Source organism: Sus scrofa, chromosome 1 (assembly GCF_000003025.6).
Source record: "Sus scrofa isolate TJ Tabasco breed Duroc chromosome 1, Sscrofa11.1, whole genome shotgun sequence".
Lineage (NCBI taxonomy): Eukaryota > Metazoa > Chordata > Mammalia > Artiodactyla > Suidae > Sus > Sus scrofa.
Genome location: NC_010443.5, coordinates 248,445,301 through 248,517,389, shown reverse-complemented (window position 1 = coordinate 248,517,389; position 72,089 = coordinate 248,445,301). Strand labels below are relative to the sequence as shown.

The 72,089-nt window shown below is 41.5% G+C and overlaps 1 protein-coding gene across 1 annotated transcript; it reads right to left on the bottom strand.

Moving 5' to 3' along the window:
* RAD23B (RAD23 homolog B, nucleotide excision repair protein) lies at positions 23,739 to 69,399 on the bottom strand. The gene is made up of 10 exons (XM_001927866.6): positions 68,709 to 69,399; positions 53,664 to 53,745; positions 49,699 to 49,778; positions 48,519 to 48,787; positions 43,370 to 43,425; positions 37,036 to 37,163; positions 34,116 to 34,248; positions 32,010 to 32,137; positions 31,135 to 31,305; positions 23,739 to 25,103 (listed from the first exon to the last, which is right to left on the bottom strand). The coding sequence occupies exons 1-10, from the start codon at positions 68,772 to 68,774 to the stop codon at positions 24,990 to 24,992; spliced, it is 1,227 nt and encodes a 408-aa protein (XP_001927901.1). The 5' UTR covers positions 68,775 to 69,399; the 3' UTR covers positions 23,739 to 24,989.

Here is a 72,089-nt window from a genome sequence, read left to right as displayed (position 1 = left end):
CAAGGGAAGAGTTCAAATACTCTAACAACAATACAATCAATCGATCGCAGTGATCTCGAGCAAAATATTTAACTTCTCGAGCCTGGTTTTTATCTATAAAAGTGGCAAAATTACAGCAGCTATCTGTATTATTAAAGACCTCACTTAGCTGTGTGTTTCAAAAAATTTAAAACACTGTGGTTTGAACAAAGACGTTTATTTTACTCTCATGTAAAGTCGAGGAGGGTGGCTCAAGGGTGATATGGTGACTCCATGAACATCAAGAACTCGGATCTCTTCTGCCTCGTTGCACGGCCGTTCTTAACAGAGGCTTCCTCCTTCTTAACTGAAACGCTGCTCAGGCCCCAATCGGTACATCCACATTCCAGCCACATAAAAAGAGAAAAGAGAAAGAGCACATCCCCTTCCTTCACTCACGCTTCCTAAAACCACTTTCACTTGTATTGAGCAGAACTCAGTCACCTACACGCAAAGTGCCTGGCATGCAGAAAGCACTCAATGGTCACTTTTCATTGCTTCCATTGTGAAGATCCATTACTAGTAAAGGATTGGTAAAATTTCATGGAGAAAGTCCAGTACAGAATGAATCACTGGTTCAAGGCAGAGCAGAATCACAGTTGCTGAATGTCTTTTGATTCTGTATTTTCTGGGGTTTATGTTTTTCTTTTTTCAGCTGCCCCCACAGCTTATGGTAGTTTCTGGGCCAGGGAATCAAATCCAAGCTGGAGCTGCAACCTACACCACAGCTGCAGTAACGCTGGATCCTTAACCCACTGCGCTGGGCTGGGGATCAAACTGGTGCCTCCACAGAGACAACAAGCTGGATCATTAATCCACTGCACCACAGTGGGAACTCCCTGATTGTATACTTCTGATGCTTTGACATCTTGGGGACTCGCTGACCTTCCCAAGCAAGGCTAGTTAATTCCTAGAGATAGTGAAGGATTCACCTGTGCGTGTGATGCAAACCAACCAACGCTGAGCCCACAGACCCCATCACCACTTCTATCAGGCTCTTACCATCCAGGCCACTAGCCACCTGCCTACATCACTGCAGAGCCAGGTATCAGGGAACTAGGGACAGTCACTGAAATTATTCAGACTAGCCAATCCTAAGCCTGCCTTCCCTGCCTTGCCTGACCCCCATCTCCATTTTCCCTGGCTCCTTCTGCCTCCTGGCTGAGCCTGGTTCTTGTCCATAGCCCTGGGATCCAGGCTGAAGGAGAGGCCCTTGTTCCATGTCATGGCATTGCCCTGTCTACAGCTGAGGAATAAAGGAAGATGAGGTTCTTCCCCATGTGGCCCTGTCTGTGTACATGTCTGATTGTAGGGCACTGTTGGTATAAACTTCCTCACTCAGGGCAGTTATTTTCAGGTCTGCATGTCTTATATTAATTAAAACAAAATCTGGGCATCCTTAAACCAAGACGGCAGAGCAGGATCCAATGGGATTCATGATGAGGCCCTTCAAGAGGCTCAAGATTTACTGCTGCCGCTGAAGAGACCCCCAAGCCATGTGATTCAGCCTGAGACCAGGGGTTCAGACCATCCTGGGCAAGTCAACCACATTAGCGGGAGTGCCGGTGGCAGCCACATTTTTCTCTCCCCTTGGAAATCTTCTCATGGCTGGCCCTGAGCTCTCCCCCTCTGCAGCTCTTGGAGAGGATGACATCACAACTCAGCAAGGCATGCAGGGACCACCACCTTGGAGATCTAGAGGAGATGCAGCCTTGATAAGACAGGAGATGGGCAGCCATTCAGGCAGTTCCGTGCAGGAGTCAGGGTTGCTGGGATCCCTCCTCCTGCTAAAGGCAAGAGGTACCAGCTGCAGCCACCAGAAGTGGGGTAGGACCAGAGGAGGGCCAAGCTCAGGGTGCACAAGGGGCCACACGCTGCAGCCAAATGCCAGGGGCAGTGTGGGACCCAGAGTCAAAGTGCCGGAAGGTGGGAGACAGGTACACAGATAAGTGCAGAAGAGGGTGGACCAGGAGGATCCCTGCAAGCTGGATCGCAAGGTCTCATGTCCACTGGGGGGAGGCGCTGCCCACTGTAACGCCATTAGCAGCCACAGACAGTTCCAGTTTCCCCTTCGCATAGGACTCTCAGATGTAGCCTCAAGCCAGCTAGTCCAACCTCTGTCCTTGCAACTCCTTAGGAGTCATATGTAAAGCGAATTTTCACGCATTTCACGTCTTTCTCATAAATACACACTAGCATTTCACATATGCAGTTTCAGTGGGATTTTCATGGCTTCTAGGAAGAACATAACATAGTTTAAGGAGCATGAAGTCACATCACAAAGACCTGGGCCAAGACTCTGTGGCCAAGATGTGATACCTCTCAGATTCCACCCCTCAGACTTTTTTAACAATGCCTACTCCATTGGGCTGCGAGGTGGATAAAACGTGGCTTATGCAAAGCATTCCCTTCCCTAAAAGTTTAGCACAACCAGCTGACCAAAGATCAATTCAGCCCTTCATCCAACAGGAATATGACTAAACAATAAGGACCTCAGGAATGTCAACTGTCACCCTGCTTTATCTTCCTATCACTGGGGCCACAGCAACAAAGCAGTAGGTGTTCCAGCTGCCGCTCATCCTGGGGCAGATAATGAAGTGCCCTTGGTGCTGGACCAGGGACTTCCTCTGGGGGACTTGATGGGAAGGTGTGGGGGACAAGAAATCAGTGTGTGTGTGTGTGTGTGTGTGTGTGTGTGTGAATTAAAGAGCCCACCACTAAAGCACTGTTCCCTGGAAGCTGGCTTCAGCAGTCCCTGCCCTGAGAGTGACACTGAAGAGAGATGGCCATACTTTCTGAGGAACAGCCTGAGGACTGAGCATCAGTGGCAGCAGTCAGCAATGGATGCCTCAGCTCAACTCTGAGAACTTCGAGGTGGTGCTGGACCAAGAGAGAGCAGAGGCAGGTGGTTGGCCACATGCAACCAGCCCTCCCTGCAGCCCTCACTTAAGAGGCAAGCACCCATGGCTGTAAGAACGTTCTAGGGCCTCTGCTGGGTCACAAACACCCCTCTGGGATTGTGAATTTACTAGAGTAAAGGGGGAGGCTTCTTTACAGCCAGTCTCAGAATCATTCATTATTTTTTTATTTTTTACTTTTTAGGGCTGCAGGTGTGGCAGATTCCCAGACTAGGGGTCAAATCGGAGCAGCAGCTGCTGGCCATAGCTATGGCCACAGCAACAAAGGATCCAAGATGCGTCTATGACCTACACTGCAGCTCTCAGCAATGCCAGATCCCTAACCCACTGATCAGGGCCAGGGATCGAACCCACATCCTCATAGACACTAGTTGGGTTCATTACCACTAAGCCATGACAGGAACTCCTGGAATCATTCCATTTGAATTTTAAAAGAAATCTGGGGGTTCCGGTTGTGGCTCTGCAGGTTATGAAACCAACTAGTATCCATGAAGATGCAGGTTCGATCCCTGGCCTCCCTCAGTGGGTTAGGGATCTGGTGTTGCTGTGAGCTGTGGTGTAGGTCACAGACATGGCTCTGATCCCCCACCGTGGTATAGGCCGGCAGCTATAGCTCCGATTCGACCCCTAGCCTGGGAACCTCCAAATTATGCTGTGGATGCAGCCCTAAAAAGCAGAAGAAAAAAAAAAAAAAAGAAGAAATCTGACTTTATCTGTAACCCCAGATGTTAAACTGGTACATAATCAGTTATTTAATTTGTTTTGGTTATTTTTCACATTGAAATTAGATTTTGCATTATGATTACATCAATGATACATGATGATTTTCAATCATTTGAATTATTTATATAAATATCTGGACAAAAAAGTCACCTTGAACCTCACACTCTAAGCTAACCACTATTAATATTGGTTGCCCACTTTCTTGCACCTCTATGCAGTTACATACACGCAGGTAGATATAAATTTTCAGATGAAGTGTCAACAATTTTTTTGGTGCTGTTTTTTTGTTTTTTCTTTTTGGCTGTGCCCGCATGTGGAAGTTCTTGGCTAGGGATCAAACCTGAACCACAGCAGTGACAATGCCTGATCCTTAACCCACTGAGCCAACAGGGAACTCCAGTATCAATAATCTTCTAAATCGATACCTTCTACTCCCATCCCCTACAACCCACCCCCCGCAGGTGATCCTTGTCCCCAGTCTGGAGCATGTCCTCCCTCCTCTCCACACCCTACAATCCTAAACAGTTTGTTATCTATCAGCCTTTGTTTTAGAAAATGAGATCATCAATTAGTTTCCTCACATCTTGTCAGCAGTACTTGGAAATCCCTCCAGGTCGCCAACAGGAAGGGATCCAGCTCTTTTCAGATGGCTGATTAATTGTCCATGGTAGGGAGTTCCCATCTCGGCACAGCAGAAACGAATCCAACTAGGAACCATGAGGTTGAGGGTTCGATCCCTGGCCTCGCTCAGTGGGTTAAGGATCTGGTGTTGCCATGAGCTGTGGTGTAAGTTGCAGATGCGGCTTGGATCTGGCGTTGCTGAGGCTGTGGTGTAGGCCAGGGGCTACAGCTCTGATTCAACCCATAGCCTGGGAACCTCCATGTGCCGTGGGTGGGGCCCTAAAAAGCAAAAAAAAAAAAAAAAAAAAAAAAAAAAAAAATTCCATGGCAGGTTATATTAAGTTGAGATGTCTCCACCCACTTTCTCCAAGGACTCAGATTCTTGCAGATGGGGAAGAATTCTCAAGATGCACTGGGAGGACAGTGCAGTAAAGGGGAGATCAGGAATTCTGGAGACCGAGGACCTAGTTTCCTTAGTTCCAGGTGAGACTAAACAAGGAAGATTATGGGAAAAGAGCCTTTTTTAAAAAAAAATTATAGTTGATTGACAATGTTATGCCATTTTCTGCTCTGTAGCACAGTGACCCAGTCATACATATACATATATTCTCTTTCTCATAGTATCTTCCATCATGTTCTATCCCAAGAAGATTAGACACACAGTTCCCTGTGCTGTACCATAGGATCTCATTGCTTATCCATTCCAAATGTAATAGTTTGCACCTACTACCCCAAACTCCCAATCCATCCCACTCCCTGCCCCCCCCAGCAACCACAAGTCTGTTCTCCATGTCTGTGAGATAAATAAATTGTCTCCATCAATAAATAATGATGTTGATGCCGATGATAATAACTATGATTTGTATTTATCGGTTTTGACTTTCTTATTGAATTTTTCCTAAGTTTATTTTTTTTCAGTAGTAAATGCTGTCCCATGTTTCAACATATCAAATCATATACAAGGCATGCAGGGAAAAGTCCCCTTCCTGCTCCTATCTCCCAGCCGCTCAGTTCCCCACCCATAGAAGACCCCTGTTGTTGGTTTCTTGTGTAGGTACTTGGCAGATGATAAATAATTTTGATTTTCTTTACTCCATTTACTCCTCCACCCCTAAAAACAAGGAAGCTGAGATGGCAAGATGAAGGGGCTAAGCATGACCTGGCCCAGGACCCCCATTGGTCAGACCCCAGGTCTACTCACCTGGCTTTCTATGCACTGAAGGAAACCAATCAGAAACCCTTCTCTAGAGTAGCATGGACCTCTCCCACTGACTGATCACATTGGCAAGGCTCCCTTTCTCTCCCCAGAGGCTTCTCCCCCTTACGAGAGAGAGCTGATTCCCTGAGCAGCAGGATGTGGCCCAGGGCTGTCCCACCTACGTCCTTGCAGCTGCATCTCCTGGGAAGGCCGGTGCTTGTGCAGCTGGGCCTCCTCTTGTGCCTTCACTCTCTCTGCCCGGTGTCTGCCCCCAGGGCCTCAGGACAGAGGCTGCCTCTTTCTGTGTCTGTTGTGCTACCTCTGCCGGGAGGCCTTTCCCTACGTCTCTTGATAAAAATTCCCCAACGCTCGGTTGAGAAAGATCACCTGGTCCTCACAACAAGCTCATGAGGAAGTGGAGCATGGCTCAGAGATGCCAAGTGACCTGCCTAATATGCCACAGCATGCATGTGGCCCTACTGGGACTCAAATCAAGGTTTTCTTCTGCCCTACCAGGCCACCTCCACGGACCGCCCGTGTGCTTGGCTTCTGCCTCTACCGTACAGGCAGTACTATGAAGAAGTCTCAGGCCTGGGGAGCAGCAGACGGGCGTTGAGGCCTGTCTTTGCACTTGCCAGCTCTATCATAAAGGGCACGATCCCGATCACTCTAAACTCTGCGCAGCTGAAAAGCGGAGATGCTGAAATCTGACTCCGAAGGTCTTTGTGAGGTCACAGAACAAAACGAGAAACTGGGACCAAACTCAGGGCTTGGTTGGACCGTGAGTAGTCACGGCCATCGAAATGATTCAAAACCTCACTCATTAGATCCAGTTCTCCTCTCTTGCTCCCGTCAGACAGAGGCCTAGACTCCCTATCTCTGAGTGTGGGGCGCTGTTCTGCACTGAAGGGTGACTAGTCAGACAAACAAGGGAGAGGCTGCCAAGACCAGCAGGTGTGAGGGTGCTGGGGTTTCCCGAAAATGATGGCTCTTCCCATGCGTCCGGACCTTGCAGGTAGCCTGAGGGAGCATAGGGAGAGAGAAGCCTGGAGAGGTAAGGAGGGACTGGTGCAGGAGGGAAGTCAGTAACAAAAGGGGCTGATGGCTTGGGGGATCCATGACGGGGTCAAACCAGACCTCTAAGTCTGAGACTATTTTAGGCAGGATGGAAAAAAAACCTCGGAACTTCGTGGGTACTTCCGGCTACCTCACACCTGATTAGCAGTAAGAACGGCATTTTTGTTTTGGATGAACTGCTCTGTTTCTCTTCCCAACTGCAAGTTCCTTACAGATAATTCTGTTTTCCCTAGATATACCAGTCCACCCTTCCCCCTGCTAGGGGAACTTCAAATAAAGATGATCTCTTAGGAATTTGGGAGTAGAAACACTTAGGAATATTCAATTGTAAAAATCAGAAAGATTCTGATTATTGGGATGAAGAAAGGATAAGACTAACACAAGAAAAAAAAAAAAAAAAAAAAAAAAAAAAGAGCTTCCTCTTAGCTTGGCCTGTCTGCAACATGGCAAAACAAATTGTTAAGCTTCTTACTAAAACGGTGAGGAGGTGGATAAACAATGAAGTCCTACTGTATAGCACAGGGAAATATATTCAATATCCTGTGAAAAACCATAATGGAAAAAAACATGAAAAAGAATGTACACATATGTATAAATGAATCACTTTGCTGTACACCAGAAACCAACAACATGGTAAATCAACTATACGTCAGTAAAATAAATTTAAAAAAACAGAAAAATTCTTCAAAGTTTATATTAAATCAGAGATGATACCCAGAAAAAAACAACACGGTACCCAGAATTTCTTTCTTTTTTTTTTTTTTTTTGCTTTTTAGGGCCATACTCATGGCATGCGGAGGTTCCCAGGCTAGGGGCTGAATCGGAGCTACAACTGCCAGCCTACGCCAGAGCCACAGCAACATAGGCTCCAAGCCATGTCTGTGACCTACACAATAGCTCACGGCAATGCTAGAGCCTTAATCCACTGAGCAAGGTCAGGGATCAAACCCGAAACCTCATGGTTACCAGTCAGATTCATTTCGGATGCGCCACAATGGGAACTCGGTACCCCAAATTTCTAATTGCACCTATACAACCTGTATCAGCCCTTGCGCTGTTTGACATGCCATCTTCATTGTTTTCTTTTCTTGAACATAAACATACTTCTAGGCATAACCTAGATTCCTCAGGCCTTGCCAACCTGTGGGTAGTCTTGGGGTCACACTGAACAGTAATAACTCAATTTTTTTCCATTTATGCCCGTGATAAGCAAAATAATGCCCTCCGCCTATCCCCAGCCCAGATGTCCATGTCCTATAATCTCTGGAAACTGTGACTCTGTTAGGGCACGTGGCAAAGGGGAATTCAGGATGCTGATCAGCTGATGTTAGGACAAGGAGATAATGCAGGTAGGCCCAGGATAATCACAAGGGACCAGATGAGAGGGAGACAGGAGTATCATTGGAAGAAGATGTGCCATTGGAAGCAGGAGCCAAAGTGATGTGGCCACAAGCCAAGGAATGTGGGCAGCCTTTAGAAGATGGAAAGGCAAGGAAAGATTCTCCCAGAGAGAAACACAGCACTGCCAACACCTTGATTTTAGTCCCTTGAGACCCTCTGGCCTCCAGAACTGTAAGATAATAAATCTGTGTTGTCTTAAGCTGCTAATTTTGTGGCGATTTGTAGCAGCTGAAATGGGGAACTAATATAATGCCCTTACTTGCTGACCCAGGAGCTGAGGCCTCTCCACCCACCGCCAGTCTCAGAGTTTATTCTGAACAGGCGTCCCCAGCTGACTCCCGAGAACCTATAAACACCGACCTCACACTCTTCCACTCCGGCTCCTTTGGGGACCTGGGATGCCTGGGTCCCCTTTGGGCCATGCTCTGCCACTGCCACTGCCACAGGTGTCCCGAGAGCACCCAGGCCCATCCCCAGGGGTCACCTTGCAGGACACACAGAGCATCAGATGCTTGCGTCTCCAAAGCGGCCCTCTCTCCCTGCTGTCCTCAGCACTTCAAACCCTGCCCTCATCCATGAAGGGGCTGAGAGAAGCCTCCTTCCCCAGTTAGTCTTTCACCTGGGCCTCTGGTCTCCTGGAAGTGTTGCTCATGTTCTTGTTCCACACCTCCAGCTGGCACCCCCAACCCCTTATGATGTGGTCTCCGGGGAAGGTTTGGGATCTGTCCTGTGCTGGCTCTCCCAAGGCTCTTGCCACAACCTGCCTTCCTCCTTCAGCCAAATACCCTCCCCTACCTGAACCCCCTGAACACAAGCCCATGGTGCCAGACATGCCCAGATATATCTGCATCCCCTGCTAAGGGACCCTCTTCCATGAGCATAAAGGAGCTTCAGTTTTCTCTCTCCCACATGCTCCCTAACTCATGCTTCTAGAAGCCTAACTTCCTCCACGTGTACCTGGCCAACCGGGGGGCAGGGGGGAGGTGGGTTCAGGACTTTGGCCTGCCAGCAGGGAAGAACCACTGCCATGCTTTACTTCTGGGGCTGGTGATGGGGGGCAGTTCCCATAAGCCCCCTTCCCACCTGTAGTAGCTGCCACACTGAGCAGGTAGGAGTCAGAGCCTCAGCCAGACTGGTGTCCTCAAAGACTCATTTGCCAAGAGGTGAGATGAGGATGTGGTAGAACGTAAACACCATTGCCTGACACCCCCCTCACTCCCACTTCATTGCCCCCCCCAACCTCCCCCACAAGGCTGTTTAATCTTCACCTCCTATGGCCAGCAAGAGCGGGCGGGGGGTGACCTGTCCCAGCCCCAGCCTCCCTTGGGTGGGCCCCAGGTGGCTGCCTTTGGCTGACAGAGCAGTCGAGGGGAAGAGGAGGGGTTTTCGGCAAGCTGGGCCAGGACCCACCAATCAGACCACATCTCTGCAGCTGAGTTTCTCATGGAGCTCATTTGCATAATTTGGTTCAATATTTACGGAGCCAACCTCATTTTCTGGGCCGTCTCCACGGCCGACAGCTGGGAAGACTGCAATTACGGCATTACCCGCGCACAGGGAAGCTGCTGTGAACGCACACCAAGAGGCTGCCTCCAAACAAATGCAGCCCTGGGGGGCCCCCTACCTCGTCTACCCCAGATCTCTGCAGCTGGAGCTCTGCCTGGGCCACATCTGCAAGCCAGCAACACCCAGACATAGCCGACAGCCACAGCAAAGCCAACAGAAATGAGAGCAGTTGCTCTTTATTAAACGAATCCTGAAAGCTGGCTGCGGCTGGTGCCTGGGTGCGGGCACTGCGCTAACTCCTCACTTAATCCCCACAGCAGCCGGGGAGGCGGTGAATCAGTGAGGACGGTCTCAGGCCATGGTTCAGACAGGAGACTTGGTTAGCCCTGGAAAACCCAGCTTTGGGCGCAGCTGGGCTCAAGTGGAGGATGACATCAGCAAGACTCAGTTTCTCTCCGCGCGACTGCTGACCTCACCCAAGAAGACTCCGGGCTGCAGCAACTCCAGCTCTACCCCCACCAGGCTCTGGTGGGTTGGAAGTCTGAGCCCATGAGCCCAAGTCCTGAAATGCAGTCAGAATGGACTTTTCCAGGGAAGCCCTCCATGGTGCAGCGTGGGGCAGGGGGGCAGGGGGGCAGGGGGAGGAAAGGAAGTATCTGGGCAGACAGGCAAAGGACAGCACAGTGGTCCCCACCTCACAGAACTGCCCTGGATGCGGGTTCCTTTAGGTCAGGGGCCTGTCATGTTTACTCCCCTGCACTTAGAAGTGTCTAGACAGAAGGGGCTTCCAGTAAATATCCACTGATTGAGGTCATCCCTGCTTCTGGAGGGATGGGACATATCTGAGGCTTCATTTAAACAGCCATCATGTGGATAAACACAGCCACTCCAGTTGGGTTACGATGAGTAAATGAGAAAATATAAGTAAACCTGCCTAAAATTATAGGTAACACTTAATAGGGACTCCACAAAGAATGGGAGGCTTCATGAACTCCTATGTTTTCCAGTTGTACTTGGCCATGGTCATCCAACCTGGATGGACAATGATTTCCTATGGACTACTTGTATCTCCTGATACAATAGTTTTAAAGAATAATAGCACTGGTGGGGGGGGGGAGAAGTAGTAAGAGAGATTAAGAATACAAACTTTGGCGTTCCTATCATGGCTCAGTGGTTAACGAATCAGACTAGGAACCATGAGGTTGTGGGTTTGATCCCTGGCCTCACTCAGTGGGTTAAGGACCCGGCATTGCCGTGAGCTGTGGTGTAGGTCGCAGATGTGGCTCAGATCTGGCATTGCTATGGCTGTGGCGTAGGCTGGCAACTGTAGCTCCAATTCGACCCCTAGCCTTGGACCCTCCATATGCTGCAGGTGCGGCCCTAAAAAGACGCCACACATACACACACACAAAACAACAACAAACAACCTCATAGAAAAAGAGATAAGATTTGTTGTTACCAGAGGTGGCAGTGGGGGGAGAGAGGGCTTGGATGGCAGGGTGGGAGGGCAGTCAAAATGTATAATTTCCAGTTATAAGATAAATAATGTATAACATGGTAAGAATAATGAACAGTACTGTACATTATAATGAAAGTTAAGAGAATAAATCTTGAGAGTTCTCATCTCAAAGAAAAAAATTCTATTTTGTGTCTATAAAAGATGATGGAAATTCACTAAACTTATTGTGATAATCACTTCATGATGCATGTAGTCAAATCATTATCATGCTGTACCAAACTTACAAGTGCTAAATGTCAATTACATCAATAAAATTGGAAGTAAAAAATAATAGCACCAGTCCTTTTTTAGCATGCTTTGCCATTTACAATGCACTTTTACCATAATGATCTCATCTGATTCTCTCTAAACATCCCTGTGAATTGGATGATAATAACTAATATTTGTTGAGAGCTATCCATGCTGGGCATAGTTCTAGATGTTGTACATTTATTAATTCTCTCCATCTTCATAAGAGCCCTGTAGAGTGGATGCTATTCTTCCCACGTCACAGATGAGGAAAGTAAGGCACAGAGAGGTTAAGTAACATGACAATGGTCACGCAGCTAATAAACAACAGAGACCCAAATCATCTGGCTTTCGGCCTACCTTCTTTAACCACTAAACCAGACGCAGCACTACTGATTTCCATGAAAAAACCGGGACTAAGGCAAAGGCCTCACAAGTACTAAGTGGCAAAGCTAGGGGTAGGGTAGGCAGTGCAATAATTTGTATTTTCCCTGACTTCCCAGCCAGTAAAGTTCAGTCTCTTTCATTCACAGTGTAAAGGAGTGGGCTCAGAGGGCCACGGTTTTCAGTGAGATCCCCTCCCTTCATGCCAGATCTCAGGGCCAGTGAGCCAGGGTGGTGGGTGGGTCAGAGTGGGGGGATAGGGAGCTCCCGGAGAGCAGGGCCAAGCCTCACACGGCTCTGGGTGCTCTGGGACAGCACCCACCCCCGTACACACCAGAGAGCACCAGCAAACGTCAGAGGGGCCAAATCACAAGCCCGTCACCGGGTTGCATTCTTTTCCACACGCCAGCAGAAAGGAGACACAGAGAAAACAGTGAGCTAGTCAGCATGCCACATTCTGGGGCCGCCCACAGACACCTGGGGCAGCGAGCAGCACCTGAACGGTTTATAGCCACGAAACCTTCGTGGGAAGAGCAGTAGGGCAGACAGGTCAAAAGTTCACACCTCAGGGTCCAAATCTCAGGGATGCTAAAGGCAAGACAAATCTCAGACTTGCTCTTATAACAGTAAAAGGATATTAGTGGCAATCCATACAAAGTCAGTGATTTCGTCATGTGCTACAGTCTCGGTTGTGACAAATCATAGCTATGTAAGATTGTAATATCAAGGAACACTGGGAGAAGGGTAAAGGAGCTCTCTTCATTTCTGAAGGTTTAAAATTATTCCAAGCAAATTTTATTAAAAAAAAATCTCCAGAGGGAATCTTCAACTCCATTCCATGCTATGCAACCTTGACTAAGTCATTTTCACTTTTCATGCCTCAGTTTCTTCATCTGGGCACACAAATATGAGGCCAATAATGGTCCCTGACTCAGAGTATAAATGGCACTTAGCCTCATCTGGCACAGTACTCAGCATGCGCTGGCTATCATTCACGCACACAGTCTGCCTTCACACACAAACTACATTTCTGATCTGTGGTGGACAAAGGGACCACTTTGTGTAAGGACTTGCTGCCAAGCTGCAGAGAGCAGCCCTTCCTGGGGCAGCCACCCCTGATGACCGAGTGATGGAGAAGAGGCGGGGGCAGTACACCAGCCAGACACTTCAGCCAGATGTGGGACAGCTCTGCTCAGCAAGGCTGGCTCCTGGTCTCCCTATAGACTGGCCAAGGCTTGTCAGTGGCCTTCTTCCTCTGCCCAATTAGGTAGTGGTCCCGAGCAAACCGCTTATCCCTGGAACTCCATTTCAGTGTTTACTTTCTGAGGACCTTACCTGTGGCAGCTGGGACTGGTCCGAGAAAGCAGGTGGTTATTTGGAGCTTGGGACTGCATTATTCCCCTCTCAGCCGGCCAGAAGGACCCCATCTCTGGTGGCAGGTGAAGCACAGGCAGGCCTGAGCGCCAGGTGGCTACCAACTGCTGAAGCTTGTAGCCGTGGTGCACCTGTGGGTGGAGGGTGCCCATGGGCCATGAATGTACCAGGCATTTAAGATTCTGGGAGGGGTGGGAGTAATAGCAACGCTAAAAGACAACAGTATTAAAAGGCCATGTGCTTTGTAAGTACTCTGGATACCTGCCTTGAAAGATAATGAACAGCTAAGTGTAGCAGCAGCCAGTGGAAAGTCAGGAATGGAAGCCACAGGAGCCTCTTAAACTGCACACAAGGCAACTTTCATCTTCTATTCAGGGAAGGGGGAATGAACCCAAGACAATCCCAAGACAGAACAGTCCAGAGTGGCTGAACTTCAAAGACCATTAACTACCTCACTGGGGCAAATCCATCAGGTCAAGGTCCTGACCAATGGGATAGGGACACCTGTGTAGATGCCCTTGAAAGTGTCGATTCCCCAGACTCCACTGAACCCTCTGAGGAGAAAGCAGGGTCCAGCCCGCCCCGCCCCCCAAGAGTTCAGAAGCCCCTTTCTGCACAGCAGCACTTGCCCCCAGAGCCCACATCTAGCCATCTGGGATCGCCTTTAGGAAATCCTTACCTTCCCTGAGGTTAAAATGATGTTCTTTTATGAGTTTTCCCCCCATAGTATCCAAAACTGTTTCAGTAACAAGGCAAAATCTGGCGTTAGTGTCCGTGGTCTCTGGGCGTTCTTGAACTTCTGGCCCTTGGAGCGTTGGGAGGGTTTGGTGTGGCTGTGCCAGCTCTGAACCTTGCGAGGGCCACACCCCGCAGCAGTGGGGCGCCAGCTGGCCTAGGAGAAAGATGTTGTCCCTTTCTGTCCTCGCGAGGCTGCGGCTCCAGCGAGGCTGCCCCCGTGTGGCTGCTCCCGCGCAGCGCCAGCCCTTCGTGTAGGCGCCTCCCGGACAGGGCGTTGTCCGTTCTGTCTTGCCGGCTGGCGAGCTTCATCCTCTGGATCATCCAGGACATGGACAGAGGTGGGGAGTCAGTGCGACTCGTGAAAAACCTCTTTAGCACAAACTGGTTGAAGGTGGAGATGGTTCCTCTGGCCAGAAACTGTCCAGGTCCACCAACAGCCTTTGTAGATGTCCTGGCTCCTGGGGCAAACTTTTCTGTCTTTTCCTTATTGGGGCTGGATGTTGACCATGATGAGGCCCAATACCATTTTATTAGTTGTTTTTTTAAATAAGATTTTAATATTTTCCATTATAGTTGATTTACAGTGTTGTCAGTTTCTCCTGTACAGCAAAGTGACCCAGTCATACATACATCTACCTTCTATTTCTTACATTATCCTCCATCATGTTCCATCACAAGTGACTAGATATAGTTCCCTGTGCTACACAGCAGGATCTCATTGCCTGTCCACTCCAAATACAATAATAGTCTGCATCTATCAACCCCAAACTCCCAGTCCATCCCACCCCCAGCAACCACAAGTCTCTTCTTTTTATAGTTTTCCTTTTCCCATTTAGGTCTTAGTCAACCAAAGATAACTGAAGACATGAAGACACACATACCTATAAAGTGACTTTATTTTGGTCCAGTTAGAAGCCAGTCTCTCCAGCAGCATTTACTGAATATTCAGTCCTTTGTTTACCAATTCTTGATGTCACCTCCCTCTCATATCAAACTATCATAGATTCCTAGATCTGCTTCAGGATTTTCTATTTTCTTCCATTTGTCTGCTTTGTTCTTTACTGCTTCTTGGGCTATGGCTTTGTAATACATCTTACTGCTAAGTGAGGTAGGTATAAAAATTATCATTACAGATGAGGACACTCAGGCTTGGAATATTTGAGTAAGTTGTCCAAGATCACAGGGCTAATAAATGGCCAAACCAGGATTCGAACCCATGTCTGCACTGTTTCAAAGACTGGGCTCTTTCTACTTTCACCAGGCTATTCTCAGAGTTGTCTCTTTCCCAGGGAACAGAAGGGGGTTGGGGTGATATTTTGACTGCATTGGTTTCATGCTCCCAAACTTAAAGGAGGTCACGTTCCGTCCCAGAGGCAACTGACATTTCCTTTGGCTCCTGGAATCAGAGAAAGAAGCCACATTATCTGCCACTATTGTCTTCCCTTGGAAGCACCCAGCAGGGCAAAGAGAACTGGTCCTGAGCTCAGGTTCCAGAGAAACAGCCCCCACTTTAGTGGGCAGTGTCTTCCTGTTTCCTGCACTGTGGCTCCAAGGAAAGGCTGATAAGTCATGTCATTACCTTTATCCCTTTGAGAATAGGTCTGACCACATCTGTCTTCTCTCTCAAAATAAATAAATAAATGACATTATCCCCAACCTCCACCAAGAAAAAATAAAACCTACAGTGCTACCTAATGAAGCAAGAGTACAGACTTTTTTCTTTTTAGCCAATAGCCCTAATTTTCCCCCTATAATAGACCGACCTGCAGAAGCCTCAAATGCACATTACAGTGTAGCTTTACAGGCAGGTGGTCTGTTCTGCCTCCTCCTTGTGCCTGGAATAGAGTATGTGCTCAGGAACTACTTATGGCTGCAGGGACCTCTGGCCGAAGAATGCACATGGTTTAAGAGAGGGCCAGCACTCCAGCTGGAGAGCAGCACAGAAACTCTGTCAGGGCCAGACAGCAGGGAGCTTCAGTCGGTGACACAGTTCAGCTCAAGATGTCCCCCTCACAGCCCCTTGGAGAAGGCTGGAAGATCCAGTCTGTCTGGATAGGTTTTGAAGGTGAACAGACTGATTCTTCTAAAGGGAGAATCTTCTTCACTCCCACCCCACTCCATGTACAGTAATATAAATCTGAAGGAGAAAAAAACCCATCCGACTCCAAATCCTAGTTTTCCCTGCGCTACTCCTGCCAGGAATGCCATAGGAGGCTAAAGGTCCGAGAGCATCTCATCTGAAGAAAATCCCACTGTCTCCCAGTAGGATCCCAATGCTTTAATAATCAGAAAATCGGCCTAAAGGAGGACATGGGGGTGGCCTGGAGCAGGGTCCCCATCCTGCCTGGGCTATGTTCTAGTTACGTCACCCTCTCTGAGTCTCAGTTTCTCATCTGCATGGCAAGATTAAACAAGATAATGTAAATAGAGCTTAGAGCTCTAGGTCCTGTAGTTTTAATTCCCTCTCCTCCTTTCCCCTGCACAGCCTGGACAACAGAGGGCCAGTAGGGGCTGGCTTTTCTAGACCAGCATCTTCCCCTCTACCCCTGAGCCAGATTCCCTGAGGGTGCCTTCAACTCTTCCAAGATGCAGAGGCGCTGGTTCCCCCTCACCTGCCTGGTTTTTCTCCACCCTGCGCTCCCATGGGAAACCCTGCACAGCTCTCCCTCACCACAAGGGGGCGTACTCGGGCTTGGTGGAGAGCAGTTTCACTTCTCAGCTTGCTGGGTCAGGTCCTGGCATTTCCCCATCACTCACTTGGGCTTTGCACTTTACTTTCCCACTATAATGCCAGACCAGCCTTCCTCCCCTGCCCCCCGCCCCCCAAACCTGTAGTTAGGACTGACTTCAAAGCACAAGTCCTTCCAGTTCCCTTATCAGCCATGGGTGCTGAGCTCCTACTGCTGCTGACTGATTTGGCAAATTTTGTTTTTGGCATTGATGTGCTGTCCATAAAACGAATGTGCAAATATACAATTATGGTCAGATAGGCACCAGTTAGTGCACTGCACGTTTAGAGAGCAGAAAGAGTGAGCAGTCTTCTGCTGGCTCCTGGGCAGGAAAGCCATCACAGAGTGGGAGAGGTACGTTTTAAAGGTGGAGAAGGAGTTCAATGAGAAGAATGTGGCAGAACTGACAATCTCTGGAGTGTCTGAAATGTGGGAAGTCTGAGCTGGCAGTAGTGAGGCCATGTCACTACAAGTGTTCAAGTGGAGGTTGGATAGCAGGCATGAAAGAGGCCCTGTGCTTGGTCACAGGCTGGCACCCACAAGCCCTTCCCAATCTGAGTCCCCATGCCTCTGGCACATTGGAAAGACTGCCAGAGGTAATCAAAAGGAAACTTCAAGCCCCCAGAGATGGATGAAAAGGGTAGTGGGCATTATGTCAGGCAGGTTTGCTAGATTCTCTGCCAAATTTGATCCAGAAATGAGGTGTGGCTGCTAATTCCTTGGCCTAGAAACTGACAGAAGAAAATTCAGCATTGCTCAGAAAACAGTTCAGAGACATTAAAACTTTGTGCCCCAAATGCCCATGTGTGAGCCATGCTGCTGCCCAGGTGAGGGTGTAGGCCCACCAGCCCATTGGGAATGCCGAGGTGCTAGCAATGAAGACAAAGGTGCCCGGGAGACCAGAGACACACTTAGCACCACTGAAAAACTCTGCCACACTCCTGGTCCTCCACGGGGCACTTCCCATCACGGCAGAAAGGCAGAGAACTCCCAGCCTTCAGGACAGGCAATCTGCAGTCACGTCAGAAAACTTGGCCTTGGGGAAGATGTTCTCCAATCACTCTCACTCAACCCCTACCAGCAAGCTGAGAGGCAGGCTCTGCTTTACAGACGAGGGAACCAAAACACAGAAGTACAGTGACACGGCTGGAATCACACAGCTGGTGTGAGGTGTAAAGACAGAAATCCAGCCTTGACCAAGTCCAAGCCCTGACTCCCAAGCCCCTCTGACCTGGCCCCAGCATGATTCTTGGGACTGCAGCTGTTGGCCTGCTGTCCTTTTAAGTCTCAGATGCAGACCCATCTGGAATGTGTCAATAGAATGTTGCTCTCCCTATAACGGTCAGCTCACTCTTTTCTGGGTCAGGTCTTTCAAAATCTGATGCCAAGGCGCCTGGGCCAAGCAAAGAGAATCAGAGCATTTGGGGACTCTGCCCATTGATTGCTCCTTCATAGTCAGCTTCTAGAAATGAAGAAATGGCAAACAAGGTAAGGCGAGTCTGAAGCCCCAGTAAAGATGACAAACATCCCAACTGTTTGCTCACTGCCTGTTTATCCATCTAATACTGACTGGGCATCTCTGCCCTTCACTTGTTCTGAGGATGACAGGCACAGGCAGACCTTAAAGAGCTTGTCAGATGCTCTCTCATTCACTGCAGCTGAATGGGTGACATAGACAATTTCAATTCAGGGTTTTCATTTTTATGATAGATCCTTACAAGCGGCTGAGGGAATAAAGAGGTCTCTGGCCCAAATTGGAGGGAAAAGGGGGTCATGGGAAGACTTCCTGAAAGAGGGGCCTTGTATGGTTCTGGACAGTGAGGAATCAGCAAGACAGAGGAGGTGGGAACAACTCCAAATAAAATGCCTGGCCTTAGGCAATTGCTCATTAGTTGCTAAATGAATGAATCAAGGAAGTAGCATGTGCCAAGACAAAGATACAACAGAACACAATTCTTGGGGTAGGAGTTCTCTGTTGAGGCTCAGCGGTTAACGAATCTGACTAGCATCCATGAGGGTGCAGGTTTGATCCCCGTCCTTGCTCAGTGGGTTAAGGATCTAGCATTGCCATTAGCTGTGGTGCAGGTCAGACATGGCTCAGATGCTATGCTGTGGCTGTGGTACGTAGGCCGGCAGCTATAGCTCCAATTCGACCCTTAGCCTGGGAAACTCCTAAAAAGCAAAACAGAAACCCCAAAAAACAAAAAAACTAATTCTTCGGGGAACCGCAAATAGTCCAGCATGTGGGGTGCATTCCCCTCCACTAGTCTGCTCCTTGGGCAGTCTCCCTTATCCCACTAGCACGAGAAACACACTGAGCCAGCTGAGTACCCAAGAAAGATGGGTTACACAAAGGAGGTGACAAGTAAACAAACTGAGCATAATAGAAGCTAAGTCTCTCATTGTCCAAGAAAGGAGTTAGAAATAATGAGGAGAAGCTAGAATGAAGCTTGTGGCGTTGGACTAGAATTAAAGATATCAGTGTGATCAGTCAGAACGAACATCATGAAAGTCTACAAGCTATAAAGGCTGAAGAGGATGTGGAGAAAAGGGAACCCTCTTACACTGTTGGTGGGAATGTAAACTGGTACAATCTCTATGGAAAACAGCATGGAAGTTCCTTAAAAAACTATAGTTAGTATATGATCCAGCAATCCCACTCCTGGGCATATATCCGAAGAAAACTAATTCAAAGATATATGCACCCGTATGTTCATAGCAGTACAATTTACTAGAGCTAAGACATGGAAGCAACCTAAATGTCCATAGACAGATGAATGGAAAAAGATGTGATATATTTATACAATGGAATACTACTTAGCCATAAAAAAGAACAAATTAATGCCATCTGCAGCAACTGAATGCAGCCAGTTTCTTATTCTTAGGTCAGAAAGAGAAATACCATATGATATCATTTATACATGGAATCTAAAACATGGCACAGATGAACCTATCTACAGAACAGAAACAAGACTTGTGGATGCCAAGGGGGAGAGGGAGGAAGTGGGGCAGACTGGGAGTTAGGGTTAGTAGATGCAAACTATTACATTCAGAATGGATAAACAACGAGGTCCTACTGTATACCAAAGGGAACTATATCCAATCTCTTGTGACAGAACATGATGGACGATAATATAAAAAGAATGTATACATATGCACGACTGGGTCACTTTGCTGTACAGCAGAAACTGACATTCTAACATTGTAAATCAACCATAATTAAAACATTTTAAAAAATGAACAGAAATAAGAATCTAAGAAAAAAAAAAAGTTGACCTCTATAAATTATAGCCAAACACTTGAAGAAGAGTTTTGAGGCAATTTTGAAGTTTGTTATAGAGGTGGAAGCTGTCAATAACCAAAGCCAGGATCCATATCAAACACCTTTTGAACCTTAAGGTGGCAATTCAATAAGCAGTAACCAGTACTGGCAGACAAATGCTTGCAGTGTGGAAGGCCACTGACAGGAAGACCATTTAGAGAGCTAGTACAGATAGTGCAGCCTAGCATTTTCATCACAGAAAACGTAATTAGTTAAACCAAGCACTGTAGAAAGAGTGAGGCTTGAGGTTAGGGTAGGAGGCCAGCTTCCCCAGGTGCCCTGACAACCACCTCATGGTCTGGGAGGATTACTAGCTACAAACATCTGTCACTCATTCTGAGCCAGGTTAAGAAGGGAGGATGAGGGCCTAGATCAACAAGAACTGAAAATTAAGCTCGACTGAGGGAGTTCCCATCGTGGCGCAGTGGAAAAGAATCCGACTAGGAACCCTGAGGTTGCGGGTTTGATCCCTGGCCTTGCTCAGTGGGTTAAAGATCCATTGTTGCCGTGAGCTGTGGTATAGGTTGCAGACACGACTCGGATCCTGCATTGCTGTGGCTATGGCGTAGGCTGGCAGCTATAGCTCCGATTAGACCCCTAGCCTGGGAACCTCCATATGCCACAGGTGAGGCCCTAAAAGACCAAAAAAAAAAGTTTGAGTGAGACCTGAGGCAGAAGTCTGGGATGACAATTTTCTAATTCGTGCTCCTAGAAGACAAGTTATACTGTAGCTGTTGAAGAATCTATTACTATTCAAATGGTCTCTGTCACAGTATTTCAAGCTGTGTCTCCATTCACTTTGGAATCCACAGTACCACACATGAAGCAAAGCTGTCATCACTGAAGCTTCTTTGGTCCTCCTAGCCTCCTCTCCAGAGTGCAAACCCTATCTGAGAGACCACTGTTCTCCATATTAACTATACCGTAATACAGTAACCAATTTGTCACTCTCAGGGTTTCTGTGGTTCCCCAAATATCAGTCCACAGTGCTGCACCTTTTCTCAGCAAGTCCTAACCTTACTCCCTGCCTCCTTGTCACTGCCCCTCCCATCCCCAAACTGGCCACACACAGTTCTGGAGACTCATCTGTCACCCAACAGGTCCAACTGCTATATTGCTCCCTCCAGGTTTCCATCTGCTCTCTTCCGGCTGCGGTTAACATGCTTCCTACAATCACCCCAACTCTGATCCCGGGGCCCAAGAATTCTCAGATGCATTCATTTGACTTTTCTGTTCTGGTTGACTCATCACTATACCAGGAACTTTTGAGTGTGCTTAGTGCTGAACTTAGTTATCTTACTGGAAGAGTTAAAAATAGTGTAGCAACAGCAAAGAATAATTTCAAAGTGGTACCCTAGATACAGTATCCATGCTAGCTTAGCACCTCAGGCACACAACGCTCCTTCCTTTGACAGTGGAGATGTGAAAGTGGTCCCACCCCTCTGGAAAGAACCCATGATGGTCACAGCAAGGCAAACTGAAGCTAAGACTTCAAGTGGCTAAAATTGTCAAATAGAAGGGGAAATGGCATCATTTTAACAGATGATGGGCCTAACTGCGATTCAAAACAGGGATGGCACACTTTCTCTGTAACAGGTCAGACAATAATTATTTAGGCTTTGCAGGTCTTTGTTGCAACTATTCAACAGCAAATCTCCTCAGTACAAAAATAGCCACTACATACAATATGTAAATAAATGAGCATGGCTGTATTTCAATAAGACTGTTTATGAACACTGTTCGTGAGCCAGAAACTGAATTGGAGCCAGAGCCGTGACCTATGCCACAGCTGCAGCAATGCCAGATCCCTAACCTAGTGTGCTGGGCCGGCAATTGAACCAGCGCCTCCAGAGATGAGCTGGATCATTAACCCACTGTGCCACAGCTGAAACTTCTAAAGACCAGTCTTATCTTACGGCTCATACAACAGGGAGTGAGCGAGAGCTCGCTCATGGGGCTGTAGTTTGTCAGCCTCTGTTTGTTTATTTACTTATTTATTTTTGTCTTTTTGCCTTTTCTAGGGCCGCTCCTGCAGCATATTGACGCTCCCAGGCTAGGGGTCTAATCGGAGCTATAGCCGCTGGCCTACGCCACAGCCACAGCAACGTGGGATCTGAGCTGCATCTGCAACCTACACCACAGCTCACGGCAATGCCGGATCCTTGACCCAGTGAGCGAGGCCAGGGATCGAACCTGCAACCTCATGGTTCCTAGTCGGATTCATTAACCACTGAGCCACGATGGGAACTCTTTATTTTTTGCCAGCCTCTGTTTAGAACAAAGTGGAACAAGATGGACAGTGGACTGGAAGGACATGCTGTACCTAAGGTGCGTGGCTAGAGAACTCAGCAGAATACAGGTGTGGTTAGGAAAGACTCTGAAACTGCTTACTTTTGGATGGTCTGTAGCTATCTTTGGCCGATATGGGAAAAGTGGGAATTCATTGAACTCTCTAAAAGCTCTCATGAACTCTGATTTACATTCTGTCAAGTATCCCATCTCTGTGTTGCTGTTTTGGTTGAAAACACAAACAGGAGACCCAATAAAGTCAATCCAGTACCTGGCCTCCTACATGCAACATTCGCCAATTACTAAAGAAAACAGAAGTGACAGAGGCACAGTCAGCTTCAAATCTAAGATTCTAAATGGTAAAATCATTTTTAAAAATGAGAAATGCAATGCTGGATATATTGAAAATATTTTATAATTAATTCTCTAGAATCCTAGCCATCTAATACAGCAAAAAATTTTATAATGGAACACTTCATATTTTTAAACAATGTAAAGACATATTTGACTAGAGAATGGCAATAAGAATTCAAATATAAACTTAAGCTTCCTCACATTTTCCACAGAGCAACTAGACAATAAATATATTTCAAGAAACAGACAACAGAATACCTCAAATGCAAAATTCCAAAGTCACACAGCCACTTAGATTTAAGATTTACCAAAACTGTTTTTCAATTAAAAGATAACCACAAAAGTTCACAAAAGGCTGTAAGTTAAAAGATAACAGCAAAAGGTGACAAAAGGCCATGGCTGACTTTTTTTTTTTTTTTTTTTTTTTTAATGGCTGCACCTATAGCATATGGAAATTCCAGGGCCAGGAATCGAATCTGAGCCACAACTGCGACCTATACCACAACCGTGGCAACACGGATCCTTAACCCACTGCACCACAGTGGGAACTCTGCATCATGACTGATTCTTTAAGCAAATAAACAAGGTAAAGAATGGTCAAAACTTGGCCTGAACTGTCTTCTGGTAACTATTAATCCTACTATTTGTAGTTTCGTTGTCCAAGGACAAAAACTCCATCCCATCACCTGCTGCTGTCACTTTCCAGAGAAAAGAAAAGGCTGCTACTGGTTGTTTCCTCCTTCCCCGTTTCCAGTTTTTGCTATGCTCTGAGCAATTAGGTAGCAGATAAGAATATAATAAAATAAAGGAAACTATCCCGTTATCTGACCAAAATCACCACCCCTCTTCCCAACTCATTGCTGTGCTTTGAAAGATATTTTAAAAATCCTCATTTTATTCTCCTGAGACATTTTTGCATGATCCATTACAAAACATACAGGTGATACAAAGTTCAAAGGCATTTTTGTGTTTATGGAATAAACACATGAAGATTGAACTACTTGATAACACCATGGGGAGAAAAATGGTTTAATTTATTTTCATAAGAGATAGTTACGAGAGTATGACGTAAAAGCTTAAAAGTCATCATCAAACTGTGCTAAGGATTATTAAGAAATTATTCAGGAAGAAATCTATGCGAATTCATCTTCTTAACTCAGTATCATATGGCAGGAAAAAATATTTCTCTAAATAGTATTTTCTATATTCAGGAAAATAGATTTGAAAAACTAAACAAGTAGACATCTTCCCTGCCCCCGTTTACGATCAAGTAACAATGCCAATGAAGGAGGTTTCAAAGAAAAACCTGAGATGAAAAAATCCAAATAAAAGCCAACAGTGCTATTAAGATTTTTCTTTTAATATGCCATGAGATATCTTGATTGTATATTTTCCAAAGTATTTTTCCAGCCACATTTCCCAACCCTTCCAAAAGATTTTTGCCAGTCTTTCCAATGCGATAAAAGATGCTGGATTATAGTTCTGTCCACCTTCTCTTTTTCAAAGCAAATAATCCTAAAGACTTTAAAGGTCATACATTCTTATCTAATAAGGAAAAACATTTACAAATATCAGAAACCCAGTTTTGAGACATTTGCATTAATTCTGAACTTAATCAGCATTTTGTGGGTTTTAAAAAAGGCAGCAGTTGAAATTCACGACTTGCTGACAAACACATTTCTGCTGAGGAAAGGGGAAAAGAGGGAGAGTGAATGCTGCATTTCTCCATTGGCCCCAAAGTGCTAATTCCACAAAGGGATACATCAAAAGCAAACATGCAACCGTGGTTTTAAAACTTTTTACTGCAATATAACAATGAAGTAAACAGTAATTAGACACCTACCAATTTTTCCCCAAAACAAACCAAAAAAAATGTAAACAGGAAAATAACTCTGCCTATACTTGTACAGCTTCTCAAATCATGTTAGAAGGGTCTCACATTCAATGATCAAGAGATTTTAAAATAGCAGTAATTATTTTCATTTTAAGAAAAGTTTCCCCTTCTCCCCTCCCCCCACCCCAAGTATTTAACATGAAAGAATGGGCTTTCTTACACATTAATTTTATACTTATTTGAAGCAGCAACAATAACCATCAATAATTTGGCATTTCTGTTTACCGTTGCTCCAATTTTTTTTTTTTTTTTTCAATTTCACAAAGCCATTATCCAGTGTTGCCATGAAATAGACTGTAGATTCTAGGTAGCAAAGATTCTTTCTGAAACCAATGTTAAGTCAAAGAAATATAAAGCAGGGCATTACACTACACTTCTGGATCTAGTATACTAAAAAGAGTGAAACCTAGGAAAAGTTACCTACTGTTTTATAGAAGAAATAAAGACCTGCAAAAGCTGATTTTTGGTTGTATAATATTTTACACACTGTGTGGATTTGCGGCATCTGCTAATTGAAGCAGACATGCACTGTATTTATCCCTGCCCTATATCCTAGATCCCTCCCTCCCCACCCCCAACAACCTACTACCTTATACCAAGTATTGTGGATATGAGCCCAAGTCATCCCAGACAATCCAGTGAACAAAGTTAGTGTAATGCACTGGTGTGAAGTGTGAGATAAAAAAAAAGTCCCTTTCAATCTTCATCAAAGTTTTGCTGTAGAAGAAAATTGGCAGCCAAGTTCTCATTCTTCTCACAAGCAAAATATGCCTGTATCACAAGTCCTTCAGGAAATCCTAATGCCTTTAACTGGAAGAAAAGAAAGAAAACATATTATGGAGTCTAGCATAGCACTACTGACAGATCATCAGTTGAAAACATACTACGAAGGACACAAAAAAGCTCTAGAGTTTCACATGAATTCACCCTTATCTGAATTCACTGTCCAATCCAAGGAGTTAGACAGAAACTAGACCCTTTCCTTTAATCACCTACAAAACTTTTGTTTCTTGTTAAAGTTATTAGGCTAACAGATACTTTGATAACATTTATTGGCATTAACACTAAAAATTAGCAGCTGTGGTGGTTTAAAAATAAACGACCCTGCAGAAATCTGTAAATCAAATAGCTTTTAATACCTAGTGAATATATGGATGAAAGCAAGTGGAAGCGAGTTTAACTACATCATCTAATTATTTGTAAAGAAAGCCATATTTTTCATTAAGGTCAAATATCAACCTCCTTGCCTTATGAACCACTTCATACTACAAAACCTTTCACCCACTGCACCAGGCCAGGAAACTTCGCAGTAACCCAAGCTGCTGCAGAAGGATTCTTAACCCCCCATCCCACAGCAGGAACTCCCTTTACATTAGATGGTGATACGAGCCACTTAATTTTGTTCTCCAAGTCTATTAAAAATCACTTATGACTCAATAATTGCTGCTGTTAAAAGCCTTTAAATACTCAGGTCAATTATTTAGTTCCCTAGGTACCCTACATTTGTCAGCCAAATATTATTTATGAGCCTCTTCCTCAACTATCTCAATTGCCCTGCCTTAGACTATACGAAAAAATAAACTTTAAGAATTGTGCAGGTGTTCTGGTCGCGGCGCAGCGGAAACAAATCCGACTAGGAACCATGAGGCTGCGCGTTTGATCCCTGGCCTTGCTCAGTGGGTTAAGGATCTGGCGTTGCTGTGAGCTATAGGGTAGGTCTCAGACAAGGCTTGGATCCTGAGGGCTGTGGCTGTGGCTGTGGCCAGCAGCTACAGCTCCAATTCAACCCTAGCCTGGGAACTTCCATATGCCACGAGTGTGGCCTTCAAAAGCAAAAAAAAAAAAAAAAAAAAAAAAAAGAATTGGGCAAAAGTTCCAATTTGGCACGATTATATTCATCCATTAAAGGGGAAAAAGCTCAAAAATGATTTTGTTACCTAGGCTTTGTCCAGACTACAGCTGGGCTAGCTGAAGTAAAAGATAGATGGGGCACAACCCAACCATGTGCTTCTACAAGACACACACTTTATTTTTTTTTGTCTTTTTGCCTTTTCTAGGGCCGCTCCCATGACACACACTTTAGATTCAAAGACAAATATGGTGAAAGCAAAAGGACTGAAAAGATATATACCATGCAAACAGTTACAAAAAGAAAGTTGAAGTGGCTTTAATATCAGACAAAATAGATTTTATGATAAAAACTGTTACTGAAAACAAAGGGAAGTTTATGATGATAAAACAACGAGAAAGACTTCATTACAAACATATAATAAGCATATATAACAATAGAGCCCCTAAATACATGAAACAAAACTGACAGACCTGAAGGGAGAAATAATGGATCCAAGTAAGTAGAAGACTGACAAGGAAATAAAAAACTTGAACAATACTATAAACCAATTAAGCCTCACAGACACACTTTAACAATAGCAAATTACACACCCTCAAGTATACACAAAACATATTCCACAAAGACCATCTTAGGTAATAAAACAAGCCTCAATAAATTTAGAAGGATTAAAATTGCACAAAATATATTCTCTGACCACAAAGGAATGAACTTAGAAATCAATAACAGAAGAAAATTTGGAAAATTCATAAATATGTAGAAAGTGATATAGGCCTAAATAACCAATGGATCAAAGAAAAAAATGGCAAAATTAGAAAATACTTTTGAGATGAACGAAAATAAAACTACAACACACTAAAACCTATGGAATTCTGCTATAGCAATGCTTGGAGTAAAAGTATCTAGCCTATCTCAGAGACACTGCAAGTTCAGTTATAGACCATTACAATAAAGCTAACATCGCAATAAAGTGAGTCACATGAATTTTTGGTTTCATGTGCCAAAAATTCGCCAAAAGTAGCTAACCACCATCTGACAGCACAGTGTTGTCATAAAATCTCAATGTATAAAAAATGCAATTATCTGAAAAGTGCAATACAGTGAAGCACAATAAAAAGAGGAATGCCTATGTATTAAGAAAAATATTAAATTAATAATCTAAGCTTTAATCTTAAGAATCTAGAAAAAAAGAAGAAACTAAATCCAAAGCAAGCAGAGGAGATAAAACAGAGACTAGAAAAACAATAGAGAGAATCTACAAAACCGAAAGTTGCTTCTTTTTTGGGGGGCTGCACCCGTGGCATATGCAAGCTTCTGGGATTAAATGTGGAAATGCTGAATCTTTAACTATGCCAGGCTGGATATTAAACGTATGCCTCAGCAGTGACCCAAAGCACTGTAGAAACAACACCAGATCCTTAAGCCAAAGAGCCACAGCAGTAATTCCTTTGGTTTTTTTTCTTTAAATCAACAACATTACAGGAGTTCCCACTGTGGTGCAGTGGGTTAAGGATTCAGCATTACTGAAGCTATGGCTCAGATTTGATTCCTGGTTGGGGAACTTCCATATGTTTCAGGTGTGGCCATAAAAAACACCCAAAAAAGAAACATGACAAACCTTTACCTAAACTGACGGGGAAAAAAATCTGAAGGTTCAAATGACTAAAACAAAATATAAATGTGGGGGAGTTCCCACTGTGGCTCAGTAGTAATGAATCCGACTAGTATCCATGAGGATGCAGGTTCAATCCCTGGCCTCGCTTAGTGGGTTAAGGATCTGGCGTTGCCATGAGCCATGGTGGAGGTCACAGATGTGGCTCGGATCTAGCATTGCTGTGGTTGTGATGTAGGACCGCAGCTGCAGATCCAATTTGACCCCAGCTTGGGAACTTTCACATGCCGCGGGTGCGGCCCTAAAAAGCAAAAATAAAAGTAAAAATAAATGTGGGACCACCACTAATTTTTATGAGATAAAAATTTTTACAAGGGAATACTGAGAACAATGGTATGTCAGTAAGTTAGATAATGTACATGAAACAAATTCCTAGAAAGACAAAACCCACTCCAAATGACTTAAGAAAAAAACAGTAAATCTGAATAGCCTTATAAAAAGAAACTGAATTGGTAATCACAAAACATCCCCAAAAGAAAAGCCAAGGCCAGATAACTTCACCGGTGAATTCTACCAACTATTTAAAGAAAAATTAAATACCAATTCTTCATAAACTTTTCCAAAAAATAGGTGAGGGAGGAACTCATTCTCTAAGGCCAGTTATTACTCTAAGGTATCACAAGAAAATCACAAACCAGTATTATGAATATAGATGCAGAAATCCTCAACAGACCAATTCTTGCAACATATAAAAATTATTATACAATATGATCAGAAGGATTCATCCTAGGAAAGCAATGTTGGTCCAACATACAAAAATTTATCAATATAATAAAGCATATTAACAGAAAAAAGGACAGAACCACATGATCATTTCAATAAACACAGAATTTGACAAAATCCCACACCCTTTTGTGATAAAAACATCCAACATGCTAGGAATAGAAGGAACTTCCTCAACCTGATAAAAGGAATCTAACTAATGATACCCACAGGTAACATTATACTAAAGGTGAAAGACTGTTTTATTTTCCCCTAAGATCTGGAACAAGATGAGGACGTTGGCTCTCACCACTTCTATTCAACAATACACAGGAGGATCTAGATAAGACAATTAGGCAAATAAATATACAATAAAGGGCATCCAAATTAAAAAAGAATTAAAACTATGTCTACCTACAAATGATACCTTAAACATAAAAATCCTAAGAATATACATAAAAATTATCAGAATTAATAAATATGTTCAGGAATGTTGCAAGACACAAAATTAAATTGTATTTCTATATACAACTAGCAATGAGCAATGCAAAAATAAACAATTCCAACTTTAACAGTGTTATAAGAATAAAAATACTTAGAAATAAATTTAGCAAAAGAAGTACGAATTGGAGTTCCTGCTATGGCACAATGGGATTGATAGTGACTCTACAGTGTCAGGACACAGGTTCGATCCCTGGCCTGATACAGTGGGTTAAGGATCTTGCACTGCTGCAGTTGCAGCATAGGTCACAACCATGGTTCAGATCTGACCCTTGGCCAGGGAACTATATGTGCTGTGGATGGCCAAAAGGGGGGTTGGGGGAGGAAGAAGTACAAATCAAAGAGTAAAGAAATTTCTGGGGAGTTCCTGTCATAGCTCAGCAGTTAACAAACCCAACTAGCATCCATGAGGATGCGGGTTCAATCCCTGGCCTTGCTCAGTGGGTTAAGGATCCAGTGCTGCCGTGAGCTGTGGTATAGGCCGCAGACGTGGCCCACATCTTGCATTGCTGTGGCTGAGGTGTAGGTTGGCAGCTATAGCTCCGATTAGACCCCTAGCCTGGGAACCTCCATATGCCGTGGGTATGGCCCTAAAAAGACAAAAAAAAAGAAAAATAAGAAATGTCTGAAAGAAACTGCCAACATGGTAATGCTCCCCAAATTGATCTACAGAAAAATTCACACAGTATCTATCAAATTTCAATCGGTTTTCTTTTTGTAGAAATTGGACAAGCTAAGCCTAAAACTGATACAAAAAAATGCAAGGGGCCTAGACAGCCAAAACAATCTTGAGAAAGAGCGAATATGGAGCACTCACACGTCCTGATTTGAAAACTTACTAAAGCCAAACTAATCAAGAAAATAAAGGAATCACGTAAGGATAAACATAGAGATCAATGAAAAAGCCCAAAAATAAACCTTCACATTTATGGTCAACATATTATTCAATTAGGATGACAAGATCATTTAATGGGGTATGAGCAGTAATTTCAATAAATGGTGCCGGGACAACAGGATATACACAGGAAAAGACATGCAAGTTAGATTCCTACACCTTACACCATAAACAAAAAGTTAACTCAAAATGGATCACAGACCTAAATGTAGTAAGAGCTATAAAATTCTTTGGGGGAAAACACAGGATTAAAACTTTTGACCTTAGGTTAGGCAATGTTCTCTTCTATGACTAAAAGCAAAAGCAAGAACAAAAAAAACCCTCTCCAACAGAGAAATCAAGAACTGATCATCCAACCTCACAAAAAGGTTGATATAGACAACTGAGGCAAATGTTAACTGTCACTTCTATTATTTGAGGGGAAAAAAAAAAAAGCCCCAGCACAATATATAAGTATCTTTTAAGAAACAGTTATAAACCTTGAATACTTGATATGTTTATGTCATAAACAAAGACAAATTATAGTACAGGTGACTTTTCTAATTATTAGAATGCACTTTTCCTGATTTCCATCTCAAAGTACTTTGTAAGATAAGACAGGGCAAGCACTACAGTTCCCTATTTACAAATGTTAACAATTGGGCCCAGAGAAAACGAAGACTAGTTAACAGTATCATAAAAACTAGGTTACTGCGGTGCCACAACCTGTACAGGTTGATCTGCTAAGGATGAAAAGAGAATCATGATACCAGGTTCTGATGTTTACTGTATACACATTTTATACAATTCATTTACATATCTATTTTACATTTCAGAGACAACAGTAAGATAAAATTTGAAATATAAATTAAAAAATGGAAAATCTTGAATTAGGCATATACTTTAAGATCAATTTTTTCTTCTTGGGTATTAAAACATCAATGAAATTTTTAGTTTCTTAGTATGTTTATAACTAGGTTCATGCTAGACTGATATTCCCTGCTAGTCCCTTGGCTTCACAAAGAACATAATGGAGAGCAGAGCTGAGAAGAGACTGTCTCTACTACAGTCCCCAGGCAGGGCTCCATGTGGCTCTGCCCATAAGAGCCATCTCCCATGATGGAAATGCCCTCTACCTGGGCTACCCCAATGCAGGAACTACTAGCACCATGCGACTCTTAAGCATTTGAAATGCGGCTAGTGGGACTAAGGAGCTGAATTTTTAAGTTTTACTTAAACTCACCCTTTCTATAGCTTCTTTTTCCTGAGGCGTTACTTGAATGTAGTTCATGTGACCACTTCCAGCTTCTGCAATTCCTCCGCTGCCACCTCCACCCCCTCCTCCTTGACTACCAGCTTCTTGAACTGGTTCATTTAACATCTGAATAAAATGTTCCTGGTGTTGGCTAATTTGCTGTAGTGATTTCAAGGACAAAGAGAAACAATATATTGATATAAATGAAGTATCTTCAGGAAAGTAAGAATTCTAATACAAACATGAGAGAAAGCTGTAACTTTGCAACCGTACTACTTAAGAATGATTCTGGATTATTCAGTCATTAAAAAGATATGACTCCTTGTACATTATTAAAGAAAGTTCTGAGTGAAGTAAACAAGAATGAAAAGAAATCAAATTCTCTTTCATCAACTCCCCACCCTCCATCATTGTTAAAAAATTATTTGACAGCTATATAAGGAAAAATATATGTATATACATATATTATTTTCCAAGCTAATAGGAAATAGAATGCTATACAAAACTCAAAAATATTTCATGGCCTAAGCATTAAAAAAGCCCATGGGTATGTTTTCTACGAGGCAATGTATCACTAGTGATAAGCTTGGGAAAAAGAGATTTAGGAAGTTAAATGGACTTTTTTGCTAGTTTCTCAGATTCTTTCACATAAAGTGTTTCCCAAACTTAGGATACAACTAAATTAACCACCCCGCTGCCCAGAGCTCTCTTTTTATCAGTACATTTATCCAGAGCATATTCTACTGAGTGCAGCTTAGAAGAATGGTTTATAGAGTTGGCAGAGGGGAAAGGGTGCTCATGTACTTCTACAAAATGTGATATGCTCTAAAACCGCTTCTGAAATTAACTGATTAAACAGTCACCTGCAGTAACTGAGGATTTTCTCGACCTATCTGTTGTAGCAATGCTGGAAGCAGGGAAGGATTCTGTTGAATAATTTGTCTCATCTGTTGAAACTGAGGCTGATTCCGTAAAAATTCAAGAGGATGTCCTAAAACACACATGAACATTTTTAAGCAAAAACAGCAACTATATATACATATACAATCATAATTTAGATAGTAAACACTGACAAGAAAAACTTATGATTTGAGTTCTCAGAGGTATATAAAATGAATTAAGTAAGGACAAAATCTTCAAACTGTACCAGCTTGCAAGCCTTATACTGCAGAAATTACTCTTATTAGCTAAGGTAGGGAGGGGCAGAACACTAAAAGAATGAAGTTTTCCTACACTTGCCCTGGACACTCAATATTATCAAATAATGCCAAGAACTTGTGCCCCGCATGCACTCTATCAAAATAAAAGGTACTAAAAGTTGTTTCTGATGTTCAAAAGTTCCTAAGAAACGTATATGCCAGGATTAACAAAAACAAAAAGAAAACTACTTATTTGAACTGCATACAAAAGAATTACGCTTTTTAAGGTCAATGATGAGTCACGAGAACTTTTTAGATATTGTCATTTCCTAAATTATTAAAGACTATCATTCAAATTAAAATAACCACATGACTATTTATTCCTCTTTATGTAACATCAGTGTTACAGATGAAGAAAATAAGTCACAGGGAGTTCCCGTCGTGGCGCAGTGGTTAACGAATCCGACTAGGAACCATGAGGTGGCGGGTTCGGTCCCTGCCCTTGCTCGGTGGGTTAACGATCCGGCGTTGCCGTGAGCTGTGGTGTAGGTTGCAGACGCGGATCGGATCCCGCGTTGCTGTGGCTCTGGCGTAGGCCAGTGGCTACAGCTCCGATTCAACCCCTAGCCTGGGAACCTCCATATGCCGCGGGAGCGGCCCAAGAAATAGCAACAACAACAACAACAAACAACAAAAAGACAAAAGACAAAAAGACAAAAAAAAAAAAAAAAAAAAGAAAATAAGTCACAGAGACTAAGTTCCCAATAAGTGCTGCTGAATGGAACAGCACCCAAATCTGACCTCAAGCTATGGCCTCCTCGTTCCGCTCCCATGCTGATGTCATGAATGAAAGCCTATCCTCCAGGAAACTGCACACAAAGTCCTTAGAGACTTTTGTCAATCAGAACTGACTGCCATAATTAGAGTTAGGAAACACATATAAGAGGGGCCTCTTCAAAATTAAAAGTTTAATTTATCAATTTTACAGAAGAAAAGAATGAAGAAGAACATTAAATAATTCCTGGGCCTACCACAGCCTCCAGGCTTTGCCTTCTAGTCAAACCTCTGCCAATGGAAGTGTGTATGCTGACCAGTAAAAAGACTTGAACATTCATGATTTGCTTCACCTCTAGAAAGATTTTAAACCTCCTAGGTTTTATTTCCTGGGTTCTATAATAACCAACTAAGATTCTACTGGCTTTGAAATCATACATACTTTATGACATTTACAGGGAAAGACACAGTGAGCAAACCATTCTGAATGGCTTCAGATTATAACACTAAATGTATACTGGGAAGCATCTCTTCCTTAGAATAAATTAAACAGAATATGCCCTTTGCCAAAACTGTAGCAATCATTTTTAATATAAGCAAGAATATCTTGGGAGTTCCCGTCATGGCACAGTGGTTAATGAATCCGACTAGGAACCATGAGGTTGAGGGTTCGATCCTCGGCCTTGCTCAGTGGGTTAAGGATCCTGCGTTGCCGTAAGCTGTGGCGTAGGTCGCAGACACACCTCGGATCTGGCATTGCTGTGGCTCTGGTGTAGGCCAGTGGCTACAGCTCCGACTGGACCCCTAGCCTGGGAACCTCCATATGCTGCAGGAGCAGCCCTAGAAAAGGCAAAAAGACCAAAAAAAAAAGAAGAATATCTTTTATATCCACTTGGTATAATTTCTTTTGGGCCCTTCTGTAACATTAGAGGAGAACTTTTTAAAGAGTTATCAAAATGCTTTGGGAATCAACTGCACCTCAAAACTGTATCAGATTAAATTATTTTACACTAAAAATTTGGGCCATTTCCTCCCCATAGAAAGAGTCCACTTTACCTCCAGAACTTGTTGTTGTTGTCGTTGCTGTCGTAGTTGCTGCAGCTGCAGCCACTGAAGATTGAGGAGCCCCTGTACTAGCTGCTGGAGGCGGGTCAACCACAGCCTGACTTTCTCTATCTCCAGGAATTCCCTGTAACACAATTTTCCAAGTTTTAAAAAACCTCATCATTCAAAGGTGATTAAATCTTAGAGTAAGAGCTTCATGAATCTATTTAATATCCTTGTCTAATTTCTAAAAGCATCAGATGCCTGCTCCAATTAAAACTAAAAGATCAAGACTTACCTGAAATGTGCATATATCCAAATTAAGTTTGAAATGGCCTCAGTGTGGTATAGATGAACTCATATTACTATAATATAAAGTAGCACTGTCCAACAGAACTTTCCATGATGATGGGATGCTCTATAGCTATGCTGCCCAATAAAATATCCATTAGCAGCTACTGAAAATTTGAAATGTAGCTAATGACACTAAGATACTTAAAATTTTAATTTACTTTTAATTTTATTAAATTTAAATAGCTTCTTATATTTAACAGAACTCAATAGCTACCCCAGTAGACAGTACAGATCTAAGGTAAAGTATTTTGTAATTTAACAAGTCAAGAATTTTGTAATTAAGTCATGGGAATTCCCACTATGATGCAGTGGGTTAAGGATCTGGCACTGCTGCAGCTGTGGCTCAGAACTGATTCTTGGCCCAGTAACTTCCATATGTCGAGGGCACAGCCAAAACAAACAAACAAACAAAACAAACCCAAGAGTCTTAAAAAATTAAGTATTTATGTGATGCTTTTTCTAAGTTTATGGCATTTATCTTCTGAAGTCATTATAACTTAAAATTGCACTAAGACATCTGAATACCCTACTTAGATGTGAATGATTTATAAGGCTTCTCACATACAACTTATTAAAGTCTTTATGAAATCCTCATAGATTCTGGAAGAGAATAAAGGAGAAAATATTGTATTTGAGTAAGAGATGGTAAGAGTAATTGCTTCCATTTCCCAGTAAAGTAAATCAAAGCCAAAATCATAAACATAAAGAATGAAGGGTAATGAACAGCAGGGTAATGCTTGCTTATATCAGATGTTCACTCTAGGCACTGCAAACAAATGTTTTTGAGAGAGTGTATCAATTCAAACCCTTTGATAGGGAGCTATTAAGTGCTGACAAACTATATGCAGATTGAAGGTCTGAAAGCCTCCATCAAATCCTCAAACAAGTTTGTTCACCACTGCTACAGATCTACTTCAAATTCTCAAATATTTAGCCTTTTATTAAACCTTTATTTCTTCTTTCCATACACTCACCCACACTCATGCAGATGTGTCAAAAACTAGTAACTGTTAAAGGTAGCCCCCCCTTTTTAGTTTGTGAAACAAACAGTAAATATATAAAATATACTTTAAACTGTTTCATGAACTTACCTCTCATCTATTCATTTGCATTTGATACTAAATAGTAGTAGCGATTTTGAAAACAGCGATTCAGTTTTTTTATATCTCAAAATTTCAAATCTACTAGATCAAAATATCTGATACTATTAAACTTATATAAAATTCCAAATCTGGTATAAAGCCATTCTATAAAAGGAAAAGCAATACTATTACGTAAAATGTACTTGGGGGGGGGGGGGTAAAAGGGCAACCACAAACAGATCTACAATGACTATCAACCCCTCAATTCCAAACTGATAAATAAATGAATTACCAGCATTTTAAAGACTCTCCTCAAGAAGACAATGAGAAAAACATTTCAAAAGATAAAATGATACATATAAAGAAAATATTTCATCAACATCAGGCAAATAACTGTGGAAGAGCATAGTTTTTTGCTGGAGACTGTGACTTCTGAAACTACACTCTGAAAAAGGAGTTTCTAACAGAGGTACATCCTGAAACAAAGAAAAGGGCTAAACTGTGGATGGTATCCCCAAGGAGGTAGTATCGTGGATTTCTACAAATATTTAGGGCAATTCAGACTTTTGATATTACTCTAAAACACCAAAGAAAATTATAAAATAAAATGTTAAGACTAAAAAAAAGTTAATCCATGTTACTGTGAAGTTCTATGCTTTACTTCTGATTCATGTCATTTGTATAAAACTAACAGACATTTACTGTCATAAAAGATCAAAGGTTTCACTCCACGCCCACAATCTATTTCTCAAAAACCTTTATTAGAAAACAGTGACTTAACTCAAAATCCCTTCAACTTTTACCAACTATAAGCCAGCTAACAAATTCAAATGCCAAAGAAACCAATCATAACATCACACATTAAATTAAATACATGATGCTATGTCAGGTAACAGGGAATGGTATCAAGAAAATAATGATTTAAAGAGTCTAAAATCTAAAATTTTTCCTAAACCTTTATGACAATCTGGGATCTGAGTTGTCCAGATAAACCAGATGTCTGAAATTTTTAAGCAAAATCTCCTAATTTTCAAAAGCTGGCAACTAATTACAAAAATTTATGCATAGTACAAAATTTGGCATGGGCCTCCAACTTGAAACTTTTGCTCGAAATAGTACATCCAGGATTATGACGGCAAGCCAAAAAAAAAAAAAAAAACCCATCTAAACTGTTGGATTCAGTTAGATTTAAAATCCCCTCCCATCCCAGCTGTCATCCTTTGGGGATGACATAACTGGAGTAGAAAGTACTCCTCCAAGGGGACAACCAATTTTACAATCCATTTAGCCAGTTATTTTCTAACTGAAAATCTTATCAAAATCTTTTAGAAGAGGTTGTATTTTATTAACACATTAACTTACTAAGAAAAATAAAAGCATTATGTAAATTAGCATATATTATCATTCTACAAAGAACTGTTTCTGTCCCTTTAAAAATGTTTCTTTGAGATTTCTGCTTTAAACAACTAGAACAAAGAAAGTAAAATGTTTCTCACCATTAAAAGATATTCCACTGCTCTGTCAGGGTTGTTGAAACTGGCTCTCAGGGCTGCAATTACTTGCTCTCGTTCATATCCCATTGACATGATCTCAGTTACCATATTCTCGTAGGACTGACCTGTCACTAAAAAAAGGTGTGTGTGGTTGGAAGGAGGGAAAGAAAAAAAAAACATTTAATAAATAAACACTCTCCACTTATTTTTGGTGGGGGGACCAGACCCATGGCACATGGACATTCCCAGGGTAGGGGTTCAATTGGAGCTACAACTTCCGGGCACAAGCTATGCCACACTGGATCTGAGCCCCACCTGTGACCCACACCACAGCTCAAGGCAACACCAGATCCTTAACGTAACCTACTGAGCAGGGCCAGGGATCAAACCCGCCTCCCTGTGGATACTAGATGTGTTAGTTACTGCTAAGCCAAGACGGGAACTCCCGCCACATAATTTCTTGAATGTATACATATATATGTGTGTGTGTGTGTGTACCCAATGTTTCAGGCACTACAGTGCTAGGAATAGAAAGATAAATAAGTTATTAACTACAACATATATATATATATGGTAGGTAGAATAATCCACCCCCTTTCCCATTTCTGGTAACAATAAATGTTAGGTTATAAAGCAAAAAGGAATTAAGGTTGCTAAGTACCTAGCTGACTTTAACATAAGAAGAATCAAGATTACCTGGCTGGGTCCAATTTTATAATCATAAGGGTCCTTAAAAGTAGAAGGGGAGCAGATGAGAGAGTTAGAGAAACAGAGACAAGGAAGAGAGGACAAAAGCAGGATCAGAGATGCTATGCTGCTGCCCCTGATAATAGAGGAAAGGGCTCTGAGCCAAGAAATGTGGGCAGCCTCTAGAAGTTGGACAGGACAGGGAAAGAATTCTCCCTAGTCTCTAGAAAGGAATGCAGCACTGATTTTAGCCCAGCTACCCCCATATCAGACTTCTAACAACACCATTTAAGCTAAATGTGTTGTTTTATAACACTACATTGTAGTAACTTATTACAGCAGCAATAGAAAACTAATTTTTTTTTTTTTTTTAAGGGCCGCACCTACGGCATATGGAAGTTCCAGGGTTAGGGGTCAAATCGGAGCTACAGCTGCTGGCCTATACCATACCACAGCAACACAGAATCCGAGCTGTGTCTGCAACCTACACCACTGCTCATGGCAATGCTGGATCCTTAACCCACTGAGTGAGGCCAGGGGGTTAGTTACTGCTGAGCCACAACGGGGACTCTCGCCACCACATCTAGCATCCTCATGGATACTAGTTGAGTTTGTTTCCGTTGTGCCACAAGGGGAACTGCAAATATAGCATGCTTAATAAATATAATAAAAATGTCAAGTACAAATGTAGCACAAATATAGAACAGAATTAGCAAGGCAGGGAAGGAAACCTGGAAGAGGAGACAGATGAACTGGTCTTTGAAAACAAGTAGGAGGGACATTTTAAGCAATCAACTGTGCTGTAATAAACTCAGTTTTCCTTTGACATTTATTATCAAAGCAGAGGAGAAAAGGAGGTTGGAAGTTAGGGAGTTAGAATGTCTCATATCATGTAAAACCGGTACAATGTCCCAAGCTTTATTATCCTTGTCATTTCCCATAGGATCTCTCGAAACCATACTCTCTCTCCATGGAAATGTCAGAACATTCTGATTTAAAGAAAGCCACCTCTCCCACTAAACTTACACCTACCACACGTAAACCATGTTTTCTTCCCCTTGTGTTCTGGTACCATTCATTCCCTTGCTCATCTCCTCAGAGAGCCTCACCCTTTGGTTATCCTCTCTTGTCCATCCCGCATTCTTTCTGTCCATCTGATTTTCCTGATCAGCAGTTAACTATCCCCTGGAATGACATCCTAAAAAACGAAAACATGCCTCCCCTGACTGCATCCCAATCCTCTTTCAGGAACTAGTCCATTAGTCTGCTCTCTTCCTTCACAGCCATAGCTGTTTTCACTTCTATGTCTACTTCCTCACATTCACTCACTAAAACCAGCATTAGCATGTGACTTTGGATCTCAAAGATTTCTGTCTCAAACCATTATCTGCCATCTCCATTTCAATTAACAGCCATCTCTATTCATCCAAGTGCTTGAACCAGAAACCTTAGTGATTTCAATTCCATTCCCCATAATCTACTGGCATACCTGGTAGGTCCTACCTCTAAAACATATCCCAAAGCTGTCTAGTTTCCTCTTTCTCCTTGCCTTCACTCAAGGTCAGTCCACAACAATCTCCAGTCAGAATTACATCCTTTCTCTTCTGCACCCAAGCCTACAATTCATTTTTTGGCCACATGGGAAGTGAGTTTTTAAAACAGAAAACAATCTCATTTTGGGCTCTCAACCCTCAACAACATTCCACACACCACATTCCAACCACACTGATCTCTAGCTTACTTCACAAGGCATAGCTTCTCTTGCCTTTACACACACCAGGCTTCTTTGATGGTCAATTTCTTTAAATATTCCAGTTCTCAATTTAAACATTACAGTCTCAAAGAAGTACTGCCTAACAAAGTGTTAAGTGCCTTTTTCTTTACAGAAGCCATTAATTTTCTTAATGACATTTATCATGATTTGCAAATTATTTATGTTTAAATCTATTTTCTTCCCCCTATTTGAACACAGGTTCAATTGTGCAAGGGACCGTGCCAATTTAGCTTCACCCTGACATATAAGAGACAATCTAAGTTGAATGACTATTTTCCTGCAGAATATTTTTCTTTTTTTGTCTTTGTAAGGGCCACACCCACGACATACGAAGGTTCCCAGGCTAGGGGTGGAATTGGAGCTGTAGCCACTGGCTTATGCCACAGCCACACGGGATCCGAGCCACGTCTGCAACCTACACCACAGCTCATGGCAATGCCAGATCTTTAACCCATTGAGCGAGGCCAGGGATCGAACTTGTGTCCTCATGGATAATAGTCAGATTTGTTTCTGCTGAGCCATGACGGGAACCCCTCTGCAGAATTTTTTAATTTCATATACTCTATTATATATATTTATATATATTATAAACTCTCTTCTATCCCCTTGCCCAATTTTATTGAGAAATAATTGACATACATCATTGTTTAAGGCATATAGTACGATGGTTTGGTTTACATGTATTGTAAAATAATTACCACAATAGTTAATATCCATCTTCTCATATGGATACAACAACAACAAAATTTTTTTTCTCCTTATGATGAGGACTTAGGGTTTACTCAACAGCTTTTCTGTATACCATACAGTAAGGCTAGCTACAGCCATCATGCTGTACACTACATCCCTAGTATTTATCTTAACACTCGAAATTCGTATGTTTTGAGAACGCTCCTCCAATTTCCTACCCCTCCCCTCTTCACCTCTGGAAACCACAAGTCTGACCTCTCTTTCTTTGAGTTTGGGTTTTTGGAATTTTTTCTTTTGTTTTATTTTTAGGATTCTACATACAAGTGAGACTCTCCAGTGTTTGCCTTTTTCTGACTTTCCTTTTTCAACTTGCATGTTGATGCAAACGGTAGAACCTTTTTATGGCTGAACAATATCCGATTATGTGTACATACACAAACACACACACAGCCTTTATCCATTCATCCATCGATGGACATTTAGGTTGTTTCCATGTCTTAGCTATTATAAATAATGCTATGAACACAGGGATGCAGGTACCTTTTCAGGTGTTTTCTTTTCCTTTAGATATGTTCCCAAAAGTAGAAATGATGGATCATATGGTTCTATTTTTAATTTTTGAGGAACCTCCCTACTGTTTTCCATAGTGGCTGCACCAACTTATATTTCCACCAACAGTGTACAGGGGTTTCCTTTCTCCACATCCTCACCAGAATGTTATCTTTATCTCTTTGACAATAACCATTTTAACAAGCATGAGGAGATTACTTCATTGTGGTTTTAATTTCCATTTTCCTAAGGACTAGTGATATGGAGCACCTTTTCACATACCTGTTGGTCTTTTGTACATCTTCTTAGGAGAAATATCTATCCAGGTTCTAAGCTCTTTTTATTTTCATTGTTTTTTCAGGTTCTAAGCTCTTTTTTTTTTTCATTGTTTTTCTCATCTTTCTTTGTTGCTATTAAGTTGTATGAGTTCTTACATTGCATGATATTAGTCTCTTGTTGTTTTTCTACTTTGTTCACAGCAGAATTTTCAATAAAGGTTTCTCATAGCTATAAAAGTATAGCTTAAAAAACTAAGTATCACTGAGTAATCAGCATTTGGTATCTTGTTTAGAGTAATAATTTTTCCTTTCCCATTCCATAGAATACTTAAGATATTTTTATTTTCTTTCTTTCCTGTTTTTGCTTTTTAGGGCCACACCTGCGGCATATGGAGGTTCTCAGGCTAGGGAGTCAAATTGGAGCTAGAGCTGCGGCCCAGGCCACCGCCACATGGAATCCAAACCGCATCTTCAAACTACATCACAGCTCACGGCAACGCCAGTTCCTGAATCCCCTGAGCAAAGCCAGGGACTGAACTCGGATTCGTCTCTGCTGCGCCACAACGGGAAATCTGATATTTTTATTTCCTTAATTATCCACTAATACAATTCTAGCACAAAGCACTCAAGTACCAATATACTTTCAGTAATTGAGTTCCCAGATACAGAAACTAGCATTAATAATAAACAAATTTAAGAGCTGGCATATCAGAACTATACTTTTTTAAACTTAGTGTTTCTCATTTAATTCTCACAAAAATTCTATATGAGGTCTATTTTCCTCTCCTTTTAAGATAATGAGGCTGAGGCTTAGATAGGTTAATAATTTGATCAATGGCTAGTAAGCCATGGTGGAAAGACATAAATATAGGCTGTCTAGACTCCAGAGTTCCCACACCTAATCACCATGCTATGCCTCTTAAAATCATGCTTCCCAAGTAGTCAAGTTATAAAAACTCAAAATAAATACCATTAAGATCTAGTACTTTTTAGATCCTAAAAGCATAAGGGAAATGACTCGTAGAAAAACTAGGGACAATGGACAAAATAATACAGAGCCAGAGCTAATGAGACTAAACAAGTAATGATGAACCTTATATATGTCTTTAACAATAAGTTTTGGACTTATCTTCTCGGTTCGGAGGCACTATGAAAGGTAGCAACGACCTCACTTAATGTTGCCTTTTGCAAAGTCCATTATGGCAGAGATAAACCAGTTAGAAGAGTATAATACAAAAGTATCAGTAAGGTCAGAACATGAGAGCATGAATTAAGGCAATTAAGTGGCAGTAAAAACAAATACTCCAGACTTTAGGAAGGAGAATAAATAGGATTCCTGGACTCCCTGGGCCAAGAGAGGCAGAAGGTCAAGGTTGATGCCAATTCTTTGGTAGAGAGTGGATGATGACGCACCAAAGAAGGGAACTAAGGAGAAGAATCAGATGAGGGAATAGAACTTTGGTCAATTTGGAACCTAAGGAGTTTGTGGAGGTTATAAGTTTTCCAACTGGCAGTTTATTTTCTAATTTTTTTTGGCCACACCCACAGCATATAAACATTCCCCAGCCTGGGATGGAACCCCAGCCACAGCAGTGACAATATCAAATCCTTAACTACTAGGCCACCAGAGAACTCCTAGTTGGCAATTTAAAGAATGAGTCGGGGACTGGAGTTACAACTTGGGGGAATCCTTACAGTACAGTTGACCCTGGAACAATGAGTTTGAACTGTGTAGGCCCACTAATAAACAGTTTTTTCAATAAATTCCTACTACAGTACTACATGATCCATTAATAATGTCCTTAATAATGAGCGGTTATAGCAACAACAGTACCAGCAATAGTTACAGTGGGAAAATGGGCAATAAACCCAAAACTGACTTTGACAGATCAAGTGTGAAGAGGAGATGGAAAGATACTTATTCAACAGGTGAAATTAAAAGTCAGAATAAAAACGCATTTTCACTGCAAGAACAATATAAGCAACAAGATGCAGATGGGAACCTACATGGCTACAAGCCAGAACAAGGGCTTGAAAAAGATGAAATGTGAGACAGATTTAGTAACATTTTATACTCATTTCAAAGATATTTTTATAAAAAAAAACCTGTATACAGATCGAACTTCGTTAAAACCTCATTAAACCCCAAATTTGGAAAATGGAAAATCATTTACTTTAAGGAAAGGAGTACCCTTAACTCTAACAGTATAATTTAAAAGATTCAATATACAAAACATTAACTGCATTATCTAAATCATTTAGCAGCCTGATTATAAGCAATCATGAAAATGAATACATCAAAAATGAAACCAACTTCTCCCCTACCTCTCATAAGGTTATTAACAACTTAGATACCTACCAAGTGCACTTGTTGCATCTTCAAAAAGGTTTGACCGAGAAGAATCTCCTGATGTACTGAAAAATGTTTTTAGAAAATCATGCATCAGAAAGTATGTAAAATTTATATTAAAGTTTAATAACTGTCCAATATGTAAAGGGAGTCTTTGATTTTAATTCAATGTAAGAGTCTGGCTACAGTGTTTTTAAAAGCTTCCAGATTAAACCCCAAAGCTTTATCCATAACATTCACGGCTTGGGAAGAATTTTCAATCTTAACACTTATTCTGTTCTGCAAATCCATCATTTTAAATGTCCAAAGGTATAAAATAACATCCTTACAGATAGCTTACCATTTAAAGCATACAAAAAAGATAACACACAACTATTTCACTGAAAAAGTTTACAATAAAAGTTATATAATCTTTAAGTCAAGTCACAGTAAAAGAAATATCAAAAGCTATACATGATAAACAGCCTATGTTGAAAATGCATTAGACTAGAAAGGCCTGGGAAGTCTTTACATAGTGGAATTTCAGTTAGATCTTATAGGTAAGTTTTGAAACTGCAAGAAGGCATTCAAGTCAAGGATCAAAGCACAAACAAAAAAAGCAGAGGCAGGATAAACCCAAGGCATAAAAGGAGCAGTGGGCAGTGTAAATTAAAACATACACACAACACAGCACACGTACATATCTGTCCCAATTTTAGAAACAGTACACCTCAGTTCTGAGAAAATCCTACAGCATAGCAAAAGCAATGGAAATACCTAAGTTTGAATTCATTAATTACTCTGTAAGCCTCAGTTTCTTCATCAATACAATGAGGTCAACAATGGTACCCAAGTATCCCCAGGTGCTGTGGGTAGCATTATTGCTAGTAAAGTGCTTGGCAAAGTCCTAGTAGCATCATAACACCCAACATGATTGTTATGATTTTAAAAATCCCTTGGTATAATTTTTATATTTATTTATTTTATTTTATTTTATTTCTAGGGCTGTACCTGCGACATATGGAAGTTCCTGGGCTAGGGCTAGGAGTCTAATTGGAGCTGTAGCTGCCGGCCTACCCCACAGTCACAGCAACACGGAATCTGAGCTGCGTCTGCGACCTACACCACAGCTTCTGGCAACACCGGATCCTTAACTCACTAAGCAAGCCCAGGGATTGAACCTGAGTCCTCACAGATACTAGTCAGGTTCGTAACCCTCTGAGCCACAATGGAAACTCCCTTTGGTATAATTTTTAAAGTATCTTCATTAACTAGATAGTAAAACCAACATGTGTAAAAGGCAAAACTTCAAAAAGAACTATACACTATGGTGTTTAGAACTATCTATCTGCAAATGAATTCTCCTGCTCAAGACCTTTACCCAGAGACAACCACTACCAGTTTCTACATATTGACTAGTGTCTTGTTGTTGTGCGTTTTAACAATTAACGCATGTAAGCAGAGCTACAAGTGCCTCAATTTTCCCCAAAGATGGGTAGTATTTCACTTAAGTGACCAAATCAAATTCTCATTAAGAAATTCCTAGTTTGGATTCCAACCTTCAAATTCTTTCTGTAGTCAAATTTATCAGTCTTTCCTTTTATGACCCTTTTGGGTTTAAAATTATTTTTCCCATGTTCTCCTTTAGTTTATGGTTTCACTTTTACATTAATCTTTCTCCATCTAGAATTTATTTTTATGAGTGTAAGATGGTGATCCATCTTTTTCTAACCTCCAGATGGCTAGACATTTATCCCAATGGTATTTTTCTCACAGTGGTCTGAAATTACATCTTTATATAAGACTTTGTACGTATTTTGGTCTGTTTCTAGTCTACCATTTCACCAGTCTTTCTTCCAAAAGCCATTCTGTTTTTTTTTTTTTTTTTTTGATAGGCAAGAAATAGATTTATTAGGATAGAATTCTTCTGAGAGATGCAAGTGGGCAGGCACAGAAGCTCTCCCAAAAGCCATTCTAAGTTGTTTTTTTTTTTTGTCTTTTTGCTATTTCTTTGGGCCGCTCCAGCGGCATATGGAGGTTCCTTTAGGGGTTGAATCGGAGCTGTAGCCATTGGCCTACGCCAGAGCCACAGCAACGTGGGATCCGAGCCGCGTCTGCAACCTACACCACAGCTCACGGCAATGCCGGATCATTAACCCACTGAGCAAGGGCAGGGACCGAACCCGCAACCTCATGATTCCTAGTCGGATTCGTTAACCACTGCGCCATGACGGGAACTCCAAAAGCCATTCTAAGTTGTAATCATCACCATGTATAGTACTAATAATTAATTCTATCTCACAGAAATAGTCCCCTTCATTACTGTTCTTTTATAGAAAATTTGTGCTATTTTTGCACTTTGTTTTAGAATTTCTTTTAAAACATTACAGATAAGACTGAAATGATGTTTAACCACCATTCTTCAATCTTGATTCTTTTGCCTCAATACTTCTCCCTTCCCTGTCCGCGGAGGAAACCACTTTATCAGTTAGTGTGCTGTCCCTCTGCTACTGTTTTTCTACATATTAATATGCTTAACCACAGAAAATATGCAATGATGTTATGTGGCTTTTGTTTGGTTTAGGGTTACTGCCTGTATTGTTCTGCAAATCTGCTTTTTTCACTTGGTAACAAAGCCTTGAAATATGTACTGCATACTTTAACTGCCTTCTATTACTGGATATCAGAGCTCTTCAAACTTTAGAAAGCTTAAGAATTCACCAAGAGAGATTGTTAAAATTCAGACTTCTGGGACCTACCCCAGATAATTCTAGGGAGCCTAAGAATTAATTTCAAACATCAAACTCCCTGTGATGTTGATACTGTTTGTTTACTACCACACTATGAATAATAGCACAATTCCCCAATATGAACAAATCACAAAATCAAGCCATTCCCTTATTAGTGGATCTTTAGGTTGATTCCAATTTGTCTTCAATTACAAACAATACAGCCCTAGTGCAAAAAAGTGCAGTTTCTCTAACACAGATATCAACAAGTGAAATCTGCATTGTAATAGGTGGTTTTTAAAGACAAAACTGACCTAGAGAAACAAATCCCTAACAATGAAATGTCAGGCCAGGTGGTAAAAAAAACTTCTTGACACTCCTCAAATTCACATTGGCATGTCTCATTGAGTTCTGTGCTTTACAAGACATTAAATGTTTTACAGCACAAATGAAGTGACTAAGGTACATTTAAGCAGCTAGTTTTCTGAGCTTCCTTCATCCTTCCCTTCCTGTGCTATCCTTCTCTGAGGTGTATAACTCTGGGGAATAAGAGTAAAGGGATGGTGTACAAAGCTCAAGTAAGGAGGCAACTCTGCAGTCTGCTTTCCTGATCATCAACTCCCTTATGCAACCTCTATAGGTCTGAAAAGGTTCATGATGCTTGAGAACAGGTAAATAAAACTGAACCCTCAATAAGAAATAAGAGATGATAACCGAATTGATGCTATTAGCACATTAAAAGGTATTGATCAATTCAGGAATTCTCATGATATGAGGTTTTTAACAGGAGCTTAAAGAAAAGAAGATATACTGAACCAACTCGACATATTTAATTAAGTTTACAATATTTAAATGATTTGGAAAACCAATTTGCTAAATTTATAAGTTCCCTCCCAGACACAGAACAAATGTAATAGCCTTTTGATGTAATAGCATAACCTGACCCTGGGTTGTCTCCCCCTAGGTAATTAGTGTTGTGTGCATTTCTAGCTGTACCTGCAAGAAGTATCAAGTTAGGCAATGGTGTCTCAGAATGCCTAAAGCAAAGTGCAGCAGGCAGACACAGGGAAAATATTTTATCACCTGAATCCGTGTTCTCCTCTTAGGCAATTAATTCCTTGAAAAGAGGCCTGAGTGAGCAATGAACCAGGTGACTCAAACCCCTCTCAACAAAGCTGACGCAACCTCACTCAAAGGCAAAACACTAAAATGAAGGATCGTGACTGAAGTTTTTTGATTGGTGTATTTATCACAGACATCCTTCTGTGTCCATGTTTCCAACTGCTGCATAGTTTTCCACTATGTCTGGTTCTGATTCCAGGACTTTACTGCCATTGAGGTCCTGTGCTACACCAAAGCCATAAAACACAAACAGCTTCGGTGCCAGCTCACTCTGGAAAGAATACAATTCATGCTCTCAGATAGAAGAGATTCCCCTGTACGATTTCCAGCCAGGAGAACTGAAGCATTTGCTTTGGTTATTTTATTTATCATTAGGGGGAAAAAATCTTTGTCATAAATTACTCAATAATCCTAACTGCCACCTTCCCACAAGAACTTATTTCTTGTTCCCAAAATGTCCCAGCACTTTTTCTTTTGTTTCTGAAGAGCTACATGGGCAAAAACATAAATTTCTACACAAGTTCACAAAAAAATATACTCAGCATTTACTGTGTGCCATGCGCTACTTCACATCTTTCATACTTATTATTTAATCCTTAGAACAACTCCATGAAGTAAGTCCTGCTGATATCCACATTTTACAGACGAAGAAGAAAATCCAAAGATATTAATTTCTTTCCTAAGATCTAACAAATGTCATCCCCAAACACAAAACTATGTAGCAGATGGAAAAATTCTGACATAGAAGGATGTTTATTTTATATATATATATATATATATATATACACGACAATGGTCAGAAATAATATAGATCAATATAAATAATGACTGGGGGATGATGTCAAGTTATTTATGCCAAGCTATAATATAATGTCATAATTCCTCTTTCCTTTTTTTGGCCACACTGGTGGCATGCAGCAGTTCCCAGGCCAGGGACTGAACACATGTTATTGCTGTGACAACACTGGATCCTTAACCCACTGAGGCACAGGGGAACTCATATACTTCTTTTTTTGGTCATTTCCTAACTTTTGTATATGAAATGAATAACAACTCTGACCCTTTTTCTCTTTTCCCTCCAGGGGGCAGGGGGAGGGCGGCAGGGGAAATGATGCAGAGTATATAAATCTAGATTATGGAAATTTAAACAGAGGCATAATGTTTTAGTCAGTCAGGAGTTCAGAGTTTAGAAAATGTTTAACATAGTAGACAGAAAGTTAGTTTGACCAAAAAAAAAAAAAAAAAAAAAAAAAACAATCAAAATAAATTCATGAAGTTCTTATACTGAACATATTCCAAGATACAACTTCCTAACACCCAGTTCTTACCTGTCAGTTGATGTTGGGCTAGTAGCCACTGGTGTTTCTGCTGGCTTTTCTGCAGGTTTCTCTTGTTTCGTTGCACTAGCAGGTGCAGGTTCAGAAGATGCTGTCGTTGATGCTGGGGTGATGGATGCAGGAGTGGGAGTAGGAGCCAAAGCAGGGGCTGGGGTTGGGGCCTGAGCCGCAGCTGGTGCTGTGGAGGAACTAACTGTGGTAGTGGTGGCAGAATTTGATTGCTGAGTTGTAGCCGGTGCTGGTGTTGTCACTGCTTTGGGCTAAATATATTACAAAGTAAAATAATGCATTATGACAAAATATTACATTATGACATGATCTCTGAAAGCTACAAACAAATGTAACACTAATACAAATTTGTTACTTGAAAATAATTTTGCAAAGGTGACATAATAAATGATTAATAGTAGCAATCTCATCACTATGTTACTCTTTTTTTAAAGTTTTAAATTTTTTTATTTTTTTAAATTACTCAATGAATTTTACATTTATAGTTGTACAACAATCATCACAACCAAATTACTATGTTACTCTTTCAAAGCTGATGCCAGTATATACTATCAACCTCAATTAGCTTTAGCCAATGGTTTCAGTCTTTTTATCAAGTTAACATGAAAAAGAAGCAAAAGCCAATATTCTAAAATATGCATGATGTTAACCGAAAAAAAAAAGAACCACATAATTCTCTCCCTTAAACTTTATAAACTTCAAATTTCTTGGTTATAAGACTTCCTGTTGTGGCTCAGCAGAAACGAATCTGACTAGTATCCATGAGGACACAGGTTTGATCCCTGGCCTCGTTCAATGGGTTAAGGATCCAGCGTTGCCATGAGGTGTAGTATAGGTCACAGACATGGCTCAGATTCCTCACTGCTGTGGCTGTGGTGTAAGCCAGTGGCTACAGCTCCGATTTGACCCCTAATCTGAGAACTTCCATATGCTGCAGGTGCAGCCCTAATGGAAAAAATATTATACTCAAACCAGCAATATATATAATTATTAGCTTTATAAGTAACCCAAAGTAAACTATTAAAACCTTTAAGAACAACTGAATGCATGGCACTACAGATGTGTATAAACTGTTTCCATTTAAAAGTGTAAAAGTAAGAACTGGGATCAATTTTTAAAAACTCATGTGCATAAAGATACACAGAATGAGGCTGGAACTTACTTTTGTCACCATAACTACCACGAAGTTTTTCTCATCAATTTTATATTCTTTTAGAGCAGTATCATCATTGAGGATTTTGCCTAGTATATTAAGGGGAAAAAAAACAACATACATTACTGAAGATGCAGTAACTTTTGTTCTACATTGAGGTTAAAATAATCACCAATATCAATTCCATCAAAACTTTTGCCAAAGAAAAGCATTAACCAATCAGCCAAGATAAAGACAAATATAAATAGATACACAATTAGTTAAGAAGGAAAAGGCATCTGACTAAATGATAGCAAACATATATAATACAGATCCCTCACAATCTCAATCCTTAAAATTATTACTTATAATAAAAAGACTTGTTGGGTAAGGAAATACTACCTAGGTTCTGAGAAAGGGGAGATCATAAAGACAAATAAAATTCAATACTGGGATGCTAAAGGAATAAGCTATAATCTAGGGTATAAGCTATAATCCTTCCTGATGGAAGGAGAAAAGAACCTCCTGCTCCCAAATAATGGATATCTGCAAAACATAAATGTTCCACTGCTACAAAAGTAAGATACTCACAATGATGTGGTACACAGAAATGGCAAAATGGTACAGAACTGAGTAAGGCACAGGGAATATCTTGCAGAAAGTCTAATGTGAGGTCAAGATTCCTTCAGGTTTCCTTTTCCTTGAATTTAGTTTTCCATTTTTAAAGTTACTGACTCAAAAGCTGCAAGTAGTAAGACAAAAAAGAATAGTGCCTCTAACTGGTATAGGAATGAGAAAACAGGCCAAGACCAGGAACCTGAAATTCTAGATTTACATCTGCCACCAACTAACTGTGCCTCTTCAAATTAGCATTGCTCACCCCAGGGCTAGTATCTCCTCTAAACCACCTCAGTTAAGAAAATACCACACAGAAGTTCCCTTGTGGTGTGGCAGGTTAAGGATCCAGTGGCACACATCAAAACAGCGGCATGGCCTGGGAACTTCCACGTGCTATGGGTGCAGCCAAAATAAACCCCCTCCCAAAAAACAAAAACCTATTAAATTTCTATCTAAAGATCCACAGTACTGATATCTACAATGCCAGCCCTCAGTATTTCTTCTTAAGAACAAAGAAAACAATTTTTTTTTCCACAAAATGTGCATATTAAGTCTTGTTCTCATCTTCTTTTTTTTTTGGCCACACCTGTGACATGTGAAAGTTCCCAGGCCAGGGATCCAAACTGCACCACTCCAGCAAACTAAGCCTCTGCAGTAACGAAGCTGGATCTTTAACCTGCTGTGCCACAAGATAACTCGAGCCTATTTTTAACAAACATTTTCCCAGTTAGTGAGGCTAACTAAATTTGCAGTTTTCTATTCCTATCTTTTACTGCTTTTTAAATTGGGCCATCCACTCCTTATTGACTTGTAAGACCTCTTTTTATAATCTGAATATTAATATTTTCTTTTATGTCACTTATTTATAGTGCCTTTTGACATAGAGTTCTCTATATTTTTTCAGTCAATTTTGGTATTTTATGTAAAAATCAGATAAACTGGAATTTAATTTCACAAGAATGATTCTAAGTACATTAATAAACAGTAAAGTGGTTTCATTTCAATAGATGAAAAAAGATGCTCAGCTTGATTAAAAATACAAAAGCCAGAGAAAGGATAATCTCTTCAACAAATAGTGCTGGGAAAACTGAAGAAACACATGCAGAACAATGATTTTGGACCCATCTTGTATCATTCATAAAAATTAACTCGAAATGGACCAGACTCAAACATAAAACCTGGTACCATAAAACTCCTGGAAGAAAATATAAGGAAGAAGCTCAGCAATACTGGTCTTGGCAGTAATTGTTTTGGCATGACGCCAACAAAAATCAACCAAAAGGACTACATCAAGCTCAACAGCTTTTGCACATCAAAGGAACAACAAAATGAAAAGACAAACTACAGAATGGGAAAAAATGCTTGCAAACCATATTTCAGATATGGGGTTAACATCCAAAACATATACAGAACTTAGTCGACTCAATAATAACAACAATAACAACAAAAACTTGCATTCCCCTCATGCCTCAGTGAGTTAAGAACCCAACATAGTGTCTGTGGGGATATGGGTTCAACTGCTGGCCTCTCTCAGTGGGTTAAGGATCTGGCATTGCTGCATGTTGTGGCACAGGCCAGTGGCTGCAGTTCTGATTCGGCCCCTAGCCTGGGAACTCCCATATGCCGCAGATGCTGTAAAAAGAAAAACAAACACACAAAACGACAAAAGAATCCAAACAATCTGACTAAAAACTGGGCAGACAAATCACTTGTCTCTCCAAAGAGGTCATCAAAACGGTCACCAGATGAAAAGACGCTCAACATCACTAATCATCAGGGAAATGCAAACCAAAACAAGTTATCACCACCTCACACCTCTGAGAATGGCTATTATCAAGAAGACAAGAAGAGCTGGTGAGATTGTGGTGAAAAACGAATCCTTATATTGGTAGGAACATAAATTGGTCCAACCACTACAGGGAATAATTTGAAGGTTCTTCAAAAAATTAAAACCATACGATCCAGGAATTCCACTTTTGGGTATATACCCAAAGAAAATGGAAACAGGATTTTTACAAGACATATGCACTCCCATGTCTACAGCAGCATTATTCACAATAGTCAAGATATGGAAACAACCCAAATGCCCATCAACAGATGAATAAAAAAGATGTGACCCATATACATAATATAATTCAGCCACGAGAAAGAAGATATCCTCCCATCTGCCACAACATGGATGGAGCTTGAGAATGTTATGCTAAGTGAGATAAGTCAAGTACTGTATGATATCATTTACATGTGTAATCCAAAAAGTTAAATTTGTTTTTTTTTTGTTTTTTTTTTTTTTGTCTTTTGTCTTTGTTGTTGTTGTTGTTGTTATTGTTGCTATTTCTTGGGCCGCTCCCGCGGCATATGGAGGTTCCCAGGCTAGGGGTTGAATGGGAGCTGTAGCCACCGGCCTACGCCAGAGCCACAGCAACGTGGGATCCGAGCCGCGTCTGCAACCTACACCACAGCTCGCGGCAACGCCGGATCGTTAACCCACTGAGCAAGGGCAGGGATCGAACCCGCAACCTCATGGTTCCTAGTCGTATTCGTTAACCACTGCGCCACGACGGGAACTCCCAAAAAGTTAAATTTGTAAAAACAGAGTCCTTCATCTTGGTAGTTACCAAGGGTTTAGGGTGTGGGGGAGATAAGAGTAATGGTGTTTAAGGGTACAAACTTGTAACAAGTAATAAATAAGCCATTGAAATCTAATGCACAGGAGTTCCCGTCGTGGCTCAGTGGTTAACGAATCCGACTAGGAACCATGAGGTTGTGTGTTTGATCCCTGGCCTTGCTCAGTGGGTTAAGGATCTGGCGTTGCCGTGAGCTGTGATGTAGGTTGCAGACTCGGCTCGGATCCCATGTTGCTATGGGTCTGGTGCAGGCCGGCGACTACAGCTCTGATCGAACCCCTAGCCTGGGAACTTCCATATGCCGAGCGAGCGGCCCAAGAAACCTTAAAAAAAAAAAAAAAAAAGAAAGAAAAGAAATCTAATGCACAGCATAAGGAATACAAACAATAGTGTACTATAACTAGGTAATGTGATAAACATCACTATTGGCAATCATAGTACTATATATGCATTAATAATACCCTGTATACCTTACACAAAACAAAACCAGCCAGTTATATAAGGCTTACAAAAGGTAAAAATAATAAATAAAACAAGCATCACTGGATGGAGAAATACATAAAGCAAAAGTGAGTAAAAAGAAGACCGAAGGTTAGTAACATTCAAATGACTGTTCATTCTCTGCTTTTATCTGTATAATGTGTTTGACAGAATCAATTTGTATATATTACAGTCTGCAAGATGGCAATCTCTATAAAATAATGTCACAGTAAGCAAGAAAATGGCATTTGAATTTCAGTATTTAATTCATACCTGCATAAATTAATTTTTGACCTGCTACAGGAAAGGCATCTTTCCCCTTTTCAGATTCAATCTTCTCTTTCAGTGCTTTCACCTATTGGAAAAATAAAAAAATTCTGAAAAAGTCTAAACAACAAATGACAATCCAGAATCTGAATGAATGATGTAATATGTTTATACATATTAATGATTCTAAAGCTTAAAATATCATGTCTTTATAATCCTATATCAAAAGACTCATAAAGGTAAATTCTCCATAAAAGTAAACTCTCTAACTTAAAAGGTCTAAGAAGTAAAGTAGTTGTGTCTACAACAATAAAAGTTAAATATGAATGTTAAAGAGCAAATTATTCACTTTAAAAGTGTTTATGTTTCATTATAATCACCTGAGGAAGCATTATGAAAACCAACTTAAAACATAATTTCTGAAGGTGGGGTCTGGACATCAGTGTTTTTTTTTTTTTTGTCTTTTTGTCTTTTTTTGTTGTTGTTGTTGTTGCTATTTCTTGGGCCGCTTCCGCGGCATATGGAGGTTCCCAGGCTAGGGGTCTAATCTGAGCTGTAGCCACAGGCCTACACCAGAGCCACAGCAACGCGGGATCCGAGCCTCGTCTGCAACCTACACCACAGCTCACGGCAACGCCGGATCGTTAACCCACTGAGCAAGGGCAGGGACCGAGAACCCGCAACCTCACGGATCCTAGTCGGATTCGTTAACCACTGCGCCACGACGGGAACTCCCTGGACATCAGTGTTTTTTAAAAGCTTTACAGCTGGTTCCAAAGTTTGGCTGAGGCTGAATTACTTAAACATCTTGAACAAGTAGCTTGGTTTTTCTTAGCAAAAGTCTCATCTATAAAGAGGGACTGGGATAGATGATCTTTATGCTCTCTTCAATTCCTAAAATTACATGACAACAGGTTCATTACGTATTTAGAAAATGAGTCCAATCAATTTCTGAAGTAGGCTGACATAGAAGTAAAAAAGGCAAGGAGACATAATGAAACTAAATTTCACTACTTTAAAATCAAGGGAGAAAAATTCCATTTCCATCACTTTGCCAGAATACTTTTGAAAATTGTCTAAGTTGACAGTTCTGAACTTTAAGTAGAAAACTGTCATGACATGGATACAAAGGGAAGGTTCCTCCCCATATCACATTGCTGCTATAAGTAGCAGCTGAAATCCAAAACCAGCTCTTCTGACTCCAAGCTCTAATTAGACCAAAGTATTTAACAAGCGCCACATAAATCACCCTTGCTATACTGAAGTGGGTCAGTAGCATCACTCACTGCCACTCTGATGTTTCCCAAAGTGGAAATTCATTACAAGAATCTCAACCCACTCTATGATTAAGAGTGGGAAATAAAAGATATTCTCTGGAGTTCCCGTCGTGGCTCAGTGGTAACAAACCCAACTAGTATCCATGAAGATGCAGGTGTGATACCTGGCCTTGCCATGGGTTGTGGTGTAGGTTGCAGACAAAGCTCGGATCCCACATTGCTGTGGCTGTGGTATAGGCTGGCAGCTACAGCTCTGATTCACCCCCTAGCCTGGAAACTTCCATATGTTGCAGGTTCGGCCCTAAAAAGACAAGGAAAAAAAAAGATATTACCTAAATTTCTGAGACAGTAACCTTTAAAGACCATCTAGTTAAACCCCTGTATTCCTTCTAGATGCAAGGCCCAGCACACCATTTCCAAGGTGTGGTCCAGGAGTCCTGGAGATTCACAAGACTCTGTTAGATGGGCTGCAAGATTTGCTCCTACTTTCTCACAAGTATACAGTTGTGTTTTCCAGAGGCTACAAAGCATGTGATATGACAAAAGACTGAATGCAGAAGCGGATGAGACTCCAGCTATCTTCTACTAAGCCAAACATTATAGAGATTGATAAAACAAAGACAATGTCAGTCTTCTCAATGCTTTTTATTATTGTTGTTTACACAAATATTAACTATAAAATTTAATGGATTTATTATTTTAAGAGAATAATTAAAAAACCTCCCAGTTTTTTTTAAATGATTTTTATTTTTTCCATTATAGTTCGTTTATAGTATTCTATCAATTTTCTGCTGTAAAAAACTTCCCAGTTTTAGGTTTCTAATACAACAAGTATCAACAAATGTAAGTATATACACGAAAGTTATTTTGGAGTCCTAATAATTTTTAAGTGTAAATGGGTCTTGGAAACAATAAGTTTGAGAATTGCTATCTTATAATGCTACATGGCTTTCCCAAAGTCAAGTGGTGGCAGAATGGTTGAGAGCATCCTATGGGGAATGATAAATTTCCCTCCACACTTCTTTGTTTAGAGAGGTGAGAGATACAATATTTATAACTATGATTGCTACATGAAAATCACAAATGAGTTACAGACCACATGTGTCACTATGAGTGAATCCAGTTCTCACAACAGTACTGTGATTTATCACATAATAGGTACTCACTTATCACTTGCTGAGTGAGTAAATTAACACAGCATAGAAATACGTGAAGAAAAAAGGAAATTAAACAGAAATAAGCAGGAATCTCACTCCCTGACAGATCAAGATGAGCAAGCAATTAAGACAGATTTAATTTATACATGTTTCTATTCAACATAATTTCCACAGAATATATATTTTTAAAGTTTAGCCACAGAGAACATTTCAAGACTTTCAAAAGCCACATTGTAGCTTCACAGATCCAAAAAGAGAAGCAAAAACCAAAAAACCTAGTAACTTAAGGAAAATAGGACAACCAACCAAAAAAACCCCAAATCATTTACTACTAAATAACACTTGCTTCTAAGAAATAAAAACTGTGATTAAAGAATATTAGGAGCATAACAATGAGAACTCTATACACATCAATACCTATACCATGTGGCTAAAAAAAAGTAATCACAGGTCAACTCTATATGTGTTTACTATTAAACAAAGAAGGAAAACTAATAAACTAAGAATGCAACTCAAATAGAAGAAAAATACCCAATGGAAAAATGCAAATAAAGCAAGAGAAATGGTAGAAAATGGTTCTTGTGTCAACAGAAACATGGACAAATGACAGGAGCAGGCAATTCAATCACACAGCTAATAAAAGGAAAAGCTCGACCTCAACAGTAACCAAAAGCACAGATTTTAACCCCAGACACCATTAATCCAATAGATGGTCATACTGGAAAAGACTGTCTTGAATAATTTTTGGTATTAAGTGTGAAGAGATATGCTCTCAGAAATAAGTATTTAGTGATAAAGTGTTTGTGGGCAATATGCCAAAACAACTCAACATCTTTTTGGCGGGGCCAAAGGATTCAACTCAGCAAAATAAGTGCACTAGACTTCATCATCCCCAACTGCTCTTAGAAATTATATAGTAAGTACCAGTCTAGCTCTCTCAGTAACTATTCCCTAAACCTGGTCTTGCATCTCATTAAGACTTTGGTCTCTTGAGCCCTTACTTTCATTTTGATATTTACTGCCAGCTCTACTCAGCTTAGACAACAGTGCCACTGCTATCACTTTCTTCCTTACACTACAGACTTCGTTGTCCTTCTGCTGCTCCCACCAGACAAAATTCTGGAACTGTGCCAACACAAGTGAATTTATTTGTCAGTACGAACATAAAATCTACTTCAACCACTCTGTAGTGTAATAGTCTCCTACCTTACTTACCTAACAACTCTCCCTTTACTATCTAACCAGCTACCTATCCACATTTATAGCCATTCTCCTAAATGCTACCGGAGAAAAGGAACAACAATTTCAAAAGTAGCTGTTTCCGGAGTTCTCCTGTGGCTCAGTGACTTAAGGGTCTGGCATTGTCACTGCTGTGCTCTGGGTTTAACCCCTGGCCTGGGAACTTCTGCATGCTGCAGGCACATCCTAATAAAATTTCAAAAATTAAAAAAGAAGAAAACACAATAACACATACTCATATGCACACATAAATAACACACAGAGTTGTTTCCACATTAACGAATGTAGCTGCATATTTCACATATAAAAACAATGTCTTATAAATTATGTATCTAGAAGTTTCTGCTGTGGCACAGCATCTTGGGAGTGCTGGTACACAGGTTCGATCCCCAGACTGGCAGGGTGGGTTAAGGATCCGGCACTGCTGCAGCTGAGGTTTAGGTCACAACTGTGACTCAGATCTGATCCCTGGCCCGGGAACCCCAGATGCCATAGGGCGGCCAAAAGAGAAAAAAATAAAAATAAATAAGTTATAGTTCTAGAGTGGTATGATGTTTTGCATGTCAGTTTTCTTCACTTTTGCATAAGATTTCTAGGACTATTGCTTGTTGATGAGATTAGCACCCAGCTTCCTCAATGCTACAGTATATTTTCCTTACTACTTTCCTTACAGATCTCCTTATACATATATATGTACAGGAAAAAGAATTATGCAAGCTTTAATGGGAAGCACTGAAATATGGAGACTGAAGGAGTAATAACCACGTGCCAGGGCAGCGTCCAAAAAGCTTCACAATATTTAACTCATTTATTCTGTGCTAGAATTCCATTTACTGGCTACTCAGAGAGAAGCTGGTATTTGTGAGCACTGATGCAGGCCTTTTGAGGCAATCTGCCAGCCTTTGAGCCAATGATTCCATATCTAGGAGTCAATGCTAAAGAGATACTCACATAAATACTTCAAAGATATATGAACAAAACATGTCCACTACACTACTGTTTGTAATACTGAATGTAATACTGTTTGTAATGCTGAATGGCAAAATACATTATTTTTCATGTGTTCATTGGAATATTTTCACAATACATTAAGAATGATAACCAGGAGTTCCGTCATGGTGCAGCAGAAACAATCCGACTAGGAACCATGAGGTTACAAGGGTTCAATCCCTGCCTGGCCTCGCTCAGTGGGTTAAAAGATCAGCGTTGCTGTGAGGTGTGTTGTAGGTCACAGTCACGGCTTGGTTCCCATGTTGCTGTGGCTGTGGTACAGGCCAGCAGCTGTAACTCCGACTAGACCCCTAGCCTGGGAATCTCCATATGTTGCAGGTGCAGTCCTAAAATAAAATAAAAGGAATGATGACCATATCAAAGGTAATCACTGAATGAATGCACCTAAAAATGACTGAATGAAATCTTTACAATTATCTTTAAGGGACAAAAGCTGGTTGCTAAGCAACTGATTTTTAAAAACATAGTGTTCTGTTTGTATTATTATATTTACATATTTAAAGAAAATGACTAGCAGCATATATAGAGTCCAAAAGTGGTTACTTTAATACAAGAGCCTTTCACTTTTTAACTTTATCTACTTTACTTACTATAAAAAAGCTGGGATCATCTTAGAAATTAAAGGGAAAATTTAAGTAGTGTAAAAGAAAAAAAACTTCACTGTACACCCCCTCCCAACCATTGTTTACCAATTATTACATAAGAATATACTGCAACTATGAGTTCCCTTGTTGCAAAGCAGGTTAAGGATCTGGCATTGTCCTGCAGCAGCTCAGACCACTGCTGTGGTGCGGGTTTGATTACTGGCCTGGGGATTTCTACATGTTGCAGGCGAAGCCAAAAAACAGAAAACAAAACCAACCAACCAAAAAAAAACCCCTCTGCAATTCAAGAGATTTCATTAAAGAAAATTCTGGATAGTAGTTCTAATACTACATAGCCAAGTAAGTTAAAAAAAGGAGTAGAGTTTCCACTGTGGCAAGTGGGTTTAGCATCTGACTGCAGTGGCTCCGGTGGCTAGAGAGGCACATTGGGTTAAGGATCCAGCACTGCTTTAGCCATGGCATAGGTCACAGACGCAGCTCAGATTCAACCCCTGGCCCGGGTATGGTCATTAAAAATAGTAGTAATAATAATAATGATAGTAACAGCAAATAAGTTCTGGCAATTAACCACTAGTAAAAGGAGAGAGAGACTCAAAGTCAAATATATTTACAAAAAGATTTCATACATTTCAACATGGTTAGTTTTTCTTTTTTGGTTGCTTCCATTTGAGAAGCTGGTGCAGGGACCAAGGAGTATTTCCTGAATCTCTCCCTCAAAGCAGGTAGGTCTCTGCTAATTCTAAAAATAGAACTGATTATGAAGAAAGATGTCAGTTGACCTCAGTGAAACAGGAAAAATCTCCCCACTAGACCCAAAGAATGAAAAAATATAACACAAGAGATATTCTTTACTGAAACAATAACTGGGACAACAGTATTAATGTGTGTATAGGCACTGAACAAAGGCAACTAATTCTCAAATTAGGGTTATGATCCAAAAGACTACTATTTTAAATACAATCTGAAATCCAGAATCCATTTTTTTCCAAAGAAACTATGGTATTAGGCTCTTAAGCCTACATATTTATGTCACTTTATTCTATTATCAAATATATTCCTAACAATATGATTTCAACAAGATCAAAACAGACACAGACTTTGAAGACTGAATAAATACAAAGTAGAAACTCCCAAGTTACATGTAAATTTTAAAGTTTCTATATAGGCAGAAAATGGATCTAATGCACTACAAGAAAACCTACCTAATTCAACTAGAAATGTGTGTGGGAGAGGGCAGAGGGAGTGGCAAATAACAATTTTTTATCTACCTGATGAAACACCTAGGACCTATTCATAAATATTAGTCATTTGAAGCTGGTCTACTTCCTCTGCTGGGATAGATATGTTTAAAGGGTTTATAAAGTTTATGTCATTATATAATTAGCTTTGAGACACTACATAAGGAATGTACTTATCCAAACTTACAGGCAACAGACATTGCGGTATCTTTCAGCAGGATTCACTGTTCTCTACAGGCTTAAATTTAGCACTTTTCTTTCCAAAAGCAGAAGAAATTGTATCATTATCTATCACATAATCTCAATTTCCAAGCTAAAAAAGGCAGAACACTGCTTCAAGTTGTTGATTATATCAAGCTGAGAAAATGAGAATCTCATTCACACAAACATTTTTGAGAAAGGATAGTGAAAATCTATGAAAACAGGATCTGTTAAAATATTGCATATTTATTTCTAACTTCACAATTTACCAAAAAAATTTCCGTATCTATGGTCTTACCTGATTTTCATATCAATTCTATGAGGAAGGCAGGTAAATTATTATTACTCCCATTTTACTAACAAGAAGAGATTTAAGTACTATGCTCAAGGGTAAGAACAAGGTGGAAAACTCTTCTAGTTTAGAAATAGTACGATGTATTTGGAAGACAGCAAGACATTGAAAAAAGCAAACAGACTCAAGAGCTACTCAAGTTCTGCTGTTAAGGAAGAGCAGTGAAATGGGGCAGTAGCCAAATGCAGCAACAAGGGAGTTTTATTAAGGTGGGGAAAACGTTTGATACTCCAGAAACTGAAAATATCAATGATGCAAAAAAGGAGAACTAATGGAGTGATTTCCTTCATGAGTGACAGAGTATAAGACACTGCAGAAAAGTGGCGGGACTAGCTTTAGATAGCAGCATTCACAATACACAACCATCTCTACAACAAAAGGAGGTAACAGTAGGTAGCTCTGATAGGACCTCATAAAAGTTCTGTCTTGATTGTTTCTATATTCTCGATCAAATCTAAAATAGAGGGGCAACAGCTGAAAATAAAGAGAGGAGATGATAGGAAATATGCCTTTAACATTGGGAGAGTAAATGGACTGTCAGGCGGTATGAAGGGCCTGATTATGATTATTGTTCATGAATTTAAGTGAGATAAGGGAGCTATGTGTTTGCTATCTAGCTGCAGAGAAGCAAGCACAAATACAGAATTGAATTTAACCATATTTGTGATTTACCAAGCAAAACCAATGGAGTGAGAGTGGGACCATGTTATCAAGCACTGTCCTGGTTCTAAGCACTCTGTGTATTATCTCACACTCATATAACCTTCAATCCTCTGAGGTTAGTACTTCCATGATACCCTAATTTTGTATATGAGGAAACAGGTACAAAATCTGGTGACTTGGAGTTTCCACTGTGGCTCAGTGGTTAACAAATCCGACTAGTATCCATGAGGACACGGGTTCAATCCCTGGCCTTCTTCAGTGGGTTAAGGATCTGGAGTTGCCATGAGCTGTGGTGTAGGTTACAGATGTGGCTTGGATCCAGCATTGCTGTGGCGTAGGCCGGCAGCTACAGCTCAGATTCGACCCCTAGCCTAGGAACCTCCGTATGCCACAGGCTGGGCCCTAAAAAAAAATCTGGTAACTTGCCCAAGGTCACATCACATAGTCAGTGCTACAGCCAGAACTGAAATTTAGGCAGCCTGGCTCAAGAGATATGCTATACCTGACTCGTGCATGGGAGTGATAATTACTGACTTTATTTTAGCTGGGCAAAAGTGGAAGTGATACCATGAAGGGAGGGCTAGTGAAAAGCAGTATGTATGGATCAAATGGATCATAAATTTCATTAGAACTGTAATCAGAGGAAAGTTAAAACGGGATACTAAGAGTTCCCACTGTGGCTCAGCAGAAACAAACCCAACTAGTATCCATGAGGATGCAGGTTTGATCCCTGGCCATGCTCACTGGGTTAAATATTTGGTGTTGCTGCACCTGAGGTGTAAGTTGCAAATGCGGCTCAGACCTGGTGTTGCTGTGGCTGTGGCGCAGGATGGCAGCAGCAGCTCCAATTCAACCCCTAGCCCAGGAACATCCACATGCTGCATGTGTGGCCTAAAAGAAGAACGGAATGGAATAGAATAAGTAAAATGGGATACTACAAACAGATTACTGTGGATGGTGGGGGAAGAGATATAGTTACTGGTTGTGACAAGAACTAGTTACTAGGTATGGGTCTGAATAATTGATGTAGAGTAGAGGCAAAGTCACTACTGGGTGAGAGATTAAGAAATAGAGGGTTAGAGCATGGGCTAGACCGTCTCACGCTCAGAAATTGAAACTACTGCAGTCAATGACCATGTGACCCCAGGCAAGTTACTAACCATGCTTTCTTCTTCTTTTTTGTCTTTTTAGGGCCACGCACTTGGCATATGGAGGTTCCCCGTCTAGGGGTCAAACTGGAGCTGTAGCTGCCAGCCTACACCACAGCCACAGCAATGCAGGATCCAAGCCATATCTGCGACCTACACCACAGCTCAGGGCAAAGCCCAATCCTTAGCCCACTAAGAGAGGCCAGGGATTGAACCCACCTCCTCATGGATGCTAGTCAGGTTCATTAACCGCTGAACCACAACGGGAACTCCAGCTTTCTTCTTTTTAAAAACATACACTATTAAATATTTTCCACAATTCTGGTGTGTGTGTGTGTTTTGGACAATGCCTACCACATGTTGTGAAGCTCAGAATTATTGTGATCATTTTCACATGTTTTTAACCCACAGCTAAACGCAGCTACATCAGAAAAAAAGGATAATATCAAAGATAAGCAATGAGATCCTGCTGTACAGCACAGGAACTAAATTTAATCACTTGTGATAGAACATGACAGAGGATAATGTGAGAAAAAGAATGTACACATATGTGTAACTGGGTCACTCTGCTGTACAGCAGAAACTGACAGAACACTGTAAATCAAGTATAATAAAAATTTAAAAAAAACACAAAATAATTAACATTTTACAGCCACAGCTACTTATCTCTCTCATCTCCCATTCACTGTTCAATCCATCCAAATCTAACTTGTGGTTGGACTTCCCGTGTGGCTCACAACAAATCTAACTTGTGGCACCAACACTCCACAGAGCGTACTCATCAGGGTAACTAATCACCTCCAAGTTGCCAAAAACAAAAGTCCTGTTGCCTATGTGTATCTTACTTTTGATTTCTCAGTAGACACATATTTCCCTTTCTTTGTCTTTGAAACATTTTTCTTCTCTTGGATTCTTCCTACCTCAAATACTGCTCCTTGGCTGACCTTTTCACTATTCAAACTCCACATGCTAGAGCATCCCAGCTTTCGGCCCTAAGCCCCACTCCATTACATTTTCACCAAGGTTCCTCAATTCTAGTATCACAGAAGTTAATTACATATAGGGGATAATTTAGGCCTAAGTGTTCAATTTTCTCAAGGAATGGTCATTGAAAAAGACTGCTAGATGACCTCATCCAGTCCCATGAATTGAGCTAAAACATATATGCTACCTATTGTCATGTCTCTAGCTCCAGCCCAAATTTCTCTCTGGAAGTGAAATTCATAACAAATTTCCTTGTCATTCGACTAGAACGTTTAATAGGCACCTTAAATTTAAGTCTTCAGTTCCTACCCCCAACCCCTAACCTGCCCCTTTCCCACCCCTCCACATCTCACACAAACTATACAACCAAAATCCATATTTAATCTTTGATTTCTCAATTTTCCCCACTCCACCTCATCAAAAAATTATCTCAAAACAACAAGGTCCTACTGAACAGCACAGGAAACTATATCTAATCTCCTGGGATAGACCATGAAGGAAAAGAATATAGAAAATAATGTATATATATATGTATAACTGAGTCACTTTGCTATACAGCAGAAATTGGCACAATGCTGTAAATCAACTATAATAATAAAAAAAGATTTTTTCAACTCAACCTTCTCAACTATATCTCAAATCCTTTCACCTCTCTTCGCATTCTCACTCCTAGTTCCCTCCTCCAAGTTTCAACTCTTTTAAGACTACCACAACAAGCCTCCTAACTGGTCATCAAACTTCCAAAAGAGTCAAAGTAACCTTTTCAAATCATAAAAGAAACAATTTTTCTCCTCCACTTAAAGGCCCCAAAGGCTTCCTATTTTACCTTGAAAACTCCCAGCTTATTTACAAAACTCTACAGGCCCTGGCCCCTTGCCTAACTCTCTAATCTCTTACCTCTCCTCCCCCTCACCTACCAGATCAACAAAAGGCCTTTTCTGATTCCCAAAATACACTCTTAAAGGTCTTTCCCTATAGAAAACACTTTCCCTTTCTCTGAGTGCTTATTATTATTCAAAATCTCAGTTTAAATGTCACCTTATTTAGAAAGACCTTCTGTGACCAGTCATTAAGTAGCCACGCAGTCATGCACTATCACATTACCTCAACCCTATTTCGATTCCTACATAACTCTTACCATTACTTCGTTTTTAAAATTTGTTTTTCAACTGATTTAGTCCACTATAGTGCATGTACCAAGACAGCAAGACTTGACATTTTTAGGAAATATTTAACACTAAACAAATGAATCAACATGCAAATACTGAGGGATTACTGACTTGACAATTCACCAAGAGAATGTATTTAATTCATTCAAAAGATCTTTTTTTTTTTAACTTATTTTATTTTATTTTTTGCTTTTTTAGGGTGGCACCCTGGGGCATATGGAGGTTTCCAGGATAGGGGCTGAATCAGAGCTGTAGCCACGCCAGATCTGAGCTGCATCTGCAACCTACACCACAGCTCAAGGCAATGCCGGAACCTTAACCCACTGAGCGAGGCCAGGGACTGAATCTGAAATCTCATCGTTCCTAGTCAGATTTGTTACCGCTGAGCCATGACAAGCACTCCCAAGAAATCTTTATTAAATGCATGTGTAAGGATAAATTAGGAATTTGGAGTTGACATATACACACTATTATATATAAAATAATCAATAAGGACCTACTGTACAGCACATGGAAATCTACTCAACATTGTGTAATAACCTATATGGGAAAAGAATCTGAAATACATGTTTAGGTATAACTGAATCACTTTGTTGTACATTTGAAACTAACACAACACTTAACACTCAATTTATAAAATCAACTTATACTCCAATATAAATAAATTTTTTAAAAAATATCCATTTCTTATATTTGGTATAAGAGTTATAGCATAAGGACCTTACATCTGATTGCATAGCTGTGTACAACTAAGTAATATTATACTAAAAATAATTCAGAGGCGTTCCCGTTGCGGCTCAACAGTAATGACCCTGAAAATGAGGATGCGGGTTCAATCCCTGGCCTTGTTCAGTGGGTTAAGAATCCGGCATTGCCGTGAGCTGTGGTGTAGACTGCAGATGAGGCTTAGATCTGGTGTGGCTGTGGCGTAGGCCAGCAGCTGCATCTCCAATTCGACCCCTAGTCTGGAAACTTCCATATGCCATAGGTGCAACCCTAAAAAGAAAAGAAAGAAAAAAATTAAGCTGAAAATAAATAAAAATAAAGTAAGTGCCTGCTGTGTGCCGAGTATAGAAAAAACAAAAGTCTGGCACAAACTGTACCAGATTCCCCAGATACTTCTAGTATTTTGTTTCATCAATATGCCAAGAAACCTTAAATTTCACCTCTGTAATACAATGTTTCAATACATTTATTACTTAGTGTTTTAATAATCTAGGGCACTTCTATAATTTGGCACTATCTCCAGCCCAACTATATTAAAATACAATAAGCCGGAGTTCCCGTGGTGGCGCAGTGGTTAACGAATCTGACTAGGAAACATGAGGTTGCAGGTTCGAACCCTGGCCTTGCTCAGTGGGTTAAGGATCCGGCACTGCTGTGAGCTGTGGTGTAGGTCGAAGACGTGGCTCGGATCCCGCGTTGCTGTGGGTCTGGCGTAGGCCAATGGCTATAGCTCCGATTAGACCCCTAGCCTGGGAACCTCCATATGCCGCGGGAGCGGCCCAAGGAATGGCAAAAAAGACAAAAAAAAAAAAAAAAAAACCCAAAAAAACAATAAGCCACAATAGGAACAATTTGCTAATAAATGATGGCTAACAAATCCCATGCACAGAACCAGTACTCAACTGGTATTTTATAGCACAATCACCATGATACAAATAAACCACAGAATGAGGTAATTCTTTGCAAATTACTGTATAATACACAAAACGTACTGTCTGTATTAATTAAAACTACTGTATCCTCACAATTCTCTTATCAAAAAACGTCCACGCATAACTTTGATGTCATTTATACAATAATAAACTCCCATTTCAGTTTGTGCATTTAAAAATCTCATCTCAAACTTTCTATTGGTTTTTTTCCCTCATTATTTTCTAAGAAGAAAGGCATTACCATTACCATAATAATAAAGTCTGTTTTGTAATGGTTAACACTAAAGGCAGAGCATGGTAATGATCAAGTAAATGTTACAAAACAGCAAATAAATGTTAGGAAAGTTCTCTAGTTTTTAAAAAAAAAAGGCAGAAGAAGACTTTCAACATTCAAAAACTAAAGCAAATACAAACAAACACCTTAAAAACAAATCCTCTTGTTTTTTCCAATTTGTCCATCTCCTACTCTATAGCCACTGACCAAACTAAGACTATTGTCAGTATGGCTCCCAGGAAGACCCAGACCTCAGCCTGCATGTCCCTGTACCCCAGTTCTGCCAGTCAAAGCTCACTGGACACTTACTAGTTCAGCAAATTAATCATTCCCAGGATTCCTCAAATCTCTCGGGCCTCTCTTTCACTACTTTTCGCTACTGCTCCTATCAAGCTCACAAGAGTTTCTATACCAGCCTCTTCAAGTTATAGCCGCTTTTTAACTTTCATCCTTTAATGTATAAGTACACACTAAATAGTAAAGGAATATTCAGGAAGATTTGATTTGTTAGTCACAGCAATCCACAGGGAGTTTCTAATTACTTCTGAGGACAATGCATTTCTCATCTAAAATTGCTATCTCTCTGCACATTTAAGAATTTATCACACAGCATACTTATACATGTAATTAAATATCTTGAACTAAAATTAGCCACAATTCTGAAAAGGTTGAGAACTACACTATTTAAATATTTAAAGATGTAAAAACTTAAGGTCAAATGATATAGATAAAACGTAACACTCTATCCTCTTAAAGTTATCCATTGATTAATAAAATTTCACTCACTGACCACCAATCAAATACTATTTAATCTTCACATCTTTGCATATAGCAAATAAATTAGAGCGACAAATGGGAGCTCAGGTTTTCTTAATTAACACCAAGACCCCTAATCGCCACCAAAACCACAATCAACTATTCTTAAAAATATAGATAGGCAGAAAGTTGTTGCTTTAAACACAGCATTATGACAATCATAGCGATGTATATAATCACAATTCCAGAACATAAGTACTAAGTTTACACTGAACGGCATTTTTAGATCTTGGCATAAAGTCGTACTGATTTCAACACAGTGGCTTTCTGCAGTCACAAATACAGACGATGACAGGAGAGTTTTTAACACGTGAACTTTTGAGATGTTCAAGAGTTTACAGAAGAGAATCAAAGTTTTTATCTTCCTTTTTCCTCTCCTGAAATGCTATTTGTGGGTTGGGGGAGGGTGCAGAGTTCCAACTCCTACAAATTCAAGACTTCTAACAGAGGGGACTGGTTAATCTAGAGCTGAGTTCGAACCTGGATTTGAAGGGCTCTAATACAACTATCTTCACCACCAAAGAGGCCTCAAAGTGCAATCTACATGTGGGTGTGGGTTCGATGGCGGGAGACCTGCAGCGAAACGACTCAAAATATATGCAAATAAAAGCGCCCCCAATTCTGCGGGGAAGGGGGCAAAGAATGCATTTTCACCACTCACCTCTCGCTCTGCGGCAAACGGAACCTGACACTTTTTTTTTAAGGTTAATTATCGCCGGTCTGCACCTCCTAGACCTTAGCGCCTAACCAGATCCACGCAGAAATAGTGGCGACACCTAAATCTCCCTCCCCCACCTGTGCATCCACACCAGGGAGCTCGGCTAGACCGCTGAAGCAGCCCTAAGCTTCCCTCCCCCTCAAGCCCCTCTGCCGGGAGGGCCCAGGCCCAAGCCTCCGGTGCCCTGCAGGCATGTGCTCCACGCCGCCAGGGCTTCAGTTTCGGCCACTGCTTCCCCTTACTCCTGACACAAAGCCCAGAGCCAACTCCCAAGGTCCGGTCGGCCACACGCCGCAGGGCCCCGGGGCCCTGCCCGCGCCCGGGCCCGCAGGCCTCAGCCAGCGTCGGGGGCCCGAACCCCCGTTCACCGCGCCCTCTCGAGTACACCGGGGACCCTCCCAGCTCGGGCGCGCCGCCGGGCCCCGCTCTGATATAGGCCGGGACCCCACGAAAGGCCTCGCAGCGCCGACCTCCGCCTAGGCCTGGCTGGCCACTCGCGCAGCTGCCGCGTCCCGGGCCCCGCGCTCCCCGCTGCTCTCACCGTCTCCTCGGGGTCGATGTCGATCTTGAAGGTCTGCTGCTGGAGGGTCTTCAGGGTGATCTGCATGGTGCCGCCGCGCAGCTCCGCTGCCGGGCCTGCTCCGGGTGCTGGCCGCTGGGCGGGGTCTGTGGCCTGGCGGGGCCCTGGGGTCGCCCGCGCTCCTCGCGCACTCGGGAGGAAGGCGGTGGGGGTGGGGGCTTGTCACATTCGCCCTGCAGAGCGGCCTCTCCCCCAGCCCTGGTCCTGGGCCGCGCCGCTGCCTCCGCGACTGCGGCTTTCCTCGCGAGCTCGGGCTGCAGTGCTTCTTCACACGCCTGGCGCCAGCCTCAAGGTCTACAGGAGGTTCAAGGGGCTATGCGAAACCAGCAGAGAACCCGCTAGCTCACCACAGACTGGTGGCCGCCATCATCGTGACTCGCCGAGACGCGCCCCCTCCCCCACCCGAAAAACCTGGGGGATGGGGCCGCACTGTCGGAGCGCGCAGGCGTAGGGTGCGGCGAGCCTGTGCGCAGGCGCAGCCGAGAACTCCGCCCCGGAATTGGGGCGGGGCGGATTACGGCTCTGGAATGTCGGCGTCCTGGATCGCGCGTGCGCAGGCGTAGTCAGTGGGGCGCCTCGGGGGCTCTCGGGGCTTCCCTGTCGCGTCGGCTGCCGGGGGCGTTCTCCCGCCCTCCGCCGCTCCGCCTACGTCCAGACTCCGCCCGGTAGCTTGAGTTGGGCAATCTGTAGCCGAGGAAGCGCTACGTGGAGACCGGACTAAGTGGATGCAGAGCCCTGGAGCTGGGCAACTAGAGGGCGGTAGGTCAGGGCGGGGTTTAAATGAAACAGCCACAGTAGTGAGCCGGCGTTTACTGGGCGCTTGCTGTGTGGCCACTGATTCTATTATCCTGAGAGCGCTGACTTCAGCACCAGACTGCCTTGATGGACCTTGGGGCTAAATACAAGGTCAAATTATATCACTTCCCTGGGCAGAACTGTCCAGTGGGTACTCATCGCACCCAAAGTAAAAGTTCTTAGGACTGGATACACAGCCACTTCCTCGCATATATCCTGACTCTCATGGCAGATGCACTCAGCTGAGGGCCTGCCTTTTCGCTCGCTGTTTCCGTCCCTAAGTCTTCTTTCCCCAGGTACCTGGGTGGCTCACTGTCTCTCCCTTCTCGGGGAGGTCTGCTGTGGATACTCAACGTAAACCGCAATTTCCCTAACCACATTACCCTGCTGTGTGTTTTGTTTTGTTTTGTTTTTTTTCTATAGCATTTATCTTCTAATTACCATAAATGTAATATTTATTAGATTTATTATCTTTCTCTCTTCTGTAAACACAGACAAGCTGCACAAGGGCAAGGGTATTGTTATATTGCCTGATGTACCCCCAGCACGAAGAAACATGCCTGGCATGTAATGTAGGCACACAGTAAATATGTGTGGAATGGGTAAATATGCTTTCTGTTTCTCATCAGTAAGCTGAGAGTAATAACAGCACTCAGTTTCATTGATTATTGGAGAAGAGGTGTTGAACAATGTATACAGTAAAAATCTTAGTGGCAGGAACATAGTAAGCAGTTCATAAAGAGATAGCTATTTGTAGTATGCCCATTTACAGATAAGAAAACTTAAGTGTAGTACCCGGAATCACCCACCTGGTGAGTGGCGGGTCCAGAATTTGAACCCAAGCCGAATGACTCCAGACCCTGGGCTCCTAAGTGCCTGGCTGTTCTGCCTCTTAATAAAGTGCCATCTTGCATATTTGACTTAAAGTAGTTCAAGTGTAAAGTTACAATTAAGTCACTAGCTGTGTGACTAATTGCAAAGGACCTCTCTGGAGCAGCATCTTCACTGATACAATGTCATTGATTGGTTTTCTGTAGATTGTAAGAGCTCAGGTATAATTCTTCCATGGAACTTTGCCTGATCAACTTCCCTCTCCTTCAGCTGTCCCACTGCCCCCTTCACAACACGTATCTCCCTGTGTTATAATTCCATATCTAAACCTTGGCTTTCCGTCTTCCTGTATATCTACTGTTAATCACCAGGTGATCTCATCACGTCCTTTGTTTTGAAATACTTCCAGCCTGGACCTTTAGCTATAGATAGAATTAGCCAATTGCCTACGTAATATCTTTACTTGAAATATAATGGAGTTCTTGCTGTGGCACAGCAGCTGTGGCTATAGCAGCTTGGATTGCTGAAGAGGTATGGGTTCTATCCCCAGCCCAGCGCAGTGGGTTAAAGGATCTGGCAGTTGCTGCAGGTGTGGCATAGGGCACAGTTGCTCAGATTCAGCCCATGGCCCAGGAACTTCCATATGCTGCAGGTGTGGCCATTAAAAAAAGAAGAAATATAATAAACCTCCGAAACTTGACACGGCCAAGCAGCACCATTGATTCCTTCTGGACCTCCCTTCCCCCCCTGAAATCTCTCCCAGTTTTACCCCTTCCTAATTCATGGCACCACCATCCACCCAGGTGCTCAGACCAAAAATCTAGTCATCATCCCTGATAAATTTCTTCCTTCCTTTCCTCCTACCACCCCTGACCACCACATCTAATCCATTATCAAGTCCTGTCAACTTTATTCTCCAAATTATATCCCCAGATCAACCATTTCTCACCATTTCTACTTCCACAACCCTAGGTTAATCCATTGTTATCTTCCACCTGCCTCCCAACTGGCCTCCCCACTTCTACACTTTGAACCTCTCCAGCAGTCAGAGTGGTCTTTTTTCAAATATAAATCAAAGCATGTCGCATCTATTCCTAATACCTAATTATACTCTGAGAATAAAATTTGAATTCTTTACCTGGCCTAGGGGAGCTCACATGATCTGACTCTTGCCAAACCCTTTGGCCTCATCTCTTCTCTCTCTCTCTCATTCCCTGTCATCCCACCTTCCTTTCATCCCTTGAACAGGCCAAGATGGTTCTAGTCTCTGGGCCTTTGCAGTAGAGGTTACTTCAGCTTGAAACTGCCTTCTCAAATCTTTAAACCACTAACTCCTTTTCATTATTCAGGGCCCCAGTCATGTTTTCCTTCCTCAGAGAGGACTTCTTCCACAACTTTTTAAAAAAATTATTGGAGTATAGTTGATTTATAATGTTGTGTCAATTTCAAGCATACAGCAAAATGATTCAATTATATATATGCACATATCCATTCTTTGTCAGATTCTTTTCCCATGTGGATTATTAAGTAAAGTTCCCTGTGCTATTCAGTAGGTCCTTGTTGGTCATTTATATATAGTAGTATGTATATATTAATCCCAAACTCCTAATTTATCCCTCCCCCCATGTTTCCTATTTGGTAACCGTAAATTTGTTTTTGCGATCTGTGAGTTTGTTTTGTAAATAAGTTCATTTGTATCATTTTTAATTAGATTCC

What these genes read in the sequence shown, in the direction of transcription:
- RAD23B (XM_001927866.6), bottom strand. Translation starts at nt 68,774, where the DNA reads ATGCAGATCACCCTGAAGACCCTCCAGCAGCAGACCTTCAAGATCGAC. An exon ending in AACAACAACAAGTTCTGGAG is followed by an intron (nt 32,138 to 34,115) that starts GTAAAGTGGACT and finishes TGTGTGTTTTAG; the next exon opens with GACATCCTCTTGAATTTTTA. An exon ending in AAAAAGAAGCTATAGAAAGG is followed by an intron (nt 25,104 to 31,134) that starts GTGAGTTTAAGT and finishes CTTTTCTTCCAG; the next exon opens with TTAAAGGCATTAGGATTTCC.